Genomic DNA, 72,089 nt, shown 5'->3' with positions numbered 1-72,089 from the left:
ACTCGTTGCAAATGAGGGGCTTGTGGATCACAGGGTAACAAAAGCACTGGAGGTTTAAGCAGAGGACACGTGTAAGAGTGAGAACGAAAGCAAACATAAAACACGCTCATCTGGGTGCTACGGAGGTCAAGGCGGTGTTGACCTCTCGCTCTGACCTTTAACGCGTCGACCATCAGTGAGAGAAGATGACTCACAGCATTGCACCCTGGGTATGTAGGCCATGTTGTTCCCATGACAGAACGGAAATGATCCAAAATAACACTGAACTTTTCATACTTAGTGATGTAAATGACCTATTCTGTAGTCTGAAGATGACAAAGTCTTGACACAGATTAGAAGAACTAGCCTGGAACATAGTTTGGAGAAGCCAAGTGTGCATGATGATCAGTTTTTGGACTGCACATTCCTCTTGAAACTTCTTCGAGAGAGACCATTTTAATATTTAAAATTGTTTTCATGAAACTTTCTAAAAGATATCAAAAGAATTATACAAGTATGTCAACATTAAGCCAATTAAATTTCAAAAACACATCTTTTTCTCTCACTTCCATCCCTTTAGCCTCATTAAGCCAATGTTTCCCTCACCCAAAAATAGAGCTTTCCCCCAAAACAGTGTATAAATCAGTCAGCGTTTACAGGGAAAACTTGTTTATAGCATTTGCAAAATTCGGACGAAAACCAAGTTAAAACTGTCACTCACTTTTAACCCTCGTTTTTCAACGTTAATAAAGGCAACTGCACAGCACAGCTGTTATCAACAACCTGCTTTAGACGATGATAAAATCATAAAACAACAGTTTTATCACTGTGGTGCAGCAGCTTTGGAATGACTGCTGGCTAACAGATACATATTTATGAGATGTGATTAAATCACAATTTCATACTTGTTCCGTTGTCTAACAAAAGAACACAAGCAGAAAAATATGTAAATGACAACAATTAAATCATGAAATCGGCTGTTTTTATCAGTGATCACAAAAGACTGACACTCAGCTCTCAGCTCAAAATTATGTTCGGAAAATTAAACGTCTCTGTGTGTGTAGTTTAGATGTAGATGTAGCCCTATATGCCATATTTCTGTGGTTAATCCTTCCTAAAGCTGCATTACAGTAAACGCCAAAACCAATCGGCACTTTTTGGTCAATTTACTGCTATAAAAACTACAACAATTAGTTGATTAATTGATCGAAAGAAAATCAATCTCCAACTATTTTGCTAATCGATTAATAGTTCCAAGAAATGTCAGAGATTTGCTGTTTTCAGCTTCTTAAATGTGACGATTTGCTGCTTTTCTTTGTAATTTATGATGGTCAGTGAAGAGTCTTCGGGTTTTGGACAGCTGGTTTGACAAAAGAAGCCATTTGAAGACGTCACTCTGGATAGCTTGAACAATTAATTGTGAAAATAATCTGCAGATTATAGACTTTTGGAAAACAGTGAGGCTAAGAACAGCAGACTCGGCCTAGCTTGGTTGTTAGACCACTGAGTTTTCCTCAGGTGCTTTTCCTCTTTCTCTCAGTTTAGAGAAAAATCTGTTCTACTCATTTGGTCCACTGTCCTGTGATCAATCTCTCCTCTTTCTCTTAAAATCACCATCAACACGGTGTGAGACAGCGGGTCAATTAAAACAGCTAAATCCACTGAGAGACTGCCAGAGGCTCTGCCTGCTCTCTTTTGGCTTTTAACTGGTGAGGAAAAAGAAAGTCCTTGTGTGTCGGTGCGTGTAAGCATCCACGGTGGGAACCCTGGCGATGTTTGGCACTTTGTGAAAAGATACGGGCTGTCTTGTGTTACAATCAAGGCCATGTCCTAAGCACAGCGTTGCAAAGCTTTCTGTCAAGGACACTCTGAATTAATTATGCCTCCTTAATCCTGAGTGACAAGAACGTGTTTATGATTGGACTTTAATTGCAATACTTCTCTAATAAACAACTTGTTCCATTATTTTTTTGGAGGTGATTGAATCATCGCTCTCACATCAACATCATTCAAACGTATGCCTTTTAAAAACTAACCAAATTCACTCCTTTTTTCACTAATTTCCCCGTGCTGCTTCAGACAGACATTTAGATTAATCAGGCCTGACTTGAGCTGTTGTCGTGCTGAGGAGGAATGCTCCTCTTGACTCCCTTCGTGCTTGAGGATAATTGGTACTGATTACCGCCTCTCACTGTGTGTACTCACTGCTCACTGATGAGGAATGGCTCAAAACACACAGATGCTCGCAAACACATAGACACACTTTGTTGTCTCCAAAAGAAACAAAAGCCTTCTGCGTGCGGATACATCCATCCGCCCATTATCTCCTCCAGCAGCACATACCTGTAGAGGAGGAAGCTTGTTTACGTGAGCTGCTGTGTCTCTTAAAGACATTCCAGTGTGGTTTTCCCACGCTGAGGGTAGTGCTGGTAGCTGGTGGTGGTGGTGGTGGAGAGGCTTGGGGCAATCTCTCGGACTTTGTGTTGATAGGTGCATGAAGGGCCGAAAACCTCCTGTGTGTCCGCCGCAGTACATAACACACATTCCTCCGAGACATGTCCAGACATGTTAGAAAAGACCATGCAAGGACACACACTTTCTCACTGAGGGGACATGCGTGTGTGTGTGTGTGTGTGTGTGTGTGTGTGTGTGTGTAGGGGGGTTTAATGATGGAGGATTACTGCTGTTTTTTTACCGTTGTGTCTCAAATCAACACACTGCATCTAAACACAGATGCTGGATGCAGCTTTTGCCGAGTTTGAAAACAGGGCAGCAACAGTCACGCTGCTGGATAATCCGGCTATCATTAGAGTCACGGTTAAAACAGAAAAGAAAAACACAAGTGTGGAGCTGTGGCTCCAAAATAGATCTTATCAGCCAGGCTCCTGTTGCCAGACAAGAGGACTGACGAAAGAAAACGCTCCACTGTCTATTTATGCACAGACATGCGTGAGCACACACACACAGTTCGCCGCAGCATCCCAAAGCCTCCTTTGTCAACATATATGAGCTGCCTTTTGGGTGAAACCAGACTCCCCGGACATCAGAGGAGCTATAGAAGCAAAAGCAGAGAAGAAGAACCCTCCTCCTCCTCCTCCTCCTCTTTCTTTCTCACCCCCAGCTGCCAGGGAGGGGCAGCTCTGTGCCCTGTAAGACCCGGGCGTCTGATTTATACCCTGCAGGTGTCTGGCATGTTCATGTGCATGCATGCATAAGTCCATGCACGTGTAATGTCAGAACAAATCGGCCCCCTCAGTGTGTTTTTCTATTTAGTCCAGGCAGTAAAGTGAAACACTGAGAGGCTTCACACTTTCAGCCCGCTCCATTAATTCTGCTCTGTAAAAACTCTAAGAAGCTCTTTCTGGTATAAAATGGTAATTAAATGTAGTATACGCTTTATAGCCACTCCACAAAGCACCATTATACATTTCTTTACATGAATGGACATCAACTGGTTATTCATCAGAATTAAGTGCTTTGTAAAATATTCTTGTAAAAAAGGTATAAATAAACAGCAGAGCCGCTGAGTTTTTGTTTGTGTCACCGACGACAATGGACTCCAGAACCTATAAAACTGTAGCCATTTATTCTTAGATCACAATATAGGGCCATCTATCTCCCTTCACACACCGAAGGGATACAGGGAACAACTGTTCTCCAATGCACCCAGTACATGTCAATGTTCATGTACATTTCCAGATTGTTTCATATCCAAGAATATTCTCTAGTAAGTGTTATTTTTTGTTTTCTCACCTTGTCAGGGATTTCTATGAAAAGACCAAAAGAAACAATGAATGGATTCAGGCAACAAGTAAACACATCAGTGAGCCGCAGTGTTGCACAGGGGGACAAGTTTTAGTATTTCAAATACCACTGGAGCCCCGGTGGTGGGTGGCTGCGTAACCAGCGTTGGTAATATTAGTAACGGACATTCATTTTTTTCATAAAGAAATATTTGACTTAAAAAAATATGACATTTCAGTGCAAATTATGTCAATATGCAATTTAGATATGTACATTAATCAAATGATAAGTTATAAACATGAAGGAAAGTAATGTTAGAAAAGCATCTTGAGTACACAAATTGTTTACACTGAATTTGTGTGATCTAATTATGCTACATTCTGATTTTTGCCATTTTCTTGTGTCGATTTTCGCCAAATCACTACGGCATTGACAAACAGGCTTTTCAGCCGGTGTGTAAACACTCAAAACAAAACTGCTGCACGAGTCCCGTCTGCCGCAGAAATACAGACAATGATGGTGTGAAGTACCTGTTTGTCTGCATGTCCGTGCAGCTCACAGGAAGAACAGATTGTGTGCTGTGGGTCTGTTGACACCTGCACACACATGTGAATGCACACAGAAATGTAAACAAAAAGTCTTTTCTTTGAAAGGTGTTGACAAGATCGTGAGGATCAGATTCAGAGAGGACGGAAAGAAAGAAAAAAAGAAAGGGAACTTTTGTACTCGTATAAATCTAAGAAAGGATTCATTGATTGTGTCTGTAGCTTTCTCTTTGTCTTGATGTCTCGTCTCTGCCTGAAGCAGCCCCTCCCTCCCTCAAACTAACACCACCTCAGAGTCCGTCTCTCCTTTCATGTTCCCAGGCGGATACTCTTAATAAAGGGAACACTATTAGAAACGACGGAGGGGAAAGTGATGGGGTGATAAGAGAGAAAGGCAGAGGGGTTGGCAATATGGTGTGTGTATGTGTGTGTGTGTGTGTGTGTTTGGGGGGGGGCTCAGGTCAGTGCAGGGTGCTGAATCAGCTCTTCCAAACACCCATCACACGATCTATTCCCGAGTTTCCCCAGGGAGCAGTTATGCTCTCAAGGCTCCACGCTCTATATAACGGGAACATTCATAGGACGGACAGCACTTAGTGACAGGGATCACATTACCGGGATGGAGCAATACGTGGTGGAGAGGCTTCATATAACTGCTCATGTGTGTAACAATGAGTCAAAGGATAAGAAAACTCAAAGTTCAGGCCATTTAGAATATAAAAGCTGTTATTTCCATCCAGAGGGACATGGTGAATGTATACGCTTAAATATAATGTCTTTCCACATCTGTCCAAACAGTTCTGCTTCTTGTCCTCTTCCTCACGTCGCCCCACGTTCAGCCCACTCATCTCGACGTTCAAACAATAGAGAGAAACCTGGAGTAGGTCAAGGCTGTCACAGATATCACTTAAAAGAAAAGCTGAGCCGACCAAAGCACCAAGAATCTGATACGCAGACCGTTTCTCATTGGCTGACAGGAAGGAAGCGGATGAATACCAGGAAGTGAGGTTCATTGAAAAGACCTCAACGGCTGCAGCGGCCTTGGTCGGTAGCCGCACGGATCGTGAAAAAATTTCCTGGATCTGCCCAAGTGTGGCTGCTGTTGCCTAGCAACCCTGATTGAGTTTAATCACTGAGAGACCTTTATCTGCTCGTGACTGCAAAGTATGCCCTGCCCTTTGGGGAGGTCACTCCACAGAGTGTGTGTGTGTGTGTGTGTGTGTGTGTGTGTGTGTGTGTGTGTGTGTGTGTGTGTGTGTGTGTGTGAAGTCATGATGTGCTGATGTGTATCTGAGACTCACTTGATCAGTTAATTACTCCATTCTGTTGGATCTCTATATCTATAATCTGATATACAGACGAGTGACGGGGATAAATCCTTTGTTCATGGTATTTGTAATCCGATATAGATGTATAGCATTAAACCTACTACAAGAAGTTTTTAACTCATTAGGGAACAGTCTCAATTTACTGATGTCTCTATATGGTCGAATCCCAAAAGTTAAAACAATGTTTTTTTTTATTGGCAGAGTGCTGAGAGTGAACTGAGGAGTCTCTTAGCCTGAGGAAAGAAGCTGCTCTGTAGCCTTTCTTTATATTCAGCCTTCCGCAATATTTCAACACAAATTTTCTTTATTTCCATAGCTAAAAGACGGATAAATGCCATCAAATAAATCTTTAAAAGCGCACAAAAACTATAAACATCTGTGGGCTGAATTAACTTTACACACAGGCATTAATGGAGAGAAGCTAATTAACCGTTAGCATACAGACGGGGGAAGGCTAGAAAGCAAACGTGACTAAGAAACTTCACTGTCAGACGCTAATGTCGACATGACTAATAACAACATATTTAAACACTCTTTCGCTGTTTAATTCACTGAATCGTATAGAAATGGCCATAAATCAAGTCAAACAACAAAATACTTTGCTCCGATTCCAGCCATTTGCTTTATTTCTCTATAACAGGAGTGTTACATTTCAGACTTATATTGGTGCCCGACACAGAGCTGGTACGTGTGCTTGTTTTGCAAACGATCAAACACTAATGTTTCTCTACATTTAAAGCTTTACCCCTTTAATCGGCAGCTAGCTCAGCTACATGTTGGATGGCGGTAATTCACAAAAATGTTGTAGAAATAATGCATCTAGCTTTTCTATAGTCAGCCCTGGTACATAAGAACAAGTAATGCTTCTCTCTTAGGCTGTATTTTCTTAATCCATTTATCAGAAACACATTCATCCAGGCTGTCTAAGCCTCCGCTACACATTTCTCACAATCAGCACTCCACCTCAGCTTTCTTTCTCTCGCACTCTCCCATTATCCCTGTGCTTTCCCTCCTATCTCCTCTTCAAATCTCCGTTCTCTCCCTCTCATTGTATGCCTCACCTGTCTTCCTCGCTCTCGCTCTGCGTCCTCATATGGAAACAACAGGTAAAGGCTTTCCTTACAAGGTTCCCTGACCCGACGAGGAGGGAGAAAGAGCTACCATCTTGTACATAAAGAGGCCATGAATGATTTATTGCGCGTTTCATATTCATCTCGCATAGGGTATTACTTTCTCTTGTGCGTCTCAAGTGAAAGCCGAGGTACAAAGGAGATGAGGGGAAGGAGAACAATTAAATTCCAGGATTGGGAAATTAACATTTTTAAATTGGGTTTTCAAAATGCTCGTCCTTCATTATTGCCCCCTCCTCACTGAAATAAAACACTTATTCTGAAGGTGTCTCACTTGTGTCAAAGCACAGTAGCTCCAGGTGCCCCATTTATCTACTTCACTCGTCTACATTTTGCCTAATGCCATCAAAAGCATTTGTTCTCCCTTGATTTCTCACGGCAGCGTCCGAGTGCAGCGCAGCTACGTGAGTCAATTGAATTCCCTGTGTTACTGTGTTAACAGGCAGAACGACACTCACAGACATATACTGTATATACACACCGCCACAGGACAAAAAGAGACAGCTAACAAAACCACCGCGGTTATTAATCAAACCGCTGATACGAGGAGACAGATGGCAGGATGTGCGAGTGTGTGTGTGTGTGTGTAAGACAGCTGTGGCTGTCATACTTGTTTGACGTAGGCCTTCCCAGGTGTTGCCTCCTGGGCTTCGCTGAGGGAGGCACAGTGGGCATTTTTCTGTCGGTGTGTGTTTGTCTGGATGTGCGTCTGTCTGAGGGCATGAGAGTGTGTTTTTTTTCTCCACTCAGGTTTCGGTGCCAGTGCGCTAGTGTACATGTCATGTCATGCCTTCGTCAAAGCGAGTGTTCGCAGTTAATCTCACGCTGCGCTTCAAAGCAGCTGGCATGGAGGGAGGCAAAGAGAATTTTCTTTAAGCTGAAGCAGCTCTCACGTGTGCATTCTTCTCATACCGAAAAGCCAGACAACGCCATGATTAAACAAAAGAAAGGGATCATTTACTTACTGTGTATTTATTCAGGAGGTCCCACTGAGACCAAAGTTTGTCTGACAAACTCAAAATAACATATTAGCAAATCAGTGTTGCAATTAGAGAGAGGCGCTCTCTAATGAATGGACGTAATCTCAGTTTTGTTTTACAATTCTGCTGTTGTAAAATAACGAGTATATGAACCTTTACCAATTAAAAAATAAGCATATAAATACAAACGCATGCTCGACACATCCCAAAGTGCAGTTTTCATCACATTAGCTCGTACAGTAAGCAGCTTCTTTTTCCTATCTCGCTCCTTAAACACAGCCTGTTCTCACCAAACGGCGATTGAATAACACACCGATTTCTTAAGTCATGTTGCATGTCATCAAAAAGCATTTTTTGCTTTTTCGCATTTCATTTTGGGCGTAAATGTCATGGGAGAAAAAAGGTCAGAAGAAGAGCGAGAAGGTCCACCTATTCAGGAGGATGGAGTGGATGGATGGGTCAAACAAACACAGGACCGTCACATTGGAAAGTTGTGTCTGAGTCCGGAATGAAACCAAAAGTCAGCATTGGCTTTTTTTAAAAACTTATATCTGTTCGTTAAATTGACTAAATTTAAGTTTTCTTTTCCTACCATGACGACGAAGGTCACCTGACTTCATCCTTGTCACGCACATCCAAAACTCACAACATGGAAACAATGTTAAATGACACGTGAAAAGCTTAAACTGGCAATAAACAAGTGTTCTGACTAAACACATCATTATGAGGTAAATGTTGATTGCACAATGTAATGGATATCGAAAAATTAAACCATCAGTGTTTACGGTTGTTCCCTATCAACCTCGCTATCACTACAATTTCGTCTGCCATCTGGCACGCAGTCACCGCTAAGGTTAACTGGCCATTTCTATTATAGACTAAATGATTGAATGAACTCATGTTCTGTCCTGCATTCGTGTTATTTGTGGCTTTGAGGAAATCTGTCGCCACTTTAAACTGTCCATCTTAGCATCATTTTGGTGTTTCTGAGTCTTTGCTCTGGCTGCAGTTATTTGGCAGATGTACGCATTAAAAGAGTACTCCACCAGCTCAGCATGCCACCTGGAACAAGGCCAGACTCTCTTCATGGACAGTTCAATATCAGAATAGATCTGAAATGATGCAGCAGAGTCAGAGATACTGTCTTTTTTCATTCCTTGCATTCTTCTTCTTGTCAAAACCAGGTACTGACATTATACCGAGAGTGCAACTCCATTCGATTCACTCGATTGAAAAGATTTGGATGTGTTATGGTAATGCCAGTAGCGGCTAATGCTGCTGGCCCCAAGCAGAGGCGAGGAGCTGGCTCCAGAGGTCTTGTAAGCTCCTTTGTTTCAAATTCCACATCCCCAGACTTTTTTTCATTTTCAAACTTGTCGACTTCAACCCCGAGGCGTATTTCTCTGACTACATCTCGGGAGCGTTGGTGATTAATATGCGAAGTTGGTGGAGTTCCCCTGTAATTCCTGATCATCTATGATCAAATGATCCAAAACAATAACTCTTTTATTGTGACAAATAAGATAATTACATATGTCCACTTGAGTCATAACTCATGTTGACGTACAGCTATTTCCCATTGGCATTAATGTATCAGCGACAATAACTCTTTTTTGTCTCTGAAGTGCAAGACATCTAACTTTAAGTCATCATGCATGTAACCCATGAGCAATACCAAAAACCCTGAGTCGGTGCTCATGTGACTCATTTCAGCCACTGCTCATAAAACCAAAAAGTGCCTGTGAGTTACATCCTACCCGCTGTCGAGTTAGCCATTTCATTTATTTGCATTTTTTGTCCTCATCATCACATTCTGGTAAAGATTAGATGATGAGCAAACACTTGAACAAACAGGGAAGTGTGTGTGTTTGCAGAAAACAATAGGGTTTAGGCTCCAGACAGACTATAGGTTCCTGTGGGCATGATCTGACTGGTCCTGGAAGAGAAGTAACTGTCACCTGCTGGCATCACACACACACAGGAAGCAGATCACTCACTGATCTCGTTTCAGTTCCCCTGGGAGCTTCAAAAGCAGGAAGTCGGGTCTGATAAGCAAGAGTGGCCCCAGACAATGAGCAACTGTAGAATATATCAGTAAAGAGGACATACTGACACACTCATGCATGTACACAGACTCATACACACCGCATGACTAGCTTGGGACAGTGTGCGTGATTATGAAACATGACTAGAGAAGTGCTTGCACAGTTTTCTTTTGTGCGCCGTTCCCTAAATGAGCTTATTGTTTTACTATCTGCAGAAAAAGAAACACACTCTGCAGATTCCCCATTGTGACCGACATTCATCACATTTCCCACAAAATGTTTTCTCATCAAAAAAAAAAAAAAACTTGATGGAAACAAAGGACCATATTCTTCGCCTCCAGTTGGAAGACACTCGGCTGAACTGCAACGTCGCCGTTTGCAAACTGGCACACATTTGAATAATTCCAGGATTAATCGAAAGGAAGCGCCAGGAAGTGCTGCTACAATACAAAACTCAGTGACCTAATTAGAGTTCTGCATGTCAATGGGTGACTTTGCAAAAAAGAAAAAAAAAAAAAAAAAAAGATGAAACAGTAATTGGCTGAAATAAGTAAGTAGCCTGCTGTAATCTAATGCAGCAGCCTGGCCGTTGGGTATTTTTAAATAGAGGGAAACTCTTGCTGTTTTTATGTTGCATTCCAGAGCTGTGGGTTCCTCTCCCAGAGGGTCTGCATGACACCGTTCAGGATGTCCTGCTGGCAGCGATCCTTCCTTGAGGAAGGGAGATGAAAGGTCAGCATGTGACGGCATTTTTTTTTGAGCACCGGAGAAGGGAAGTCGGTGTGTCGTGTGTCTTTCGATGTGTTTGTGAGCAGTTTCGGGTGCAACTCTGAATGAAACTGACCATTCGATAAAACCCTCCCATGGTTGGGCTTTTGGTTAGTTATTTCTTGTTTTATTTTGTAGTTACATCCTCTTGTGTCTTGTTGTCACTTTCCACTTCCTGCTAACCTGTGTTCCTGTGCACACCTGTCTCCAACAGCCTCGTCAGCACTGCCCTGTTCCCAGTGTCTCTCCACCTGCACCTCATCCCCTCGTTAGTTCAGTTTGTATTAAAGCCTGGGTCCTTCACTCTTTCTTTGATGGTTTGTCTGTTGTCATCTTGTTTTCGTCCTGTGTCTACTGTGTTCCTGGGCCTTTCCAAAAGTCCTCCTGTGCTCCCTGTGTTCCTACTTTTTGCTGTTGAACCTGCCTGCATGTAAACCTGACACTCCCCTGAATGGAGTTTGTCCAGTCTTAGCTTTAAAGCCACATTTTGGTATGGCAGGCCTGTCAAGCTTTGAATTTCTCCAGCTGTTGAAGAGGTGTGAGCAGGACTGTACAAGAGGGATTATCGGCATCTACAGTTTGGAAGGTTGTGTCTCTTGATAGTCTTTTGATAGTTTGTTGCGCTAACACAAGCTGTGATCGGTAGCATGTCCAGCTAACTTACCTTACTACCCATAGTAGTAACCCAGTGCCAGGGTAGCGATGGAATTACCCAATCATAGCAGTCAACCCAATCATCATTAACTGACTACATTAGTTTGTTGGGTTGTGGGTTCTGAAAGAAAGAGAAAAATGAAGGGATAGCATTACATTTAACAAAGAAATCTGGTATTTATTCTAAAAGTCTCATTTTGGAACATGAAAGGTGAAAATATACTCTGAAAATGTTAATTTAGGTCAAACAGTTACAAACAGTCTGATCTTATATATTTCCTTATCATACTTATAATACTAGGACTGTAGAGTTACAATGCAATACAAGATCAATACTGCTTTATTTCCATGTCTTCTGTTTCAACTGTACATAAAAACCTAAGTTTAATTTCTTTCTTCTTTCTACGTAACTGCCCACAGAACAAGACATAACCTCTCAAAGTGTTGGCAGGTGTATTTTGTTACCTTTTTGATGGAGCTAGGTGAGCCGATTCCTCCTCTTTCCAACCTTTATGCTCAGCTAAGCTAACCAGTTGTTGGCTGTGTCTTCATTCAGCGTACAGCCATGTGTGTGAACTATTCCTGTTAGTCAATCAGTTCATGCTCATACAAAAAATATAGATTTGTTTTTTTCCTGGGAGGTCAGCAGAAACCATCTTGCAGCTCTCATATAGTTCAGTCTTTTGATTTTAAACCTCTTGAAGTCTTCTTCAAATAGAGATATATTTGCCCTTGAAGACTGCGTGAAGGGACTGAGCACATACTTTACTTTAAGTGTGTGTTTGTGTGTGTGTGTGTGTTCGAAAAGATGGAGGATAGCAACTCTCCTCGCTGCTGAATTATTCAATTTCATACAGCCCTGTGCAGGTTGGAGCATGATACCGGATCAAAACATGTCTTCATTTGTATGCGTGTCGGCATCTGTTTGTGTTTGCATGCATGCTTGCATACATGTATATGAGCAGGGAGGTATCGAGGATAAGAGACAATAAAGAACAAAGAGGGTGGATACTAAATAAAATACAACCAAATCTTAACCTGAAGGTATGAGGAGCTTATGATTCATAGTAAAGGCAACACAACTGTTATTTTCTATTAATTATTTACTACGCTATGACAATGGCTACCTCTTACACAATGCTATCTTCGCTTCACAGTTTTTTCTGGTTTTCTTTACCAACAAACGCACAATATGATGAATTATTAGCAGGTTAGACACTGTATCATTCAACTATTGTCTGCCTGGATGAGTCAAGACATGCCCACTCCTCTGTCCTGTCTCTCTTTTCTTTCTGTTTTGCTTTTCTTTTCCTCTCCTTTGTCTCATTTAATAATGATTCTTTTCTGCTTGAACAATGATTTTCTCTTTTTTTTGCAGTGTGAGGGTCAGTCTTTGTCCAGCCCTCTCTCCCTCTACTTCCACCCGCGCTACTTAATCTCTCCCGTCTGTTCTCTCCTCTCTGGGTATTGTGCACTAAAGTGAAAAAATCTATTTCAAATATGTGGTTTTATCTTCAATTATTTCTCTGTACTTCTTTCTAATAAAGGAAAGAAACATTGAAAAGTTTGTCAAACTCAGCCATGTGAGCACAAACCTCTGTCCTCGAGGGGGTTTGAGGCTTCAGTTCTTAAAATAATTGGTCTGGGAGACTTTACAGTAATGCAGTGCAAAAAATAGAGAAAGGAGGCACAATCTGTGTGAATCACACTCACTCATAATGGTTGCTGGTCACATAGTAATGTATGCATGGTTAATCTTTTCCCATACATTCAACCAGTATGTGTCAGTTTGGGCAGCTCGACAAAAGCCTTTTGTGTGCTTCCAGTAACCCCAAGCTTTGCTGCTCATCTTACTTAATTGGCTATGCTCTGTTTGTGGTATTGAGGGGAGTGTGTGTGTGTGTGTGTGTGTGTGTGTGTGTGTGTGTGTGTGTGTGTGTGTGTGTGTGAGCGAGAGAGAGAGATAGAGAGAGAGAGAGTTTCAGGAGCGGGATGACCACTGGATTAGTCATTAAACTTGTCACCGATGCAGAATGCTGGTTGGGGCTGCAGAAATATTTGGCCCACTTTGAAAATCCTCCAACTTGAGGTGCACTTCATTTGGGTGTCGACAAGAGGGGAATTACTTTTGTGCAAACACACATATTCATGCACACACATTCTCCTCGGCCTTGTGTTGTGGGAAAACTAGTCGAGCTTTCTGTTTATTTGCACAGCACATGCAGTTTCCAGAGATAATGGTGGGAGATTTAGCCCTCCAAACTCTCATTTATCTTTTAAATGGTGTGTCCTTGATTTCAGACGGCGGTAGCTCACAAGAGCAGGCCTCTCTTTTTCTGACAACTGTTGCTAGCAGACTTTATCTAGCTTGCTAATTCTCTTGACATTAGCTCCACAAATTGGTTGAAAACACAGACTCTGACTGACATTTCATGCTCCTAGATAACTTGAAACAATCCTGAAATATGCACTCATATTGCGCTAAAAAACTGAATCTTAAGCTACTTGTCTGAGGTGAAAAGTCAGCATCCTTAGCGCTCTAGCTGTCGCTTCCTGGCAGTTTTCCAAAGCATCGTGGACCGCATTATTTGCCATCACGCTATCACCGTTGGTGCTGCCGAGGCTAGCGCCTGTTTCTAGTCTCTGTGCTAGGCTAAGTGTGCAAAATCCTGGCTGTAGCTTCATATTTAATAGAGAGTGTGGTATTTATTTTCTTATCTAACTCACTGAAATAAAGCAGATAGGCCTGAGTATTTCCCAAAATGTGTTTTTTCAATTCACACACTGTATAAAACACACATCTGACATTCGTTTGCAATGGATAGTTTATAGATTCTTTCTCTCTCCCACACACAAACACACACGAAAAACATCTTGTGCATTTTTAATCTTGAGTAGTGATGGCACATTGATTCCCTTGGTCTTTAACTTAGAAATTATGAATTACATACCAGAACATTACATGCCAGATACACCAGGGTAGATGTGTGTTTAACATACAACATACATACAATACACGCATGCCACAGGAACATGTATTACTGCACGTTCCTGATATGAGGCCATGTGAAACACGAATCAGTCTTCAAGTTCAAGAAAACATAGCTGGAGATGTGTGCTCATATCCCCTCTGTGACATTTATGTGACATTTACAGGGAAATGTTCCATCTGCGCCCCCAAGAGAGAATTTTGAGTGCCATCGCATTTTTCGAGTTCCTTCCCTGTTCAGATGAGAATAAAAGGAAACAGGGACGTAACCTCGAGGATCAGTGGTTTTGTTCCCTCTTGCTTCTTTGATGGTGACAGCGTCAGCCAGGAATGCAGCTCTAATCATCACCGTTGGAAGAAACAGTTCAGGACAAAGCTGTCATTAGACTTTCCACTTTCCCTTGCTGGAGATAGTTTCCACGCAGTGAGAGTGAGTGTGTGTGTGTGTGTGTGTAGCAGGTGTTTAGTTCTCTTATGAACTGAGGATTGGAAAGAGACGTTAGTCCACAGCTGAGTCCATGGATCAAGCAATAGACGACCAAGATATCAATGTTCCCTTTAATAATTTACTCATTAGTAAAATGCTGCTCCGCCATATTAGTTCAAAGGTCTTTCAGTTTATGGTCCCTCATGTGTGGGCTGCTTATCCAGGAATCACAGATTTAAAGCTGTATTATGTACATACATTATCCCTAATGTTTCCAACAGTGTTCAAACCCAGTGAAATCCACAAGTTTACTCAAGGTAACGGTGCTTTTCACTTGATCGCCTGTCGCTAGAGAGCGTCACGGAGTGAGGGTGGAAGTCGGCTTCCTCAAACATCACCTTGTCCGTGAACTTTTGTGCCCGAGTCTTCAGATGGATTTTCATCAGCAGTTGTGGTTGTTTGATTTGTGTTTATTTGCTTAGCTGTACATTAGCCATAAGCTAGCGAGCACCACTTGTGTGTGTTTGGATTCAGGTCAACCTCTGACTCAACTCAGCACTCACCAGAGACTAGACTCTGTCTTCTTTTCCCCGTCTCCTCTCTGTAACTTTATGTCCGCAAAGTAAATCCAGTCGACTGTCAACATTACGTACATAAACACCCAGCAAGGGAGGCCATCTGCTGCTGGAGTCAGGTTGATAAATGGGAGTGAAGATAAATCCACTTTTTAATCCCAAAGTTAAAAAGTCATCTCTGAGCTCTCCTCCCGTCAGAATAACCGTTTCTATCATACAATACAATTCTCATGAACAGTCCCATAGAGCAAAACCTGTCAGTGGCCCTGGAGCACAATTTGTATTCCCATGTTTGTCGATGTATTTAAGTCCTTTTTCTTTATTCTGCTTAATTGAGTGCTTCTGCACAACACACCTGTATTTGTTTGTGTTTTGGTACGACTCCTTTTGACAGAGCATATTGCTTTGGCCTCGCTCCCATTTTATAATTGTAGTTTTACTCGCCGCTGTAAATACGGCCACTGAACAAACATTGTATAGTGTAATTACTGGTGGGAATTACACCTTTCATAAAGAATGAAAGGTTTTGTCTATTTTTAAACACTGATTGTTAACAACTTTGGATATGCAAGTAAAAATTGATCTATGGTACAGAATACTGATGAATTATTTCTAGATATAAACCCTTTATGAGTTCTCCTTTAATGTTGCAGTTATTTCATCAAATATCAAAATGTATGATCTGTGAGTAGTTTCCTTTGCTGCTTGACTCTGGAAGATGAATAAAAACGCCACATGAATTCATTTGATACTCATGGTCATCTAAATCCACTGATCACTGTGGTGCACTGGTGTTCATCTGCTTGAAACACAAAAATATTCATCCCGTTCTCTCACACACACAGTTCTGTTTCTATTTTTCTCACATCTGATAGTGATAATTGGACAATCCTATCTTAATAGAGCATCACACACAAAGTCAGAAGCAATTTGGATGTAGGTTCTTTATTTACCCAGTCCAAAAACAAAAATACAAAAGGGAACAAGCTCTAACTTTAGCATGTCCAGCTAACTAGCTTGTGACCTGTAAGTAACTATCGTTGGGCTTGGGGCTTTTCTTTAGTGGGGTTACAGGTTACATAGAAGTTCTTTACATGGTAAGGATGACTTTTTGCCTTGGACATCCAGCAGCCTTAGTCCTTCAGCTTTATATCTCATACAGTATGTAGCCATTTAGTCAACACTCTTCAGGATTTACATTTGTTAGCAACCAGCATGACTGGCCTGCAATAAAAAGCCATTTGGAAGGTGGTTTCTTCTTTACCCTTGTCCAAAAACACAAGAAGACTACTACGTTAGCATGTCCAGCTAACTAGCTTGTGACCTTGTGTTGGGTCAGGGGGGTTTTCTTTCATGGGGTTACAGTTTACAATAAAAACAAGACCTCAATGCTGACTTTTTGTCTGGTACATGCAGCAGCCTCAGTCTTTTAGCTTCATATCATACATGTAGCCACCAAGTTCAAACTCTTTTCGGGGGTTTACATTTGTTTAGCAACCAGCATGACATGCCTGTCTAGCTTCCTTTCAATGTTTGTGCATGTGTCTGTAATAAAAGCAACTTAGAAGGTGGTTTCTTTGTTTCACCTCGTCCAAAAACAAAAATACAAGAGGAAACATGTACAGGAAGGTTAGCATATCAGGCTAACTAGCTTGTTTCCTATAAGTGGCTAACGTCGGGCCAGGTGAGGATGCTGACTTTTTGCCTTTCAGCTTCATGTCGTATGTATCCGGGTCTTTACATGGTCGACGTTAGCTTAATTAGCTAGCTACAGCTGATACTGTCCGCTACCGACAGCTGCTATTTCAGGTGACAAAATTGGATAGTTGCTGATTAGGAATGGGAGGCCTGCTTTTTTGAAGGACCCTTGTTCCATATCACTTTAAACGTTACAAGAACTGCTGTGAGAACATAAAGTTTGGGAGGTGTGAAGTAGCAACAAGGGGGGATGGTGCTTAACAAACTTACAATTCTGCATCTGTTATGTAGTTCGCAGCCAAGGTTTCTGAGCCGAGCATTAATCAGCTTTATCGCTTTGTAATACAGCAAAATGTTTATGACAGCTTATAAAGCGGCTCTAAGACCGAATGTCTGAGCAATAAAAACACACTCAGCTGCATATGCATTAGATGCTGCATTTGGCTGTACTGTAAGGTCTGCAAACTGTTACTCCACACTTCATCAATTGCTGTATGAGGATGAGACTTGGAGAATACAACTTATAGAAGGTAAGAAATAATAAATACTGTCTCAGATACATGCCAGTGCTCCTGCCAACACTGTTTACAGCAGCTAATTATGCAGGAATAAAGGGTTATTGGACGGCGGTTGCTTTCCAAAAGCATAACAGGCAGCAAAATCCTTGAGTGTTCGTTTAGAATAAAATGTTGAAATTTATAGACATCAATTAACACTTTTCTGTTGCTGTTTTACAAGCCTGGCTGAGCTTATTGGAGATTGTAAATTTGGGACCCTAAGCCAAGATCTGTCCTGCCGTTTACAGGGTCACAGACAAATGAATTTATTTCTAAGCCTGGCTAAGAAATAATGGAAATGTCAATATGTTTCCTCATCCATGAGTTGTTAAGGCAATTAGGAAGAGAGTTTTTCCCCCTCTTCCCAACAGCAGAGTCAGACTCTTTGTCTTTGGATCATCTGTTATTGCTGGAGGACGGTGTAATTGCACAGAGCCCATTTTCTGATTCAGCACTTCCACCGTGTTAGAAAAGCAATCAGGATTGTCCCACGGCGAGCCGCTTTATTGCTCCGCTCGCTCCGTCTTATTTCGGATGATGTGAAGTGAAACACGGAACAATGTTCAGCTACGCTCTCAGGCCTAATCGGGGAGGGAAGTTTTTCTCCATCTTGTTGAGTCATTGCGTGTGTTTGTGTGCGTTTGTGTGATTAAATGCTCCATTTGGAGGGGACATCCTCGCTGCTTAGGTTTGCACAACAGGAAGATCTAGTCTATTGTCTCGTCATTCAGGATTTTCTTGTCTTCTTCCCTCCTCCTCACGACTCTTCCCCTGTTCTCCTCCTTCTTCCCTTTGCTCTGCCGTCTATAAACTTTCTAAATTAAGTAAGAGTAGCCGCAAAACAGGTCCAACTCGTAGAGACCTGTTACTAAATAGAACTAATTTGTTATAGTGTGAAAATATCAATATTGCATTCATTAAATCGCCATTAGAAATGTCTTCCATCACATTTGTGAGATTTATTGGGCATGTCTGGCACAGTTGGCTCTTTTTATTGATTATGTCTGGAGCGCCAGAGCACAAATCCAGCTCCATAAATACAAATCTGACCTATTTGTCTATATTAGCTCAAAACCAAAGCAAACAGATTGATTTAAAGTGCTTCTATTAATATCTGACCCAGGTGGACACGAGGCCTGCAGGCAGATCAGCACGCAGGCCAGAAAGTGAAAGACAGAAAGCACCAAAAAGCAGAGAGTGAATTGATTTGGATGTTTGCGCTCAAAAGTTTTGCCCTGGAAGTTGTCAGTCCCTCTCAGGGCTAGTTAGTGAGCTAATCACTAACATGCTAGCTAGCCTAACAGCACTGGTCAGACACAATTGTCTGTCTGCTATTGACTCCTTTGTTGTGGCACACTTATATAAAGTGGCTGGTGCAACTACTAAGCTATGATACAGCAGCTTCCTCCATTTCGGACTCTCTTGCGCTACATTCCCTAAAGATCCTTACTGTGAAGAGTTCGCTAAAGTTGAACTCAATACAGTCTTAAGACTGAAACTGTGATCGTTCTGTTTCGTGTCCGTCATCTTCTGCTCGGCCTGTTTATCTATATTGTCTCACTCATGACTTAATCATGTTTTTGGCATCTTCCACACAGCAACCCAAAACATTCTTTCCTTCCTGTAGTCAGGCCAAAATACACCGCCTCCAACTTAAACTGTCATTTGTTCCCGTGTCTAATTTTTGAATAACTCCCCCGACTGAGTCTGAGGAGAGGAAACAGAAACATTGAAGACGTTTGAGAGGGAACACAAAGACTCAACTGTAGCCAGACATTTGCCTCTGAATGGACCACGGCCGAAACTCCAAACTGAGAATGAAAGGGAGTAACGGAGCAGGAAAAACTTGCACCTGTGGCTTTCCTGTCAACAATTGACAAGAGATGGGTGATCTTCGTTGCGATGGGGCTTACGAGACGCACAAACACACACACACACAACATACACACAGAAACCAGACAGGAATTTCTGGTCTCCCCCCAGACAGGTGCTTATTAAGACAGCAAAGCCCTTCTTTTCTTCCTCTTCTTGTGCTCTACTCGGCTGAGGTCAAGAGACTCAATATGGGAGAAAACGCAAGATACAGAAAGAGAGAGATGAAGATTTTTTTGCAGACCACCCACCACCATTCTCAGGATCTCCTTTTCCTCTTCTTCTCTCTTACAAAAAGTGGGACAAGTCGTCAAATTCTCCCCCGATCTCGCCAGTTGGCCGACTGTTTGTACTGCAAACTCTGTTCAACTGTGTTTGGGATAAATAAGCAATGAATGTAGTTTTCTATTTAGTAGCTGGAGGAAGATACAACAGAAGCTTTGTTGAGTTTTGAAGCTTCCTGGGAAGCCGGTTTGGAATTCCCAAACAGAAGGAAGGAAATCCTTATAAATCATAGAGGCTTTGAAAACAGCTTAGAGGAGCTAAAAATGTTTTGTTTCTTTCAGATGAGGTAGCTGCGTTATACTCGATAAATCCTTTTTAAGTTTCTCCGCTATTAGGTTTCACGACCAAAGCGACTCGTCTCCTGCTCTCGGTGATAATAACGCCTCCGTTCTGCTGGGCGCAGCAGTCTGAAGCAACCTCTGCTTTTAATATTCCTGCTATTGTTGTGGCTTCCCCTCGCCCTGTTGTTAGTCTGGAAGCTGTTTGATATGTGAAGCCAAAAGCGCTCTGGGGTTTCTTGCGGCAGTTATTGATGGAGAATGGTATGTACTTTATGAATCGAGGATCAGTAAGATTGTGTGGGAGCAAGGACAGCACTTCCTCTTGCGGTTAGATGGGATGTTTATGCTCGTTTTTTTTTTCTCTGTACGCAAGCAGCATGAGTTTTGTGCTATGATGGATCTGACATGACAGCAGCAAAATAAAATGTTTTACATATGTGTTTCATCACATCACATAGTGTGTATGTGTATGAGCACCGTTTGATGATTTGCATGCTTCAGAGGAAAGGCGGCGTGTCTTTGTTACTGTACGCTGCAGCACTTTACAGCGCTCATTAGGCTTGGTTGAATGGTTACTGTAACTCATTAAATCCTAGTTTGGCATGGCCCAGTGCGTGTGTATGCACCCAGAAAACCAGCGCAGCCATAGAGGAATATGATTTACTTGTCGCCAACTGAGGAGATGAACAGCGACAGAAGGTAGATCATATTTTGCGCAGTTAGAGTGTGGGGTTTAAAGGAAAAGTTTGATTTTTTGAGAATTACAATTATTTGCTTTCTTGTCGCGAGTTAGAGAAGTTTGTCAAGTGGGTTAGCTTAGCATAAAAGCTGGAAACGGGGAAAGAAGAGACTGACTGTAGCTTCATATTTAAGGTGCCAGTACAGTTCATCAAAAGAGCTCGTTGGATGGTTGAATCGTTTCAGAAACTATGTCCAACATATTTCTCGCCCCTTTCACCCAGCCTGTTTGAGGCGATAATGTTCCGTCAATGTGCGTGACCCAGAACAGAGAGATTTAAAGGTGCGGTGTGTTGGATTCAGGGTCTCAGGGAATCAAAATGGATTCATTTTCATTTCCATTAGTGTATAATCACCTGAAACTAAGGATCGTTGGGTTTTGAACCTTTTATATCTACAACGGATCGTAGGGAAGGGTGAGATGAGGTATATTCAGTTGGTTGCAATCTGCAACCTCTCTGCAATGCTACTAAATCTTAGGCACTAGACCTTTAAAGACCAGTTGGCAGCTGACTCAATGACGAGGAGCAGCAACTGAAAAATGTCTTCAAATTGGAGAGACAACGAGGTCCGGTCTCCTCTCACACCAAGCAGAGGACGAGATCCACCCTCATTGAACAGTGAATGTAAATAATTGAAGTAAAATATCCAATTAGAAACCGATGCTGTGGTGTTACAGGCCGCACATCTCCTGCTTGCTGAACAGCAGCATGCAATCCCAAAATCCACACACTGATAAAAAACAAAGCTTGCGTAAAGAAGGGTCTCCGTTGCAGCAGTATTGTGTACTCTCTGTGCGAGAAAGGCTTCTGTCACTTTCCGGACTGGACAATCCAACATTACAACACTGTGGTTAATCAGCTGCTTGCTGTCTTTCTCAAGCTCTCTTGTATAATTCATTACACAAGTTTCCTGTTTTACTACCAAGTACAACACCAAGAATGTCTAGCAGGAGAGACTGTGTAGCGGTATGACCCAATTTAGAAAATGATTGCCTCATGTTCCTCTCTATAATGGCCACCTTTTCACCCCTGCTTTGACCTGGCCCTGTGTGATATTGATCTTCTTGTTTAACTCCCATCAAAAACTCAAGAAATCAACAACAAGATGTCTGAAAATGACAAACTACTCCTTTAAATAGAAAAAATATTTCAGTTAATACCTTCCAGGTGAAAAAATACATAAAACAGAACAAAATACTGTGTACCATTGTCTTTATACCATGGATTTGCTACTCATATTAATCATAGCTGTTATTATTAGAAGCTATAATGGCACTGGTGGTAGTTGTGGTTGTTGTCATTATTCACAGTATATAAAATGTAATTTTTTAAATTCCCCATTCCAATCTGAGTTTCCCCCCATTAGGGCTTAATCTCTCTCCTCATCTCTCTCCCTCGACACACAAAATTATTAATCACCACATTTTAATTTGGCACCATAAACTCTGGCCTGCTTTCTGTGTCTGATAATAACTATGAGAGGGAGAGCAGGTGCTCTCATCATCCTAATGCACCGGCTGGTAATGCGATCTCCTGGGTGGACGGGTTGTAAGCGAGCGGTTTCCCCCGTCATCTCCTCAAATCCCACGGGCCAAAAATTACGCTCGTCTGAATGATTGAAATGGAACGCAAGTCTGAAGGATTTATCATCACTTCTTTTTTCGTTTCAACCTCGGATTACCTGTTTGTCGTATTTCTCGAGCTTGTCCTACGGCTGTTAGACGAAACGCTCCTCCACATAATGCATCTTCCACATGTCCGAAATGACTAACTCCTGCTGCATAAAACCACAAACCACCTCCTGCGTTCCAGTTGAGCTGAAACACAACATGGCAGAGGTGAAAAAGAATGCCTCTCATGTGCTGAAGGAAATAACAAACAACTTGTGTCCAAGTGTGCGAGATTATCCGTGCATGTGTGTGGTCAACCATCAGCAGTATGATGGCGCTGAGTGCCAGATGTGCCCCTGTTACATTATAGATGATAGTGGCAAACATAAGGTCTGCATGGGGTTTCCACATCAATATCCCTTTCTTTGTCCGTCTCTAAGATCTGCTTCTTCTTAGTGGCTGTTTCATATGTTCATTTATTGATGCTTTGTAGTTTCTGTCTTAAAACTTTCAGGAAGAACTGTTGTTTCAATCAGACCCTTAAGTTGTGTCACATGGCATTCATTTGAGTCATCATTTTAAATTTTCTTTTACAATCATATGTTCCCCTCACTGACTTAACTGACCTTGATCTTTGTTCTCTCCTCTTTCTTCTCCGTGGGGGATTTATTCAAGAATGTGTTCCGCAAACAATTTGCATTTTAAGACGGCGGCAGTGTAATTTGGCTTGTCGAGAGGCAGCCTTTGCTGTCTGGGAGCTGGTTTTGAAGATCCCAAAAGCATGATTAAGTCAAATCTGGTTTAAATATGTGTGGATGCGTTTTACAAAATTGCACCAGGCAAAGCTGCATCGCATTCCAGCAGCGATGTGGTTTTGTTCGCATGTGATAACCCACCGGGAGGGTTTTAAGGAGCAGAGCATCTTACCTTCCCAATTTTGGTCCTTCATTTTTGTGCTTTAAATGGTTTGTTTGCACGTGCTAGGTGCATCTTGTCTCCCCTGTGCCATTACGTATTTATGTCAAAGACCAAAATATCAAAGAGATACAAGGATAATAATCCCAATAGAATTGTGGACAAGGCTTTTGGGGGTTTGCTACTTGGTGTTTGAGACATGATAACCCCAAATTCAACTGTTAAAAATGGCTTTAAAATATCTGTCCACTGGAGAAAAATTACATTTTTGCTGTCAGAAATGTCAGCGGTCACCAATAGTCTTCATAAATAATGTTTTTGTTGGAGGGGTGTGTTGTTGTTTAATTGACAGCAGCTGGCAGGCTGAGCCCCAGCAGGGGAGCATGAACAAACCTACAAGTCACAGGAAGAAAAATGTTGTAAAAATGAAGACTAAAGACCACGCCAATACATAAACAACTAAAGTGATATTTGCAGGTAATTTTATGTCCTATTCAGTTAATTAGCTAACTAGCCTGCAAACTGATGTTAGCCGTAGACTTGTCACTGGTGAATGTTTGTTTGGTAACTCATTCAACAAGGTGACGGACAAGACACGTGTTCACGTTTATAAGTTACGTAAGATGGAGATATTAGCAGGGAAGCTTGTTTGAGTTGTGGCTCTTGTGGTGTGTAGCAAGCTGCTGTCTGGCTGTCAGTGTGACTAACGATGGTTATATTACTGCATTATGTAAAAGGGTTTAAAGTTACACAATTTCATTGGCTGTATGGAGGCATGTTCTGAACTTAATATGTTCTGATCAATTCATGCAATAATAGGGGGCGCTTTTATGATATAAAAAGATATAAAATATAAATATCTTCCTTGCTGTATCTGTTTTTTTTTTTTGTTTTTTTCTCAGGATAGGTGATAACGGAGCAGATATGTGTGCGGTGCCACCAGACAGAATTAAAAAGATCCTGTCTCCCATCCTCTCTCTGTCTAAATTGGTGGGGCAGGTGTTTGGGTGCAGCCGAGGTTAATGCATCAATCGTCCAACTCCTCTGAGACCTGTGTCCACAGCCCTGTTTCATGCCATTAAAAAGTAATTGTGATTAATGCACACACACTCTCTCTCTCTCTCTCTCACACACACACACAAACAGTAATACCTCATCGTGTCCATTTAATTAAACTACAGAGGAATATCCCCTCACAGAATTGAATATGATCTCTTTCACTGATAACATTTACTGTAAGTTTAATCTCTTTTGTTAAACCAATTGTATTTTACATTACGTTTCCAAAAGATCCTCCTCGTCTTATTCCTCATTTTGTTAATTGTTCTCAACAAACACAACACTGACACCCACATTTAGCTTTGCTCGAGTGAAGTTGCACAAAGCTAATCATTCACTTCTTATTAACATTTGAAATAGAGTGAAGCTGCTCCTTTGGTAAATGTAAATATTTGACAGGATGATTACTTCCTGGATGTTGTCGGCCTGTAGTGACTGAAGTGGTTGTTTGTGTGGTTTTAAAGCTTCCCCCCATTAAATGAAAAACACTGATTATATTTGAGATCTCTGACTCATTGTTTGATTATAGAGAAGAGGAAGAGATGAATCTGAGATGGAAATGTGCAGTTTTTGTACGTGTGTTTAATTCAAAAAATATATTTTTAGAACAGTGCACGTACAATGTTGACGATGGTGATTAAAACAACCGTGATAATCGTCATTATAATGACGATCATTACAGCAATCTTCGTATGACTACCGCAGCTGCTCATAAGCGAGATGCAAGAAGATGCAATGGCTGATTTGAATGCAGATGAGACAACCTGCTGAGAGAGAGGGAACGCTCGTCGACGCTTCTCTCTGTGTGAAACTTGGAAATGTAAAACAGGTTTACCAATCGTGATTCGTGACACGGTTGCCAGAAGGAAACACAACAACTAGTGTGCAGATTCTTTTCCTCAGATGCTTCATTAACAGTCTGCTCTGGTTTACTCTGCAAACTTGTTTGGATTTGATTCCAAAAATATATTATTGCAACACGCTCCTGCACTGTAATAACCCTCACATAATGATATCCTTTGAACTCAGTTAATATTTATGCTACTGAGGCTGTTGTTCTCTCTCAAGGAAGTATTTTAAGAAAGCAGTGTGGTTTTGCAAAGAGGCAGATTTTAGTGCTTGGATGCCACAGACCATTTCCTTTCAGCTAATGTTGCAAAGGTCCTGCTTTACTTTTATGTGTTTTTCTGAGTATATGTATCATTATTTAGTAAATGTGTATTTTTCTAACTTTTACCTCAAAGATACTACCATAAAACCACCCCGGTTGATTTCTTACACGAAGACGATTATTTTTTTGTATTGCAAGTTTTCTAATATTTTATGTTTAAAGGTTCAAAGTTCTTGTTTCATTTTGTTGACTTTCTTTTCTCTAACCCTAACCCTAACCCTCGGGACAATTTCCAGCCGTGTTCGTGGCAACAAAAACAGGTGTTTTAAGCCAAACCGTGACATTTTCCAAACCCTAAGTAAGTGCTTTGGTGCCTTAACCTTTCCGGGGCATAAGCACAGCGTTTAACTTTAACTTTTATTAATAATAATTGACCAGTGATGACAAAACAATGTTTTCTTTTGTTGTGTTTCTCGCTAAATGTTTCTCATACACTCATCTCCACCTGGTTTCACCCACATCTTTGTTCTCAAGGAGGAGTCTTGTAAACAAAGCCACGTGCATGCTGTCTCTGGTTCTGGTTCATCACACAAATGTAAATGAATGAGGAAACACTTGACTGACAGGTTCACCGCAACTCGACCTGACTTCGGCTAACCTGTGCGGTATTTCAAGGTTTAGTGATCGAGTTGCATTTGAGAGGCTGACAAGATATGAAATGGTGCACGTTCCCTCAAACTGATCTCAGAGGGAGAGTGTGAGGAGCTGCAGTTGTGCAGGATGTTTGATGGAACAGCTGAAGTCGTATTTGAGTGTTAACAGTAGAGGACTATTTCACATTTTGACAATCATTTTAGGATTATATGACAGTGGTTCATCCGCGCAGATAGGATGTATTTGTGACCAAGCGTTGAATTCAAGCAGCAAGTTATTTTAGCAAAACGGGTCATTACAGGGCGAAAAGAAAACCCTGCCAAACTTAGAACAACCACCACCCAACTCGCTGCCCTCTGATACAGACACAAAGTTGCTGATATAAACACAGCAGCCTCGAAATAAAACTGAGAAGTAAAGCCGTCCAAATCTGCCTTTTTCATCTTTGCTCCCCAGACAGACGAAAGTTATTTCTGAAAACATGACTGGCTATTTTTACATGCTGAAAATATCACTGTCTTGTTTACTGATTCTCCGTCCCACTTCACAGCACACCCTCCTCTCTTGTTCTACTTCTCTATCCCACTCAAGTCTGTGCACCGCAGATTTAACAAGCAAAGATTAAGACTGAAGCTGAATCACACCCAGTCTCTGACTTTACAAGACGTGTCTTTTTTTCCACATCTGCTGTTATAATTACACAGCATTCTGCCTCTACTCCCACTTACTGTTCTCTTATTTTCTCATTGCCCTTCAGTTTTAATCTTTCTTTGTGTTAAACGCCCAGTTCATTTTTTCTCGTCTGCATACAGATCTCTGTTCTTAAAGTTAGTAGAGTTTGCTGCACCGATGCGCTGCATTAAAGAATCATTCAGTTTAATATTTAATCTTTTATGTCAGAGGAGTATGTTCATGTACGTGCATGTATTTGCTGGAATTGGACTTCTGCTAAATTTGGCAACCATCTAATCCACCAGGGAAGAGCCAAGGAGCGAGCACAACAAGTTATATTAGCTCTCTTTGAATCAGTTTTATGCAAAATTTATTTCACAGGCTAAATAAACTGAATTCGCTTCTACGCTTTAATCTCTTCTTAGTCTGTTCAGTGTGTTGTTAACATCCCTCCATCTCGCAAACAAATGAACAAAAGGGAAAATGAAACCACACAGATGGAAGTGGATTTTTATCTTCGTGAGAATCATCAGGACGATCATTTTCACACAGATGTGTCCCTTCCCCCGCCTCCCTGATGACACAGGTGTACAAACTGCTTCTGCACCTGTAAGGAAATAACAATCACATGAAAACTGCAGAATGTGTGAACTCTTGAATATTTTCCGGCAGTGTGCGCATTTGTTTTGGACGCGAGTGACAGAGAGGCCGCAGGATGGGTCGCGATGAGGTAATGTATTGATTTGTGATTTGTGATTATTTGTGATATGTGATTTTATATGTGATATATGTGATCGGACATTAAAATAGCAGTATTTTCGCTGATGGTCTCGTTTGCTGTTACAGGTCATTTATAATCATCAGAGGAATCACAAGACTGTTTCATAAACATTTAAGAGTTCCTCCTAGTTACTATTAAGAAATGTAAAGTTTCAACAAATCTGTGGTTTACAGAAACTTACATTGCCAACATTCATTCTGGCAATGAAAGAAGGATTTAGCCAGGCACCAGCTTCCACGGGGGCGAATAATAAGAAGTAAAAAATACACTGAGAGGGAGGCTTTAATAAATTGCTAAAAATGCATCAGTGTGCACAAACAAACACAAAAATGAGCATTCACTCACAAGATAGCACCAAAGGAATCCACTGCATGTACCGCACACGTGAAGAACAAGATGGTTGGTAACTATAACTCTTGTCATGAACAGCGCTCAAGTCTTCAGTGTCTGACATGATATAAAGACGTGCTGACCTCCAGGAGGTCATCAGAGGGTAGGGAGTCGACGCAAACGGGAGGGGGAGGTGAAGTCTGGAGCGAACGTGCGTCTGGGAACCAAGTGTGATTCACACGCTACTCATCACCATGCAGCTCTGTTCCATACAGAGCCTCGGGCACTTCACTGAGAGGAGGCTTTGTGTTGTAGTCCTCCGAGTGTTTGCGAGTGAGAGTTAGAAAGACCTCCCATGAATCAACAACTGTACATTTCAGTTGTCTCCTGAGTAATCAGGGGTTCATTCATTTAGTCTTTTGTTCTTCCGACTGAAAACACCCTGCAGAAAGAAACAAGTCAATCAGAACGAGACAATGCTGCATGATTTTAGCTTCCCCTGCAGATCAGGAGTTCAGTTTCACAGCCAGAGCACAATTAGAAAGTTGTTCACTCTGTGATGTTTCGCTGTACACGTGGCAGTAAGTGGATAAGTAACATGCTGAAGAGGGTTGTTATTATCCACAAACGAGCTAATTAGAGCGCTGCGCCACAGTGTCTTTGTCGAGGACCTGAAAGTGACAACAGAGTGGTCGCAAAGCTCGCAACTGCACGCCATCTGCATTATTCACACTATCAGGCCTTTTCAACAACAGCTAGCTCGTGCATAATTCTTTTAAGATCCTGAGTTAGCATTTTTATAAAGAAAGGAAACAGAAAAATTGTGCTTGTTTTAATCCTAATCTGTGTCAAAATTGTATCCTTTGCAGTGGACCAGCTCCAGTTCTGAGTCCGGTGCCTCGGTCAAAGGGTCAGTGGCTCCGTCCCAGATTGAGAATCACTGTTTTAGATGAGTCACACAGAGATTTAAGCCTTGGTATCATTACCGAGGCTTTAAATAATGGGCCGCTTAATGGATCAGTGTGTGTGTGAGAGAGAGATAGAAGAGTGCACATCCAGTCAGTCAAAGTCAGTCACGTTGAGTGGGAGGAAACGTCAGCTAACTGTTATCACAGCAGCGAGGGTGATCAATCTTCTGGAGAGCCTGTGAGGCAGACGGGAGGAGACTGCAGGGTCACACCTTGCTGCCATATTTGTGATATTTCAAAATTACTTGAAGTCCAGTGGCACATACCTCACACATACCTGCTGCTAACAGTGAATACTTTGGAGTATTGCAGTCGTGTATTATATGGAACTGCCCATACGGAAAATGGTTTTATTTAATAATTATGGGTTGTGGGGTAAATAACTAGCACATTTGTTTACTCATTGTTTTTCTTTTACTGGAGTTATTTCTCATTTTAAAGGTGGAATTTGTAAGATATGGCTCCAAATATACAGAGGGCACCATAACCACTAACTGCTGACACTCTTTGCTGTAGCTATCTTTGCCTGTAGCTAGCTGCTGTTTGCTAATTATCTTAGTTGGCCATGGACCTAGTGCTTTATTAGCCAGCTGGAGTCTGCCGCCTCCCAGTGAACACAGCGAGACACCAGACTGTAACTGAGCACAGCCTCTAAGACTGACAGAGGCTAGTTTGACAACAGGGGATACAGTATGGAGGCGATTTACAGCGGCTCTGACAGGGACCATGACTCTGGTAATGAGAAGACAAGGTAGGCTGGGACAGGAGAGGCAAGCAGCAAGCGAAAATTTTGTCTGGAGCCAGATAATTTTCACATTTTATTCAGTGAATCGTGGAAAGACAAACCAAGACTGTTTTGATGAGTTTTATTTAGTTTGTTTAGTGTGTTTCACAATGACTTTATGGGGCATTTACGCTCGTCTTAGTTCGATAAAAGAGAGAAACTTGAATTCAGACGATGTACAGCTGCATTTTTGTTTTTAGTAAGGAAAAAAGTTGGGAAAATGGTTTCTTTCTTGACATTTTGTGAGTTTATTTTGTTTTATTAATAGACTAGCGAACTCGCCACTTGCTGAGCTTGGGCTTGGACTCCTTGGATTATCTCCTCTTGAGGTACAAAGTGGTATTACAAGAGAGGATGGGCCGGGGCTAGCTGGTTAGCATGCTAAGTTTAGTAGACATCTCTGAAACACAGTACATTCCCATCATAGATATACCATCAACACTGTTGTTTCTTCACACTGTCGTTAATGTTAGTCCATTTCCAGCTCATGGGACAGTAAATGGCCCGACAACCTTGTGACTTCTGGTTCCTCTTTGTTTCTTTCTGGTTTCCTTCTGTATTCTGTTTGCAGTGTATTGCATCACAATATTTTCACTGGTATTATGATTAAGGTCAGCTTGCTGTTTCTGTCAAATCATTTGTCATGATTTAGAAAGAAAGATGTCGAAATTAAGCTGACTAAACTTATAAAGAATTTTCAGAGGCTGCAAGTGGTCGGATCCTCACTGCTAATGAAGGGTTTGATGATTTGGCCTTCGCTGAGGGAGACAGAAAAGGGGTAGCAACAAGTCTAACCATGATACAGTGTTTGAGTCACTTGTACGCATAAAGAAAAAAAAAAGGAACACAGCCAAAAAGTCTGTTTTCATTCCTGTCACTTTATTCGGTACAAGAGGTATTATTCGGTACAAGTATTTGATGGTTTGTACCTTTTGATTATTTGAGACAAAACACAAAAATGGGACAAATCAGTGTGTTTTCTATGAATTTGAACAGTAGTCTTCAAGTTATTAAGTGTCATTTGCATTTTGACGTGCACAGGCACCACCCGCTGTATTTTTGTCTTCGTGGAGATGCAGATTTCAAGCACAAATCAGTCAACATGGTTTCATTTTCATTAAAAGACAGAATGTTTGTTTTTCCTCGTGTTTATTTCTTGGGCCTCATTTCACCACTGTTTGGTTTGGCCTTGTCTTCTGCTGATGCATTCTGGGAAAGCCTCCAGCACCTCTGACAAGAAAAAGCAGATGAAACAAATGAATGAAATATGCTGTTTGTGGCTACACAAAGATTAGAGAGAAATTTTTGTGCTCTGTCAACCTTTAATCGTAATTAAGTATTACCTTGGAATATATCTGTGTTCATGTACACTATCGTTAAACCACCACTGAATTTTAAAAGTTGACTTTACTTTTAAAAAAACTTGAAAACCTCAAACTTACCAAATAAAGTACACTAATAATTTGTGCTTGCTCACACAACTTGAATTTAATCGTCTACTTTTTAAGTAATCTTTGTCAGATTTTACAGTGTATAATGTCTACTTTTATATTTTCCTTCTGATTTTCCCTCTACTTTACCAGTGAGGCATTGAATCGAATCTTGTCAACCTTATTCCATGTTACTGAGAGGCATCAAACTGGCTACCTGTCCATGGCGTACCTCGCCACTTGCCCAGTGTCAGCTGGGATCGGTTCCAGCTGCCTGTGACCCTGCACGGGATTAAGGGTTACAGATAATAAACTAATGGAAGGATGGACGAGATGGCATAATTCTGAAGAGTAGCTCTGCTACAAGGTCAAATATGTCTCACGTTTTTCTTCTGCAGGTTTTTTAAATCTAACCACATATTGAATTTTACACATACAGCAGCAGAAAGAGAGGGAGACTCTCACCTGAGAAAGAAAGTCTTTGGCTAACTTGTTAAAATCATCTGAGCCCCCCTCATGAACTCATGAACTCACACACTCCCTGTGCCCTGCTATGATAGCTGAGGCCCAGCCTGACCTGGGCATCTGCACACAGCTAATGCATCTGGCAGATGGCTCTGTATGTGTGTGTGTGTGTGTGTGTGCATCTGTGAAAACTAACAAGCCAACATTCGTGTTTGTGTTTAAGTGTTCGAGCAGAGCCGCAGCCCAATCCCAGGACAAACAGGTCAGTGGTGTGCAATAGGTATTAGTATTAGGAGTTTGTGTGTGTGCCAGATGAAGAGCCAATCACGAGCTGACCAGCTGGTAGGTCTCTGTATCACTGCCTGACAGACATGTGTGCCTGATAGCAAAAATCTATCAGCTTTCGCCTGCAGACTGTGATGAGATTTCACCTTCTGACTGGACACTTTTAGTTATTATCCACTTAAAAAAAACATTAAGTGCTTTAGTGTGGCTGCAGGAAGCTCTGTTCTGGTCGGTCAGCAGGTTGGACTCACAGGAATGCACTGTTCTGAATCCATATGAGAGGCAGCCTATATAGAATTACAAAAGAGTGTTTTGGCTGTAAATCAACAATTTAAAGTTTGAATGAAACTGAATGAATCAAAATCTCTTTCACAAGAGAATCCTGGCCAAGGGCAAACACTTTGAGATGGTGCAGATTCGAGGAATATCAACTGAATACCTCAATATTTTAAAAAATACAAGAGGTTTATGTTTTGGCAGTCAATCTTATTATTAATTTAAACTTTGTTGGAAAGAAATCGTGTTTTTTCTGTAAACGCTACCAAACCCATGAGCCCTGTTCCTCCATTGTTATGCAGAGGAAAGTCAGTCAGAACTAAAATGATTTAAACCAAACTTCTGTGATTCAAACAAGGAAGAGTTTGACTTTTGAGAAAATACACATGTTTACCTTTTCTGCCTGTTTTAAACATAGAGCTGAAGCCAGGGTTGATTATCTAGGTTAGCATGAAGGCTGGTAGCAGAGGAGAACAACTAGCAAAGCCTAGTTCTGCCCACGGTTCAAAAATATGCCTACAACAACCTCTAAAGATCGCTAATAAACACATCTCATCTCATTTCTGCATGAGCACATTATATACTTATTAGCCACCTGCCGAAGCAGGATGTAGAGGGAACGGTGGTGGCATTATTACATCCAACAAGACTGCCAAACGGGTGACCACAGCTCCAGTCAGACCACTGGATATTTTTAAGGACATCTGGGGACATTTCCAGCCTTTTTAGTGGCAACTAAACTGAGTGTTATTTAATGATGGCTGTGGACATTTCCAGCAGTGTTTCCACGGGAAGTCGGACCATCTCCATCCGTGATCGTGCCGACCAAAACAGGTATTTTAAGCTAAACTATGTTTTCCTAAACCTAACCAGAGCATAAGCACAGCGTTGTGACAAGAGAGAAATAGAAAAGTCAACCTAAACAAACAGAAAGTTGCTACCATAAAGGAAGGTTCAGTTTTAACTTATCTGTGATTTTACAGAAACGTACTGGGCTTACATTTCTTCTGGCAATTGGGTTGGTATAGGCTAACCACTTCCTAGCAAACAGGAAGCTATCAGCCAAGCTCAGCTAATCGCATCCTGGCTCTAGCTTCCTGCTTAACGCGCTGACATAACGACGGTAGCCGATCAATCTTCTCATCTAACTCGGAGGGGAAGCGAATAAGCAAATTTCCAAAAATGTCAAACATCTGCTTCAACGTTCTTCGTGGTTTTGGAGTCACACGTGACTTCCCTCCTCGACCTTTGACTTCACATCAACAGACCAGTTATTTTCTACTGCAGTTGTTCATCTTTCACACTTTCATGTCCTTTCAAAGACTTGAAGTGCTTCAACCATCACTTTACATTCTCTGTGGTGACCTCTGCAGAAAATAAACAGGCCCCCCTCCTGTTGAAATATGCTCTATTGAATGGCAGGTAACCATAGCAACAATACTAATGCCAGTTAACTCTGAAGCTAACTATGTTAGCTAAGATGGATGATGATTTAAATCCTTTTTTTATTGGAGATGATGCACTGCTCTACCTCATTATCAGTTTAGCATTATAAGTACAATATAGACATACAATATCTGATACTATACAGTAATTTAGGTAAATTAAGGCGAGCTTACGTAAGAAAATTCCCTCAATCTCTGTAAACAAATGATGTGTCCTACCGATGTCGAAATCAAAATTCTCTGTGTAATGTGTGTGTGTGTCATAATCACAGGGTGAACCTGTAAGGGCAGGTACAGGTATGCAACGACGGCGGCAGCGGAGAAAATATCGTCATCGCAGACTGTGTAGGTGATAGAAAGTATACAGGGTGGGTTTGTGTATTGTTTGACTTGGTGTGTGGTGTGTGTGTGTGTGTGAGGTGCAGCTCTGCCTTGTGTTATCTTTGCATTCCTGACTACAACAACTCCTCTACATGACTGCCATGGCAACCCAGAAGGGAAAAGGCACTGAATCTGACACCCACCTCTCCCTTTGACACACACACACACACACACACACACAATTAATTCCTGGTGCCTGGCTCTCAGAGGCATATAGTTACACGAGGGGGTTACCTTTGAATGTTGAGGTTTTAAGAGGGACGACCTGCGGAGAAGAAAGTGAGTCCTGAGGGAGCTGGTGTACATTCAGGCCCTCTCGCTCTTTGTAGTGTTTCCGACAAGCAGTAAACAGACCGTCTGCAAACATAAGTTCGCTCCGTCTTTCATCTTTCACGTCCAGCACCTGTTGGAAATGTTCAAATTACACGTAAACCTTAAGTCAAGCGTCTCTTTTTCTTTCTTATTTCTGAGTCGGAGAGAGGCATTGAGTTTCAAATGGGAAGTGTAATGTTCTCCAGTGGCTGACTAAAGAGTATTCTTCACATGCAGGCCAAATGCAAACAAAGACCTTTTGGTGTCGTGACAGGATATCTTTTATGGGGCCTCCTGTGGTAATGGGGAAGTGACACAGAGAAACAGACAGAAACCTGAGCAGCACAATACCTGGTTTGTCAATTAGCCCAAACAAACACAGCGAGAGGGCAAAACTCTGAACTTCTCCTTTTGGTTAAGAGCTCTTGAAATATGAAGCGGCTTCACATTTACCAACAACAATGCCCACATAGACAGTTTACAGGAGAAGAGATTTCCAGAATACGGCTCATGGAAAACGTAGGTCCACATAAGCATGTAAATAAAATTGTAAGGTGTGAAATAATATATAATAAATGTGAACAATGTGTTATTCCAGGTTCTCATTGGTATATGTGGAAGCTGCAGCTAGTAAAGCAGTATTCAACCAGAGGATTTCTCCCTTCATGTAGAAAATGAAGATACAGCAGGGACATTTATTAGGGATGAACGGAGGGGCATCATGTTAGCTGACTGGCTGAGACGTACACCATGTAACAACTTCTCTGAATGGCTTCCAGCTAGGGGCTTTTGTTGCATGTCATACCCCCCTCTCTCCCCTCATTTCCTGTCTGTAGCTGTGCTTTTAGTTGTATAATGAAGGCAAACATGCCAACATAGGAAGATGTAACCAGATTAAAGAAAGATAAAGGATCAAAATGGTACATTTAGTCTAATTTGTCGTTGTTGAGAACATGACAATCTTGCAGATTTGACTTTTCACCCACATTCTGGAAATCCTTTCACATGTCATTAAAGGTCCACTATGCAACTTTTACAGGCCCATAAACAGACAGATAGAGAGCTCTTGATACAAGGAATAGCAGTTTGCAGGAGCTAACATTTTAGAGCTTTAGATGTACTTTGAAGCCACATCTTTATATTTGTATTGTAAACATTAGAGCAAAATAGACTTAGTCCTAAAATATAAAGGTCTATATGACCAAAATTGTTACTTAAAAAAAGTTGTGTAGAATTCCTTTAACTGAGCATTTACCTTTACCTGTTGACAGGAAATGAGAAGTCCTACAGATTAGCTGTTTCCCACAAAGAACATGTAACTTTTGGTCTCAGGAACTTATTTTAAAGGAACTAAAAGGTTCCCACAGCCTGTTAGTGTTGTCAGGGTTTCCAGCACAGTCTAAAGATACGTGAAGATGAGCAGAATTAGTCTGCTGACACACGAAGAAGTGGCGGCTGCTTTTACTTATTTTTGCTTGCAACTATACAACAATGTGTCAACACTGTCCTTGTGATCTGGTGAGGGTCAGGCACAAAAACTACTTTGGTCACCACAAACATGGCTGGAAAGTGACTTGAGGTCGCCTTAAAAATATCCAGTATCCAGAACTGCAGTCTCCACCACCATCTCCTCCACCTTGCGAAATGACCGTCTGGTCATAAACATGTCGTGTGAACATATTTTGTAGAAATATCAATATGGTACGGAGCCTGTGACGTGTACAAATGTGAACATATCTGTGGTTTTGCAGAAACTGCCAAGATTTTTATCCTGGCAACTGGGCTGTCAAAGTTCTTGTACTTTTGGAAAGTACTACCACCTGAGCAGGGATGTGGTGTAGGTCTAAAATATTGTCCCCATAACTTCATTTAGACTGTGGTTTCCTTAGTCCCTGGAAGGAGCTCCTACAGTGGAAATGAGCAATGAGAAAAGTAGATGAGGGTGCCTGGAGAAAAAGAAGAAAGCTATGTAAGGAAAATGAAACTATTAGACAATATGTAGATTTTGTATGTTTTCAGAGAAGATTTTAAAGCTGAGTTTGTGGCAAAAAGTGTGTCTGCTTTAAGCTCAAAGAAGAGCTCTCCTAACTGAATTTACTGCAGAAGATATTCACTCTACTGGGCTTTTATTCATCATAACAGAGACCTATTCTCAGCACTCTAATATTACTCTACTCATCGAGACTGACGGAGGATTCTGAGGGAGCGATAGTGTTGGTTCTGCTATCTGACCCGAGTAATGCCTTCAATCATCAGAAGTCTATTTCTTGCTACTTTGCATCAAAACCCCTCTTCTCTGCTCGTTGAATTTAATTTGAGAGGATTGTGCCTTTAATAATTAATTCATGCTGAGTAGAAATGGAGCAGGTAGAGCCGTCTGAATGCTGTGGACACGTGGATGTGATCAAACATTAAATATTGTATATTTTTTCACTGAGTTATTCTGCACTTGTGTGATAGTAGCCACGATGCAGAAGTGCAGGGGCATTAGGAGAGATGCCAACAACATACATCATGCAGAGTTGTCAAAGTGCTGCTCATATTTCAGCATCCTAGCGTCGTATCTGCGGCTGGCCAGTTTATGATTGGCCCGTCTCCAACAGCATCCTTGTGTTGCAGTGTGCAGAGAAGGTTGCCGTCTCCCTCGCTCTCTTTCTTTCTCTCTCGCATACAAACTCACAGCGCTCTGCAGCACGTCAACAAACTGCTAATTCATCAGTGTGCACAGCGTGGCAGAGCCTCTCAAGGCCGGCCAGATTAGCATTAAGCGGCTCTGATTCCCTTCATAATTTAGGGGAGCGCTATAAAAGATGAGCAACTCCGAATGTTTAATGGGACACACTGTACACAGCCCGACAACTTCAGCCTCATGCCAACACAGGCAAGGACTGCGCAAGTGTGTGTGTGGCGAGCAATACATGCAGACTTATGCCATCTTTAATTTATCTGTAATAATTTATAGATGTTTTGGTGGGAATCAAGAAAGAATGTAGCCAAGTAAAATTTGATTTGAAGTTTCTCTTTTCGTTCTAAATAACTTTTGTGATTTTTTTTCCTCACTATGTAATTTCTGCTGACGAAAATATGTGGGAGACAGTCTGCCGATACTGCAGTGTGCATGAGCGATTCCACCACCCCCTGCTGTGCTCCTCTAATTTGGATGCTCCCACAACACCTCAGCACTAAAATCTCTACTCGTAATGGAAGATTTATCTCAGTGTGTCCTGGGAAACAGTTTTTACATGACTGTGCCCTCAGAGTGAAGCCACAAATAGTTTACGAGACGTTTCTCAACGCTAGAGCATGTATGCCACTTCCTGCATGAATTTAAAGGATAGGTTCACCCAAAAATGAAAAAATTCAGTCATTATCTACTCACTATCACCTATGCTGATGGAAAGTCAGGTGACGTTTCGTAGTCCACTAAACATTTATGGAGCGTCACAGCTAAATTCTTCAGCAGCATTCTCCTAAACAACTGAAGTAGATGGGGACTTGTTTTAAAATGTATAAAAGCAACTGAATGGCTCCATCCAGCTCGTCTGGTGTTATCCAAGATCTCAAATGGTTTTGAAAAGACATTATTTACAACCTTTTTAAAGCCAAAATCTTCACTGTAGCTGCTAAGCTAACAGATTTAGCATGCTAACATGGCTACAGTGGAGCTATTTTATGTCTCAACAGCACGTCAATTTGGAATTTTTGGGTGAACTTGTCCTTTAATGTAAAATGAAATCGTACTTTTGTTGCGTCTGAGTCTAAACAGCAGAATGTGTCCAGAAGCTTCCCGAACGTCCTCCAATTTTTTTTTATGCAAAGCACAAGCTATTTGAATTACCCCATTAGCAGAATTATTACATGCTCTGTGCTGCCAAAAATAGATGCAGCTCAACAAACTCTTAATCCTCTTGAGAGGATTGTGACTGTTTCCAAATTCAACAGGTGGTCTTGTAAAAGATATCACTTCTGCCCGGATCCAGTCTCTGCTGTGGCACTTATGCTGATTGTCTCAGCTCGGCTATAAATCCTCATGCGGGGTTCAGGAAACTGGTGGGTTTCTGTGTCCAATCGATTCATATGCAGGGATGTGTACTTTCACAGGAAGTGGACCAAAGCAGTGGGATCCTTGGAGTGGAGTTTCACTGATGTGTTTTTTTCTGCCATTTTTTGCACTTATCCATCACTTCAGGGCCTGCTTTTTTGGCCTCCTTTAAGAAAACCAAAACAAAAAGTATATGAAAAGAGCAGAAGTGACACAAAACAGAGCAGATTCTTAAGGTGTTTCAGCTGCTTGCGTTTAAATGAGTCAAAAAGCCGACAGATAAGACCTTGTTCCACTTGTTATTTCTCAGTAAGACATAAGAGGAGGTGCTCGGTTAAAAGGTTAATCTCTATGGATGACTGCCTTCATCCAGCACAGCGGCTGTGTTTGTCACTCTGTGAGCTTTGCCTCTCCTTTTGCTGCCTGTAATGGAAACCAGCAGGGGTCCAGCCTGGCTCAGTGGCAGCGCCAGTGTTTTTCTAACGCTCTGTCACCCCAGCCATGATGAACAGAAGCAGGAGCAGCCCAGGGGGTAGCAGGAGGGAAAGGGACAGAAAAAAAAACAGGAAAGCTAGTATAGATCCACTTTCACCACATCAAAGGATGTAGTATGATTAAAGGATACGTTTACCCGGAAATGAAAATCTTAAAAGTTATTATATACTCACCACCATGCCAATGGAAAATCAGGTGAAGTAAAACAGCATTCTCCTAAACAATTAGAGTAAATGGGGACTTGTTTTAAGCCAAACATAAAATGGCTCCATACATCCATACTCCATGTACGCTGTAATACAAGTCTCTGGAAGCCCCGAGATCCCAAATTGATTTGAAAAGACGTTACGGTGTACGTGCTAACACTTTCAGCTTAGCAGCTACATGGAAAATTTCAGTTTTTAGTTGCAATATGTGAGAATTTTGGTTGAAAATATTAGAAACTAAAATTGTCAACAGAACGTGAAGAGATAACAGTTTGATGTTATGACGTCTAAGTATTGTGTTGAAAAGCACATTTAGCATGTTAACCAGCTAACCCCGGCTCTTTACGGTCCAACGCTCCTCTTCTAGCAGTGTAAACACTAACACTCCTCTGATGCTCTGAGCTTCTAGGCCAGACGGCTAACTGCACGGCTAACGGAGCTCACTTGCTTATGGCAGCTACAGTTAGCAGCAGTTAGCGGTTACTCTGGTGATATGCTGCCCCCTATTTGTTTTGACTACAAATTCAACAGCTGGCCAGTTCTTACATAGTGCCCCTTTAAAACAAGTGTAAATAAGATGTTATCAAATCACTTTTGATATCTCAGGGCTTCAAGGGACTTGGCTCACATCGGACAAGTTTTTTTTTTTTTTTTAAAAGAAGTCCCCATTTACTTCAGTTGTTTAAGAAAATGCTGTTTTGCTGTGAGATCTGCGAGATGTTTTTAATAGAACCATTTTTAACGCCAAAATCGTCACTGTAGCTGCTAAGCTTACAGCTTACAGGGAACTAGATAATAACTAAATTGTAATTATTGAGTGAGCTTATCCTTTAAGATTGATCGCTTGCTTTCTTTTTGTGAGCCCCTTGTAATTCTCAAATTTGGTGGTGGTGGTATTTACAGCACTTGGAAAACAATAATGTGTAATTTTCTGCAAGTAAAATGACAAGCTGTAGGCTGGGTTGTGTGTTTGAACAAAAATCCTCCTGACAGCTCGCAGGACAAAAGCCTTAATGAGAATCTGTGAGTGTGGCTACTGGCCAGCCTGCATGCCTGGTTAGGAGCTCCTCCCACCTCCTTGTGCTCTCCCCACGCTGCTGCCGCTGCTGCAGAGGACTCCTCCTGCTCACTGCTCCACCTCTGCACAGTGCAACAGCAGCAGCAGGAGCAGCAGGAGCAGCAGAAACCAGCCTCCTGGCTCATTAACCTGTCGCATGTTGGATACGTGAACGCAGACGGATATCTTGCTTCTGTCGGAACCAGAGCCGCAGCAACAACGCAGCTGTGCTGTTGAAATTTTTGTGTCATTTTTTTGTATTTTTTGGGGGGATTTTTTGTGTTGCCAGGGAAGAGAAAGTCCGAGCAGGTAAGCAGTCAGTCAGTCAATAATGTATAACCTTGGCTACTTTAACGTGTTACACTGTAAAACGTAGCCTTTGAGTCAAGTTGTCACGTTTCCTGTTTAGTGTGTGTTGTTTGTACGCAGGTAGGGTTGCCAGTTCTGTCAGTGTGCGAGGGGACATAACGCCACAATAACCTACCGTAAAGCAGGACAAGTGTTCAGCCAGATATTTTCATTTATCACGTCTAAAATAATACATATTAACAACCGAGGCTTAGAAAAACCCGAAACACGTGGGGTGTGTACAGGCTGCAGTCGACTGTGTTCAAGGAGCTGCCTGTGAGATATCACATGGAAACGTCTCCAGGTGGAAGTTTTCAGATCATTTGTCGCAAAGTTCACAAGTTTTTGGCGGAAATCGAGTCTGTCGAGAAAAAAAACAGGTTGTACCCCCCCCCTCCACACACACCCCTGAATGAATGGGCTGTGTGAGTGTGTGTGTGTGTGTGTGTGTGTGTGTGAGGCAGCCGTGACAAATGTTGCTCGTAAAAGAAATTGTATTCAAAGTGGGTGACTACACACTGACCTGGTTATCAGATGTGCACTGTCTGACTCATTATTTTGATTATGAATGGACCGGACCGGACTGTTATTCTGTGGCCAGCTCATTCATTTTTTTTCAGCTTGCTGCTGCTGCAGGAGGAGGATTCAGACAAAGTGCAGTTTTGCCAGCTGTTGAGTGTTGTTGATAAGCCTCGGTCCACATATCTGTGGGCTGTTTGAACTGTTCTGCAGCCTGGCTTCATTCTCCGGTTGTATTACAGGCTGTCAGAGCAAATGCCTGTGTTTGCCTATTCAAGGGGAATCCAACATACAATTTAGGCTTCCAGGATTTAATGTCCTCGAGTCCCTTCGTGTTGAAATGTTTCGTGTGTTTTGGGACATCTAGTGGTCAGCCGACTGTGTGATGTGCAGTGTATGTTCATAATGTCGAGGGATGCACAGTATACACTACTCAAAATTAGTTAGGGATATGCAATAAAAGTCAAAAGAAATGTGTTGCATTATTTTGTCGACCAGTGAAACACAAAATAACTAATTTTGAGTAATGCGTACCGGACAGATAAATTATCTGCCTGATAATGTGAATTTCTGTTATTGGTTATCGGCTGACAATGAAATCATAACTGACATATAGACCAATAATACTGTTTTCAAGACTACGTCAAAGTCTACAAGTTTTCACAAAAAATCTTATTAGAGCTACGGTGAATTAAATCATCCATCTTCACTTACTACATCCTCGCCTTTCTTGCCCTCAGGTGTATGTAAACAACAGGTGAGCAACTAATTCCACATCAGATCAACATCCACCCTCAAGTCATTTTTCCTATCGCCCTATTTCTAACATGTGCACGAGATATTTCCCCTAGTCTGTGTTTTATATTCAAGGCAGGGCGGTTATGCCCCGTGTTTGTGTGTTTTGACAAGTGAGAAATATTGGACCTTGAGCTTGAGAAGGTGTGGGGAATGTAGACAGCGGGGTCTAACTCTGTTCAAACAAGCTGGACTCTCTCTTGAAAATACAGATTTCAGATGAACTTCGCACACGTCCACTTCTGTTGTTGGGAATGTAGAACAACAGAGACAAAAGTGTCCCTGTCAGTTTGGTTTTAACTCACCAAACATACCGTGACAGTCCTCTGTCTGTCTTTGCGTTGTTATTGCCCAATTGTCCTGTAAAACCCCCCCCACACCCCCCCGCCAGACATGTTCTTGACTGGCAGTCAGTGTGTCCTCTGAAGCAGCAGGCAGAGTCGCCTAATGATGTGTGCGTCTCCAATCAGTCATCGCTTCATATGACTCATGCACAATGCCATAAGATGTTAGGCAAGGCTCCGTTTCCTCTGTTGTCGCAAGAACGCTTAAACAAACAGTGAGCTAGTGGGTGCTTTCCTGCCCAAACTGAGTCAGACAGAACAAAGAAAAATGTAAACATGCATTATCTCTATTAACAGGATGACTCTTCATTCCTATAGGACTAGTAGATTGCAAGGTCGTTAAGCTGGAGGCATGAATTCAACAAGTCTCAAGCATTAATTTTACTTTATTCTGGTATTTTTCATTAATGGACAAATGTAGGATTTAGAGAAGAATGACTAATATGACCGTAATATTTAGGCAGATGTTCCTCCGGCTTCTTCTGTGTCTTTCCTGTATAATGAGTCTAGATGGTGGGCTAATGCTGCTCTGTGTCATCCCATCACCTTGTTGAGAGGCAATTAAAGCTGTGTAAAGAACATAAAGAGGGACACCCAGATGCAAGGCAACAAATGATCTCTGTGAAATGGCGTTGATCCTCTCACTGTCAGGCCAGTTAAACAGGACTCACAGGGGGGAGAGGAAGGAGGTGTGTGTGTGCTTGAGTTTGTTTTTGAGAGAAGGAGGACACACACATGTGGAGTGGGAGGTGTGTGTGTGTGTGTGTGTGTGTGTGTGTGTGTGTGTGTGTGTGTGTGTGGAAGGGGGAAGGGAGGTTGTCGTGGGTGTGAGATTCACCCTGGTGAGACTTGCGCCTTTAGACATTCCTGGCATTCCGACCTCCGGGATGCTTGAGGCTCCTCCGTCTTCTTCTAGCATGTCGGGGGCTGCAGAAGGACTCCGGAGGGCTTTTATGTTGCAAGGCTCACACCGGCAGGCCCTTTGGTTGAACAGAAACCACATACCCTCTAATTTAGGAGGCCATGGGAACAAGTAGCACAGCAGACAGCAGGTCGTCTTAAGTTACATCCGCGGATGACAGTTAAATCCTAAAGGAGGTCCTCTATGAGCTTAGACACACTTGTCAGCCTTGACTCACTCATCACTTTCTTAACATGTTCGAGTGGGTGTTTCAACTTTTTTCGGTTAAAATTTCAGGCATCTTTATTCAGAAAATCACAAATATAAGTCAAAATATTAGAGATGCACCAGTCCACCTTTTCTCCCCAATACCTCAACTGTGTCCAATATTACCATGATTAACCAATTGATTGATTGGTCTATAAAAAGTTTGGTAAATTTGTGAAAAATGTTGAGCTGCAACGATTAATCGATTAGTTGTCAACTATTAAATACACCGCCAACTACTGATAAGAAAATTCTCTGATTCCAGCTTCCTAAATATGAATATTTTCTGGTTTCTTTACTTCTCTATGACATTAAACTGAATATCTTTTGGTTTGTTGACAAAACAGGACCTTTGAGGACCTTATCTTGGTCTTAGGTAAACACTGATTGACATTTATTCACCGTTGTCTGACATTTAATAGATCTAACAACTTATCGATTACTCAAGATGAATTAATCTGCAATGAAAATAATCGCTAGTTGCAGCCCTAGAAAAAAATGCTCATCATAATTTCCCAGAGCCCAAAGTGACATCTTCAGATTGTTTCTTTTGTCCAACCAACAGACCGAGATTTGAAAACTCTTCATTTATTATCAGAAATGACAAAGAAAAGCGAGTCATGTGTTAAGGGTGGATGAAGAAATAATGACTTAAATGTGATCTTATGTAATGTAAACTCCCCTACTTGGAAGACACGTGGGATTGTGATTATGATACAACCTATGGGCAAAAAGTGATTTCAAAAACAACCTGACTCTTCTAACAATGATTCTCCTTCTTCTTTATCTCTCCTCTACATATAACACCTTGTGATCAACATCTTGTGACGGCCCAGCCATGAGAGTTCATCCTGTATCTGCCAGATCACTCAACAGCCACTTCTGACCAACCCCAATTTAGCAAACCAAAGATGTCAGCGTGCAGCGACTTTGCAGAACACGTGTGGAAACCCGGCTCTTGTAAGAACTGCTTCCACCCGCTTAGTGCGCACCACAAGACTGTCGGCGGCTCGGGTGGCAGCGTGCCAGCCGCTTGTTTGAAGAACAGCCTGGGAGGTGATGAAGAGTCTGGAGTAACAGCACCTTCGCCCTACAGCAAGCCGACCATCGCTGTCAAACCCACTATGATGAGCCTTGACACCAACGAGTCGATGACTGATGTCAACATGAACATAGAGCAGGTGAGTCTCTTTCCTGCAACTTACCTTAGAGTGTATTACTGTCCAGAATGATCTGTTCTTTAAATGTTTTCTCATTTTCATGTTACAGGAGAACACAAAGAGCCCAGTTGAGCGTTTGGGCCTGAAGAAACTCTTGGACCTGTCGTCTCTTTACATTGACAGTAACGGCTGCAACAAGGCTCATAGAGAGGCGGTTCTCCAGAGTCCTGAAAACAAGATGGACTACAACAACTGTTTCTCTCTGGCTTCCTTATCCCCAAACATCCTGCCTAAAGACTCCATGATCATCAGTAATATCTTCGTCACCCAGGAGGAGGGTAGAGGTTCTCAGAGCTTGAAGAAGAATGCCAATGGAGACACTTGCAGGCAGCAGAATACGACCCCCACAAAAACCAAGAGCACTTATAACGGAATTGGTGTGACATCAAGGGAAAACTGTCAGGATTCCCATCAGGCGTCTGTGGATATACCCTTTTCTGTGGAAATTGTCCCTTCCAGTCCTCCCACAGTTCATAGCAATGGTACCAGCAGTGGGACTACTGTTACAAAAACATCCAGCACTTCCCCCACCACAGCCCTAAGCGTGGACACAACTAGCCACAATCCCCCGCCATCCTTCCACTCTCCTCCCGTCCTGTCCAAGCAGACCAGCCTGTCGGACTCCTCTTGTTCTTATCGTAGTAGTACAGATTCACTTCCTGGGGCAGAGGGGTCGGGAGGAAAACAAGTAAGGTCAGGAAGCCCCCAAAGCCCACCAGCTCCAAACTCTCCCAATGGACAACAAGACTCAGAACCAATTTATGCAGAGAGCACCAAGAAGAAGCGCAGGCCGCAAGGAAATGGGTTGCAATCCAATCCCGAGTCCCCAAACCAGACTAAGAACTCGCCCTCTGAGCTTGAGCTTTCGGGAGAGACTCAACGGGCCACCATCACAATAATGGCCGCTCACACGGAGGAGAACAACAGGACTTTCTACCTGAGCAGTCCGGATTCAGCCATCAGCACCCAATGCCACTTCAGCCCCACAGCACGTAAAGACCCCAGCAGCCCGGCCTTCCGCTGGCCCAGTCCCAGCCACAGTGCACCCTCGTTGGTCATTGAAGCCAACCATGCCCCAACTCTCCACCCCAAGCCTCAGTCCAGCCCACCCATTCCCCCGAAAAGGACCACCCGTTCCCCCAAACTGGGCACCTCTAGCCTCTCACCGTCCATGTCATCTCCAGTCCCTCTTACTGATCTTCCCAGACTGGGCACCTCCAGCCTCTCATCATCCATCTCATCTCCCGTCCCTCTCCCTGAACTGCCCATGCTTTTCCTCGTCTCTGCTAGAGAGGGCCACTTCAAGATCCCTACAGAGAACCACTCGTTAGCGTCCGACCGCTGGCCCAAGCCCCACCACCACAGTTCTGGCTGGAACTGCCGCATCGAGGAAGAAGAGGAAGAGGAGGAGAGAGAGCGGAAAGAGGGGGAGAAGAAGAAACTGGCCACTAACCAGGGGACAACCTCTCGGGTGACAGGCCTGGTCAATGGTGCCGCTGTCTGGAAGGAGGCCAGGGACGGCAAGGCCCACAGCAGCCCCCCTCCGATGACAGAGCCAGGCACGGCCCCCCCGGCCGCCCCCAACAATGGTGCCTGTCAGGGGGAGAGTGAGGGTACCGCTGCAGAGGAGGAGGGCAAGCAGAACGGGAGCATGCCGGCCCGGCAACCGTTGCACGGCGGCTCATCAGAGCTGCTGGCAGCTGGGAAGGGAGCTGCCAACAATGAACCCAATCCACCACCTCCCCCACCTAAGAAACTGCACAGGTAAGACGAACAAAGAACTTTTTGTTTGGCATCTACACAATTTTTAACCCTCCGATAGGACAGAATCAGGGTAGGACCATATATGATGGATGTCATTGGTTAATGAGGAATCTTTTTAAAGTTTATCATGTTGTCCTTTTTTATTTTTATTGTTATTTTTATAGGGAGAGTGCATTGACCTGTTGTCTCTGGGCAGGTAAACAGAAGTCAGTGAAATGTCAGGGTTGGGATTAGCTGAAGTTTAAGGTCATAACATCGCTTACTCAGTCTGACACAAGTCATCAAGATATTCAAGTTTACAATATTAGCAATGAAAAGTGAGCAGGTCTGAACAATTTGGAAGCTGTGACCATTAGATGACAAGAATTTTCTCTAGATGACAAACAAAGTTGATTAAGTTATTATTAATCACATCTCACCATCATCATTTGGCTTCATAAGTAAGTTTATTGGAAGAAAAGTTTTCTATATTTTGTGCAAGGTTTTTTTTTTTTTTTTGGTTTAGTGAAGCCAATTTGCATCTTTTGTCAGTGAAATGTCCGGGTTAGGGTTAGCCGGAGTTTAAAGTCATAACATTGCTTCCTCAGTTTAATAAATCATGAATCATCAAGATATTATTCAGGTTTACAACATGAAGCAATAAAAAATCACATGAAAAGAATTTTCTCCAGATAACGGACCATATTTTTGAGCTTCATCTGTGAGTTTTTGGAAGTAAAGTTTTCTATATTTTATGCTTTCTTGTTTTAATTTGTTTAGTGCAGCTGAGAAGATTTGGTGGTGCAAAATCTTCAACAAATGACCTTAAAAACCTATAAATGTATGATAATACTCTTTATGCCAAAGCACAGTAACTACACCAGCTATCTTGAGGAAGCCTTGGTCTTAAATATTGTTTACCATAAGGCAGCTGTGTGAAATAAAAAGTCTAATAGAGGTTTAATTACACACGAGCACACTATACACTTGCTGTAAGATGAATGCTATGCATTTATAAAGCTTGAGCTGCCCATTATAGCAAACATTTGCGTGACAGTCTTTAAGTCTCTACCTGAGTCTTGCATTAGGATTAATGGGACTGTAATTCAGCAACGAGACTGCGGTTTCATTATATTCCATAATTTAACACTTACAACATGCACTTAGTCTAAATGCATAAATGCATTTTGCTCTCTATATATATAGTATTGCTTATGGGATACATTGCCTGTGACTGTACATGTATCTTACTGCAGTCATCTGTGTGAATCGTACTGTGCCTTCTCCTTTCATAGCATCATTATTCAGCCTTGAATCAGCCTCCATTCTAGCGCCTTGTGATCATTCAAACTGTTCGGCCATATTCCTCAATGCACGCCTTGTTCTATTCACACCAGTAATGTGACTTTTTCAATTCTAATTAACACACTAAATGGGTCTGTTAAATAGTCCCCCCGCTGTGTCACATTGCTGTAACTTTGTTTTGGCTGCAGCACAATGCAGAACTGTTAAAAAAACAGGACTTGTTCCATTGATATTGTCATACAGGGACAAAGCTGTCATTAGCTTTGGGCAAAAAATGTCATATTTGTGCTGTGGGAATGATTTTGCTCACATGTTGCTTATTTTAAGGCTTTGTGATGTTACAGTATTTAACTCCATCACTCTCAGCATATGCAGAATCATTCTCAAGACTTGGATTGTTGTGACCTACTCGACACACAGCTCCTAGCCATTTATTAGCTGTAACATTTGCACCCGTGCTTTAACCTGAGTCTGCATGAGGCTAAGAATACACTGCGCTGTCTGAGTCAGCTCCCCAAAGCAGAGAAGAGACCTTGCGTGTTGCAGTTATTAGAGCATCAAATGATCTCCTCAAAATAAACTTAGCATTGTCTGCAGTGGCACAGTGAGGTGTAACTTCCTCAAAAGAAACAGATGTTCTCCCATCTAGAGCTGCTGGAGTCAGCAAAAAGCTGAGTGGGAATGTTTTTACAGTCTGAAACACAGATTGCTGATCACATTTCAAGGGCCCGTTATGTTTGCTGTAATTCTAGTAAGGACACATCTCTCCTGTTATGACATTGCCGACATTCTGGGCTGATAAAAATACGCCTTGTTGAGACACATGTGGGAACACGCCTCGAGCCACCCAGAGACAGTTGTGGCTTTCTGGTGCTCCAAGTTTATCAGCGGGTTTAGTGTGTTTTTAATCAACAAGTGTCCCTGGTCACCAGACATGCACTGGATGGAAACTCAATGGCAAAGTGCCAAAGTGAATCTAAATCTTGTCTGCAAAGCAACTGAATCTTTACATTATTATTTTCATTATCAATTAGTTTGCCAATTATTTTCTGGATGGATCAAATTGGTCTAAATTGTATGAAAATAGTGAAAATTATTCACAAAGTGTAACATGATGTCTTTAAATATCTTGTTTTGTCGGTTTAAAGATTGAGAGGCTGAGATCTACCAGTTGATTTTTAAGATAGTTGGAGATTATTATTCTGTCAATACACTAATCGTTGCAGTTCTCCAAAACTTCTTGAAGAGATTGATTTCTAACTTAAAAGGGAGTCTCGTGCGTGGAATTAATGGAAAATACGTGAACATGCACCCTGTGAAGCAGCATTTTGATGTGCTGAATCATTTAAAAGCCACAGATGGTTTTAAAAATCTGCCTCTCGGAGCCTTTGATCGCAGCTGAAAACACCAAATTTCCCTCTTTTATACCTCGTAACACACCAACCTACATATCATGTGGTGGGTCAGCCTAAGGTGTGTGTGTGTGTGTGCATGAGTTTGTGACTTACTCTTTAACTGGGTAGGCGTGTCAGCTGAGCGAAGGCTGCCAAAGGGAGGGGGCTTTGGTGAACATATTGTTGCCCCCGGCAACTCCCAAACTGTCCCCAGTCTGGCAGTCGGTTGCCACCAATAGAAGCAGAATTTATAGATCAGCCACGTGGATTTGAGTCCACAGAGTTAGACGTGGGTCTGAATTGCCTTTTGCTCTGTAAACTGTCGTTCCAAGACGTGCCGCCCCTCCCTCCACAGATCCATCCTTTCTGTGCAGCAGAGCAGATAGCATCTTGTTGCTGCCTGACAGACCTGACGCTGCTCTAAAGTGAACCACTAGGTCAATGAGTGAATGCTATATATGAGATATGGGTGCTTATATTTTGTGCATCTGCAGAGAGAGACTTTAAATACACACATGACTCGTGTGGAGCCGGGCTTGTGTTACTACACATGGCGGGGCTTTAGAGAGCCACAGGTCTGATCCAGGGGGCATTTTGCGCCCGCCAGCCCGACAAGGACCTCTGGCTCTCCAGCATGAGGTAGGAACCAGATGGCATCTTTTTCACATGTGTCCTCAGTATGGCTATCATTAGGCTTGTGAAGGGGATGTGGTGATGTTCTTGTTGACGCAGGAAAGTTTGAGTGTGTCTCAGGAAGATGGTAATAAAGCACAGAGCCTTCGGAGGATAGAACAGGCCTCTGCTTGTTTTCACACCTCCGTCGGAGCTCGGTCATCAAAATGCAGAAGTGGCTTTGAGTTGCACGGTGACGGGCAGCATGTGGTCAACCTCGCTCATTCTTTGTTTCCTCCCTCTTTCACACCATGCCCTTTTCTCTTCTTCTAATCTCTTCTAATGCCTTTCATTCGAGATTTTGTGAGATTATTCTTTGTATTTGAGCCCATTCTGTTTGTGAGATTAAAATAGTAGTAAGATGACGAGAAGTGAAATGACTTTATGTGATGTGGTGCAAACAAACGAAAGTGGGTTGTAATGAATAAGGGACGGCTGACAGTGAACAAGAGAAGAACAGAAGGCTGGAGCAGTTTGCTCAAGATAAGAAGGATTGGTGTCAAACATTAATGGATCTTTGTCTCTAAGACGTGGTTTATATGGCTGTAAAGCCATGGTTACTATCCTGCAGTCACTGGAAAGAAACAATGCATGCCATTCTTCTAACATGCATGTTGTAACATACAACAGTTGCACACCTAAGATTTGAATATTCTCCCTCTTATCTAAAACTTCACATTGTGAGCTTTTTAAAGGTTGTGTTTGTTGCATGTCTGTTGTAACAGATTGCATTTCATCGTACAGGTGTTCATGAGTCAGCCTGCTTTTCTATCCAACTCCACCTCATTTGAACAAAACCCTGAATTATGTGTCAGCTTTTAATGCGTTGGGTGTGATCCGGTTACAGTATTCATTTTCATCCCTCCTGATGTTTTACAACCAGCTCGACTTCTGAAAGCGAATGTGTGCTTGTATGTGAGCAAGCGAACAGAAATACAGTACTTTTAGATGTCATGATTTGTGTATTTATAACGGAGATGAGTCAGGAAGTGAAACCGGTTGTGTGAATATGATCCACAACAACAACAACAACAACACTGCAGCTAAGACAGGCTCTCATCCTACACTGTCACACTGCTATCTGTAGCTAGTTAGCTGTAACCCCAGTCTGATCCCTTTTTAAAAGCTCCCCCAGCTCCTCTCACACAGCTTTATTAATACCACACACATGTCAGGGGGGCTTGTGTGTCAACGGATCCGGTGCGTTAGCGGCGTGATTGTTTACATTCTAAGTCTGGGCTGCTGTCGTTGTCGGACTGATTGAGGGAGACAAATAACGGTACATCAGGTTATCTAATGTAGACTTTTTTTGTTTTAGCAAAGGAAGAGACGATATCTGTGAGATAAGGAGACAAGTATTAATAGATGTTTAGGCCAAAACCGGTAATTCCGTGTAGAGAGATAAAATCCTGATGAATGGTGCTGTTTTGACAGCATGACGACATGAGATATAAAATATTGTGTTGTTTTTGGATTTTGCGTTCAGTTCAAGTCCTAATTTATTTTAAAACCGACAACATCCAGTTATAGATAACAAGTGCTTGTGGTGCCAAAATGAATCGACAATAGATTTTTGATTGCGATTTAAGTATTTTAAATGGATTCAGTTCTTTTTAAAGCAAAAAATGTCAAACATTTGTTAGTTCCAGCCTCTTAAATATAAGGATTTGCAGCTTTTCTTTGTCATTTATAACAGTAAATGACAGTCTTTGGGTTTTGGACTGTTCGTTGGACTAAACATTTTAAAGACATCACTTTGGGCTCCAGGAAATTGTGACACTTAATAGACTAAACAATTAATTGATAATGAAAATAATTGCTAGTTGCAGCCCTGCACCCCATTTTTAAAAGAAAAAAAAAATCACATTGGGTTCCCGGAAATTGGGCATTTTGCATTTTACATTTGATGACGTCATTTTTAAAGCAAAAATGAAAACCATTTGATGGCGCCAGCTTCTGAAACGTGAGGATATGCTGCCAATAAACTGGATATTTTGGGGTTTTGAACTGTTATTTAGACAAAAACAGTAATTCGGAGATATCACCTTGAGCTCCTGGAAATTGTGGCAGGCGTTTTTCACCTTTTCAGACATTTTATAGACCAACAATCAGCTTTATCATGGAATAGAGCTGCGGTGATTCATTAATCATGAAAATAATTGGCAGATTAATGAATAATTAATTAAAATAAATCGCTAGTTGCAGCCCTAATTTGGTCGATTAAATCATTTTTAAAGCAAAAATGTAAAACACTTTGTGGTGCCAGCTTCTCAAACGTTAGAATATCGACCAATAAACTGAGTAGTTTTGTGTTGAGCTGTTATGTCGGCAAAAACACCTTCAGACATTTTTTATAGACAATCAATTGATAATGAAAATTCTTGCTAGTTAGGATGTCAAAAGGATCGATACTTCAATACTTAATCAATACAACGTGTTTAAACCAATATGATATCTGCATTCGATAGTATCAAAAGTACCAAAACTGTAAAAATCAGATCTACGATCGGATTTTCAACCCAAGGCGGCACACATATTGACAATATTACATAATTAATTAATTACATTTTTTTTGCTGTGGTATGTGAAAGGTCTCGCGTATGATTTTCTTGTACCAGTATAGAATTATATCAAAGTTTAAAATTCTGCATTCATCACAACCTTACTTGTTAGCTGAAGCCCCCAAACGATAATACATCCTCACACACAGTCCTAATCAGAGTCAAGGTCTTTCTCGCATGCCCTTGCTCAGAAGGCTCATTCATCCATGCACATCCTCCCACAGGACATCAGCACTGACGTTCTTTCGCCGAGGAAAATCTCATGTTTTGGATACAAATCGGGAGAGATCTGGAGTGAGACATGTACAGGCGCACACATAGCACATGGACTCATAATCCCTGCACCCATTACCATTTCTCCCCTGCCTCAGCATTCCCACTGCCTTTCATCACTGCTCTTTTGTCTGTAAAACGATAGCGGATCCTTTAGCTAACTGCCCAGAGAGAATACCTCACCCTTTGTCTCCCTCCTGTGCTCCTCTCCTTTTCTCCTCCTCATCTGTTTGTTCTGCTGATTTATGGTGGAATTGAAGTCGGGGGGGGGGGGGCAGATAAATGGATAGAGGAGTCAGTTTGTGATGGAAGAGAGGAAAGCGAGATGAGAGGATGGGGTTGGACGCTGCTTCCCTGAGCCATTAGTGGGTATAATGAGACATGTGAACGGCTGTCACTCAGCCTAATTGGTCACCTTGATTAGTAAGTCTCCTCGTGCACAGTTTTCATTGGAATTATAAGTGGCCATCATGATAGTCTGGCAACCCCGACCGTGAGGAATGCAGAGCTTCTTTCTAGTAAATAAAACTGAAATCATCTCACAGTCTTTCTCTTGCAGATGAAAAGTGAATTCGTAAGCAGTACGACACACCTTTGCTCAAATCAGCACACGACGGAGTTTTTGCTGCTACAGCTTTTTCGAGATATCTCTGTGGTCTTTCATGCCTTTTTATTTATAGCCTGTGGTGGAGAGATGACAGGAAACGAGGCGAGAGAGAGATAGGAAATGACATGCAACAAAGGTCCCCAGCTGGATGCAAACAGAGAACTACTACCCTCACTACTTCTGCTCTGTTATGTTATGTGGTCTTGCATGACAAATTAGGATTAGAGTAGAACAAGAAGTAAACGCTTTATATCTCACCAGGAGATGTATTTGTTGTTTCCTGCTTGTGGTCCCGTTCCACTCACTTTCAGGCAGATTAAAAACGTGTATTCAAATGAAAACATCACAGATTTAGCTTTGCATTTCTATATCACTGCAAAGAAGATGTGTTGTGCTTTATTGTTCAGAGCATTCAAACAACATGTCGATGGCTGTTGTCACACTAGTTAATTCCCTAAAACCACAAAAATATTGCTTTGCTTGTTATCAGGGTTATTGCTGATAAAATGAAATAAACCTAATACCATGTTACAAATTACATGTGAGCAAAAAATTGATTTGCAATATGTGAATTAATAAAAGTTTCTAATCATCAACCGAGTATTCTTGACTTCATCTGCCATGTTTCTGCATATTTGATGTCGGAGTCGGCAAAACGCGTACTAGCGGTGTCACAGTATACCGCTATTTAAAAATGAAATACTGATATTGTGATTATGATACCCATATGATAATATCGTGTGAATAATCCAGCGGCTCTTTAATCATTTCTGTTTCTCTCGGCTGGTTCCCACCTGCCATAACACGGCAAAAAGTCAAAGATGACAGACAAGTTCAAGACACTCCCATAGTAGGGGTTTATATAGTTATCAGGGAATTTTTGCCGCCTTCCCTGACTTGTTGCTTCGAATTGAGGGGACATTTATGTGAATTTTCCCAATCAGAAACTAATTTTTAAAAATATTCCAACACACACGAATGCACTACGACATTGGAGTTTCCCTTTAAAGCTACTAACTCAAAGGAATAGTGGGAAATCTCAGGTGATCCAATGTGCCAGTATCCTGTAAATGCTCCGTCTCACTTTAAGCCATAAGAGGGTTTTTTATTTTTGTTTTTAGTCAGGCTGGTTTGTTGCAGTCATAAATCTACACTGAATCAAGAAGTGTTCCTCTCTAACGAGGAAGTGAAAGCACTCATGACGGTACATGTTCGTCATTCGGATGAAAGGCGCTCTGTGTCACTGACTTGTTAGTAATACATATTGCTGATAAGAAGACATAAAGGGGAAGTTGAGCGTTGGAAAAAAAAAATCTATTTCTGCAGAAAACCTGCAGACTACCAGAGCACACACACAAAATACGGCTTGAATGCATGTTTGTTTATATCTTCTTCGTCCCATCACAGTCACTCACCTTATCTCTGTTGTTTTCTCCGTTACAGAGTGTGCGGTAAGATGAGTGGCAGCAACATGGAGCTGGACCGCTGCAGCCAACAAGGGTCATTAGAGAGCCCCACTTCATCTCTGCGAGGCCTGGGCAGTGTCAGCCTACCCACCGCCTCCACTGACAACCTGACTGCTGACACTGGTAGGAACCACTCACACTCAGATTATGACTGGTTTAAGGGGATTTATTTACACATCTGAGTGGTGCAGATCCATTTGGTCCAATAAGAAACATGCGCAGGGAGCCGAAGGATCAGATCTGTCTGATACTGTTTCTCATAAAGGCAGGAGTTGGAGATATTTCAGCAAGTGAGGTACTTTTTCCACAGACGTGTGAATGGGGATGCTTTTGATGATGTGTGTTCGCCTGCATGTTAGAGCCTGTTTACATCTGCCGATCGACATCGGACAGCGTCACACAGTACGTCAGCTCACACCTACACATTAGAATTAGTTAGAGCTGCAACAATTAATGGATTAGTTGACAACTATTTAATTAATCACCAACTTTTTTCATAGTGAAGTAAGTTTTTAAGAAAATAAAGCAAACATTTTCTGATTTTCTTATTTGTGAATATTTTCTGATTTCTTTACTTGGGTTTTGGATGAAACAAGTTAGTACATCATCTTGGATTTCGGGCAACACTGACAGACACATTTTTTTTTTTACCATTTTCTGACATTTTATAGACCAAATAACAAATTGATCAATCAGAAAAAATACTCAAAAGATTGCTCAACATTGAAAATAATCATTAGTTGCAGTTGCTGGACCACGGGTCTCACTTCCTTGCTCTATGTGCCAATAAACACGTACATCACTGGGAGAAACAGTCAACACTTTTTAAGCAAAGAAAGTAATAAGTTAAGGTATAACATTTGCCGAATTTACAAAAAGGCCCAAATAATTAAGAATTTGTCGCAGACAGAGTTTTACCAAGTTTACAAAGTTTCTTCTAACTTAACAACTCACAAAATTAAACATTTTTTTTAAGGGAGTCGGGACTTTCTCAAAGGGCGACAAAGAAGTAGCTTTATTTGGTTACTGGACTGTATACATTTGCCAGGTTTACCGTCAGTAACATGTTGTCCTCATTTCAAAAGTGAAGTGTAAATGGTGACACCAGTTGAAACAACAGCTGTTAAATGTTGGCAGTGGAGACACAATTTAGATGAGGAGTAGCCGACAAGCCAGGACAGCGAGGCAGTGGCAAACTTTTGCAAGGAAAGGTGCAGCTGAATGTATTTCATTTAATGTCGACTTTACAAGAAGGCAAGAACTTAGTTGTTGTGCTGTTCAGAAGTGTTGCATCATGTTAACCGTGAAGATGCACTTTGTCCAGAGTGAAGAGGAAAGGGAGCTCTGCACGGTTTTATAGCAGCAGTCTGTCAGCTTATCACCCCTCTTCCTCTTTCGTCAAGTTTTCATTTTCGTGACTGAGTTCAAGATTTCTACACTCGTCAAACCCGAGATGTGGCTCAGAGTGAGTGGCATGTGTCCTTGGTTGAGAAATTGTCATCCTTCACATATCAGCTTAAAACCTCCGTGGCGCTTAGACGCTTGTAATTGCTGTAACTTCCTGGGAAATGTTGTTTGAAGAGATAATTATGGACTCTGATAAGGAGGGAAAAAGGGCTTGGCTACATCCTACAGACTTTTTCTTTACAGTCTTTCCCCCCTCTGTGAAAGCAGTTATTGAAGACCGCACCGCACAATTATCCCAGTATCTGTCTGCTCTAGTGTAATGTCAAGTTCCAACTTTAAGTCTTTAATTGACAAATGGATCATAATTGGGTGGAAGATGTTTTGAGCGTCAGCTTGAATCCTGGATTGTGGAAATTTCCGTCTCTTTTGAGGAAACAAGGTATGTGTTTGAACGAAGGCTGAGCGGTAGGCAGTGACAGACGGCGTGTAGTAAATAAATCACATTCATGGCTGCGAGGGAGGAATATGTAAGTCGGTGAGTACAGTGAGGTTACAGGAAATTAACCTACAAGGACACCGAGGAACAGAAGATATATTATGTGAATCCAGTGGTCGCTGGTGTCTGTCTTTATCTGTTTTGTGTCTGTTTTCCAAGTCGACGCCTGACGGTTTATTCTACTCAGGGAATAGTCTGGAAGATGTGCTTTTTTGTTTTTTTAAGATGAGAAGATCAATTCACTGTCTCATCTGTCTATTCAATAAATAGCTACCACTGGTTAGCTTAGCATGAGGTTAACTTATCTGCCTACTGACACCTCTGAAGCTCACCAGTTGACACATTAAATCTGGTCTCTGCTACATTTGTTACCTTTGGAGTGAGCCATGCTAGCTGCTTCCTTCTGTTTTCCATGCCTTTATGCTATGCTATGCTAAGCTAATGTACTTGGCTGCCTGTTGTAGCGTCATATTTGGCATTTACTTTAATTTTCTGTAATCAACCGGCAGATCTCCTGATGCAGTTGTTTTCTTTCTTCTTAGGTTCTCGGGATGCTTCACGGATGTCTTGTTCCTCTCCGTTTGCCAGAAGTCCAGTGGCCTCGGCTCCAGGCTCTCCTCACCCGCCGTCCTTTAACAGCTTGACTAACCAGCCACCTCCTCTCCCGGAGAAAAAAATGGTCAACCGCACCGTGTCGGCTCCAGATGGCACCAATGGGAAACCCTTCGTCCGAGCCTACCCACGCCTCCCGTTCACTGGCTCGGAGAGCAACGTGTGTCGACCTGGCGATGCCAGCACCCGCTCCAGTTTACCGTCCAGCCCTGTTGACCCGCGACCCATTTTCTCTTCCAACGAGTCTCTGGAGCGTTGCCATGCTGCGCTAGGCCGATCCTCAAGGTCCCGGACACTGGACGAACCACTGAAGACTCACGGGCGTCTGGGCGTCCACTGCCGGAGCAGCGTCACCTGCTCCTCTTCCCCCCAACTCAGCGTGCCCTTCTCTGCCTCAGAACCGGGTCTGGCACCAAATCTGGGCTCCAGCCTGCAGCTCCAGACCCTGCTGAGTAACATAGACAGTAGGGAGGGCGTTTACTCTAAACTGGGAGGCCTGTACGCCGAGTCTCTGCGGCGCTTGGCTCTAAAATGTGAGGATCACTTTACTCGCTCCCAGAAGAACCCACTTAGGTTTGAGGAGAGCAACTGGTCTCTGTTCAGGCTGACCTCCAACAAGCCCAGCTGCAACTCAGGAGATGCTGTGTACTACTCTGCTGCCTGTGCCTCAGACCCCAGCAACTCCTACGCTGTAAAGGTAATAAATACTACTACCCTAAATACTGGGCCAAATTTGTGTTTGTTATAACCACGTTCACCTCCTAGAACACCTTAAAGTTATCGTCCTTAATATTTCAGTGCTGATTCATTAGGCGATACCCATGGTCAGAGAACATGAGGGTAACAAACGCTTCGTGAGCAGCTACTTAGTCAGAAATGCAACAAAAGAGCAACTGGTCTATTTAGAGTCCAGCCAGACAAGCTCATTTGTTTGTATTGAGATAGCAGTCAATAGTAACAGTCAATAGTTTTCCACTCAACTGCAGGTCACAAAGTTTAGTCACCATGCAGAGAGTTGGAGGTGTGCTGTGGCTGCTTCGTCTCGTACCACGACTCCCTGCAATATTTAAAACTGATCGACTGTCAGAAAATGCCAAAAATGACCACGTCTTCAAAAACCAGAGACAGAAAATTGAAGAGTAAACAGAGGTTGATATCAATGGGATCAAATCAAAACCAGTTATGTAACACACATGCATCATCATCACGCAAGTCTGGCAGACTCTAAAAAGGGAAAACTAATGTGTAAAGATTTAATTATGTACGTGTAAATTCACTAGGTGGCTACTGCTGAAAAAATACAGACCATAACAGGGATTGCCTCATCTGTTGAAGTTGCTGATATTTGAATCTTATCATTATTTCATGGCTGGCCTTTGAACGCTGAGTGCAGGAGACAGTAAAGGATTGTAAACTGGCTTCTACGTTTGGCTGCTGTGAAGAAGACGTGTTTTTTTTTTTAAACGGAGGTTGTTGTCAAGAGAGCAACTCGCAGCTCACTCGTGATCATCTTTACTGCTGGCTAAGAAGCAATTTGCACAGTGGGTGCTGTAAATTGATCTCTTAAGCAGGGATTTGACAGTTTGAGGAAAGAATGAGGAGATTAAAATAAAGGCGGTGGTCTTATTTGTTCTTAGACCACAGATGGGATAGCCTCACGACAGAATAAACCTTCAGGGCATGTAGTGTAAACAACCAGGAAGAAGGGAGGGGATTCAGTCTCACTGACCTTTTGTCTCAAAGTCATTAGTGTTGTACAAAGCAGCGGCTGTTTGTACAGTAGGTGTTGTGTCACGATGTGGGTGCCCACAGTGTTGCTTAATATCTCTAGGCCCAATTAATCTTTACATTCCAGGAAGGATTTACAGTCAGACAAACCCCTGTTGTCAAGGCCACGCACACACACACACTCATAACACACACCACGTAGTATGACAAAAACTTTATGGGGTTGATATTCAGACGTAATACCAGTGTGCTGAAGTCCATGAAAGTGGATTTTAGTTCCTGGTAATCACAAAGAAGAGATTATTTTTATAAATCTGAGAACATGCTGGAATTTTTTTTTTCTGAGACATTTTTGTTTGTTTGAAATCTCTGATGTAAGATTTTATTCTGAGATGTTTGTCATTCTTGTGTGAGCGTGTAGTAGTTTACTTAAACGTACTTAAAGGGGCACTGTGTAGTTTGTGGAGAAGAAATTCAAATATTTACAACATTAGTGAGGTAATAATACAAACTCAGAAATATTTACTTTTTCCATAACTGAATAAACAAGCTGTTTCAGAGGCAAAAAAAGTCCCCGGAACACAGTTTGAAGCTAGAAAGGTCAAGGCCAAAGTAAAACAGTATGAAACTGTGTTGTCCTTTAAGGTCAGTTTGTTTATTCAGACATGAAAACAAAGACAGTTTGTTTATTTAGCTTGTCTAGGCTTCAAAAAAATTATTCAATGAAGATCTTTCTCTTCTGATTAAAATTCCTTCCTCAAAACTACACGGTGCACCTCTAAACAGTCTTGGCATCAACAAGTCTACTAATAGCTCAAAGACACTTTATAAAAAAAAGCTTTCCGTTGAGGATTTGGTTTAAATCTGCATCAGAGACGTTAATTTCACTTTGAATGAGAGCAGGAACTGAATTGGCGTTGACCTTGAAACCTCACTAACAAGAATTCCTTTCTTATGTTTCTTGGCTCGGCTCCCTCCCCGTCTGTGTGGAATTCCTCTCTCCCCCCCTCTCCCCTTTTCATCCTCTCCTCCCACTGTCCTTTGTGTTTCTCCAGATCTGTAAGAGTCCATCCATAGAGGCGAAACAGGGCCATCTCTACAGTCTCTCGGTGCAGCAGACCATGCCTCCCCACTTCAACCTCCAGCAGGACTGCGGCCACTTTCTCGCTTGTGTCCCTCAGAGCATGCTGCCGTCTGATGAGGTCTCTCTGCCCACCACACCTGCCTCATCGCTGCCTCAGCCCTCCAAGTCTACGCCTGGCCAGCAGACAGAGCGAGAGCGAGTGGTGGTCATCACCTCGGAGATCCCTCAGCAGACAGCGGCCGACTTCGTTCGGGAGTGGGGCGCGTTTCATAAAAGTCAGCCAGAGGTCTACGAGCGTCGTGTGTGTTTCCTCCTCCTGCAGCTCTGCAATGGCCTGGAGCACTTGAAGGAGCACGGGGTCACGCACCGCGACCTCTGCCTCGAAAACCTGTTGTTGGTGCCCCATCACCGCAGACCCTCCCAGTTCCCCCAACAGACCACCGCTGACACCAGCACCAGTAACGGTTCGAGTGGTATAGACATTCAGCGCCACCTTCCCCGCCTCCTTATCAGCAACTTTGCCAAGGCCAAGCGTCGCTCCTCCGAGGACGCTGCCTCAACCACTGTGGATCCTCGCATCAAGCGTGACCACGCCAGATTGGCGCCTGAGATTCTCTCAGCGGCCCAGTACCGCAAATTTGACGAATTCCAGACAGGCATCTTGATCTATGAGCTCCTCCATCAGCCCAACCCATTCGAGGTCAGTCCAGCTCTGAAGGAACAGGACTACCGCTGTGAGGACTTGCCTCCTATCCCCTCCGTCTCCCTTTACTCAGCCGGCCTCCACAGGCTGGCCCAGCTGCTGCTCCAACCCGACCCTATCAAACGCATCCACATCCAGGAGGCCAAGCGCATACTGCAGAGCCTCCTCTGGGGCCCACGGAAGGACCTGATGGAGCAGCAGTGGGAGAGACACGGACAGGGGGGAGGCTTTGTCGGCGGATCCCGACACGAGGGCCTCCTCAACTGGCTGGATGTGAAACGAGCCCTGCTGATGATGAAGTTCGCCGAGCGTTCGCTGGAGCCCGAGAGGAACGCGGAGCTGGAGGACTGGCTGTGCTGTCAGTACTTTTCCTCGGCTCACCCTCTGTCTCTCTGCCACACAGCTGAACTACTTTACTCGCTAAAGTGACGGCTCACTTTAGGGTTAAAAGATATGTGTGAGTGGAGCCGAAGTAACGCGTGAAAGTGTGTATGAGAGAGACCGATAGAGTCGAGACACTATGGATGGGTCCGGACAGTGAGATCCTTCGGAGATACTGTGAACTTTACCCACCTGTTTGCGCTACTGCTACATGCATGAGAGCCACGCATCAAGCTAGCCGTCCACTGTCAGTATCCTGCTACCGACTGTCATCCTCGCAAAGAAATAACCAGTGAGAATTCAGCTGTTTTTAGATGTTCTTGTAACACTCACAGACTAGAATCACTTCGTTAAAAAAAACAAAAAAGGAAGAATATGGACAGTATTCATAATCCTATAATACACTTACCAAAGTTTCATGTTGACACTGTATTGTGTGTATTTATTAAATATTAATTAAGACGTTTTACCCACTGAGAACAGGCTAATAGTTCATGATCTTAATCTGTGTCAGCCAGCTTTGCAGAGAAATGCTGTGTCGTATCTACGTCAATGTGCAGCTAACGTCCATTTGTCTGAAGAAAAGTACGAGGTCACGAGCAGACTCACACTGTTGCACCATTTTTTCCGTCATGTTTGTTCATGGGCACATAGTGCTGTACTGTAAACTGTGTAAACAACATACATTTTTAACATTTTAACCAAAAAGAAAGTGTCAGAAAAATGCCAGTTTCTCAGTGAATACTGGTTGGAAAGAGCAGGGCAGGCGTCCCAAAGTCTGTTGTGTCACAATCTTTTTTAGACAGCATTGCATAATAAAGATTTGGTAAAGATTAATCATAAGCCATACTGTCTAACGCAACTCATTGGTAATTGGACTGGCAAAACAATTGGCAACGTTAGCGATTGCTTTTACTGATGCCCACTTTTTCCTCATGCTTCCTTTCTACTACATATTTAAATGTTTTGACATTTGTCGCAGTGCCTTTTGTTCTTTGTATATGTTACAGTGACTCGGAAGCCAAATGTAAATATTACCGATCATTCGTCCTTCGTGAAACTGGCCTTTCACAGAATGTTCCTGAAACGATTTTGTAAAGTAATTTGTAGATTGAGTCCAAGCAGGTCTTTAAAAGCCATGAATATGAGCAAGCAGTTATAAAATATTTATGATATCATTTGTTGTCCTGTAGTAGTCACTGGAACTTCTCTGTTTATTTTCATATGTGGATTATCAAGTTGTTTGTTTTTTGGCACAGCAGCAGCTGGGCCTGTTTTTTTTTTTTGTTTGTTTGTTTTTTCCTCCTGTGTCCCATGTAGGCTGCAGAGGAGACGTCAAGTTATGGGTATTTTATCTCCCACAAAGAATTTCCTAATAAGTCCAGAGTAGCAAGAATTTAACAGCCTGCATGCAGGTTTCTGTCCAAGACTGACTGATGTTTCTAATATTGAAGAGAAAAACAAAACGTGGTCAGAACTCACAACTAATACATTATTGATTTGAATTATTTTGTGTGTGCCTCACCTATTTGCATCTATCAATAAACTGTGCATATATTTTCTCACAGTATAATCTGGTGTTTTGATCTTTTATTTTTGGATGCATCCCCTTTAAAAGTCCCATATTATGCCTGTTTTCAGGTTCTTACTTTTATTCTACTAGAAAATGTTAACATACTTTGATGTTTAAAAAAGAAACGCCTGATTTTTCTCATACTGTATTCACCCTCTGTCTGAGCACTTTCTTATCGTGGCCGTCTCTTTAAGGCCCCGAAAAGCCTGATCGGCTCTGATTGGTCAGTTTTCACAGGCTTGAGCAGGCACCGCCCACTGTGGTTCTGCATCGACTCTGCCAGCGCTTTTGCAGCATTCATGTGCTCCTCGGATGGTCCCACTTCTCGAGTTTGGAAGTCATTCTTCCGACTTCGGTGTCTTCATGTGCATCAAGTCGGAGTGTGGGAACAACATGGCCGCCAAAAAGAAATAGGTTTGCATTTTATCGCACAGAGTGAACAACACATTGACAGCTGTCTCCAGTATTTGAGTGACAAGAAAGAGCAAATAATAAATTTAATATTTCACAATTATGCATATTTATCAATTTTCCGAGTCGGAAATACACTTTTCCGATTATTCCGACAACACATAAATGTATATGGCTGTGCTGGAGGCGTGGCTGAGTGTGGTGACTTCATAGTTGTGACATCACAACGTTACAGATGTCTGACAGCTCGTTTTAAAGGCACAGTTTCTAAATATGATATGAATAAAAATGGGATATTACCAGCTCTGGTCATAGATTTTACTTTATGCAAAGAATCAATCAATCTTTGCACATATATGCCCAAATTTTATGTCTTTACTAGAGATTTGACAGGAAATGAGTGCCTGATAGGAGTCTGGTCCCCCTGTCTTGTTACAGAGCGTCTCTAGGTTGTTATTTCTATGTTCAACATGAGCTCGACTGCATGAAAAGTGGCCTAGTCTTTGTTATGTCTCTTGATTTTGTCTATATGTTCCAGCGGTAACAACCGGCGAAATTTGTGAAGATCCAGACACAATATTTAACTGAACACATTCTTTTTCCTTTTGCTGTTATTTTTCCAATGTAAAAGGTAGATACATGAAGCATGGCGGGGTTTTTTTTGTGCAGGAGTTGAAGCAGTTTTCAAGCTGAACGAAATATACGCAAAACCAACAGAGGCAGCTGAAGGAGCATCTGCAGAGACAGAGGATGCACTGCACGGATCAACAACAGGTTGTACGTGTTGTGGAATCTCAATTTGAGTTTGGAGCCTCAGGCCAAAACCGACCCCAGACTTTTTCCTCCACCTCAATCCCTCCCTGAGCGCTGCCCCCTCCTCCCCTGCTCCTCCCCTCATCTCCCCCCATGTAGCTTTCTGCTTCACATCGTTCCGTCAAAACCGCTGGCTGCTCCCTTGTCATAGGTGGAACTATGTTGCTATGGTGTTTTGACCAATGGAATGGCATTTCCAGGAACGCAGTCAGTCTCTGTCTCCCTTTCTCACACACACACACACACACACACACACACACACACACACACACACACACACACACACACACTTGCCGGATGAAGCAGCCTGTTGAGCAAGAATCCAAATAACCCCCTGGTAACAACATGGCTCCTTTCTTTGTTTGTCCAGTGAACACCGGTCAGCAGGTTGCATACTTTGTCAGAGCAAATATGCATCCCAGCAAACCGTCTTCAGAGCTCAGGAGACAAAAACAAAGACCGCAAACTCAAGCCTCCCATGACTAAACTATGAATATGGTATATATATAAAACATATCATTGTGAAGTAAATGTTGATTTAACAACGCAATGGCTTTAGAATAATTACACCATCTGTGTTTACATTGTTTCGCAATAAACCTTGCTTTCAGTTGGCTATTCTGTCTGCTACCAGGCAAGAAATCTCCTGGGAAAATGAAGGCTCACTGGTGACCTAGCCAGGCTGGCAGCCTGGCACCATTTCTATCTGCTTTCATGTCTCCATTGGAGCTAAATGAATGATTTAACTCACGTTTTGTCCTCTGTTGTTGGTAGTTGCAACTCTGAGGAAAATGGAGGAGATCTAGCTGTCTTTTGACAGCGGCGCCAACAATGAACAATACCACTTGGAAGTGCTAGGTGGGGGAAAGTAGAGTAATTGCTAACTGCTGCCAACTGTAGCTGCTAACTGTAGCTGCCATGAGCTAGTTAGCTCAGTTAGCCATGCAGCTAGCCCTCCAAACTGGGAGTTCAGAGAGGAGAAGGGAGCGTTGGTGTTCACACCGCTAGCACGGGAGCTTTATACTGGGATGGGTCGGGGCTAGCTGGTTAGCATGCTAACTTCAGTAGATATCTTTGCAACACAATACACAGACATCATAATGTGAGAGCTGTTATTCACATTCTGCCAATAATTTTATTACATTTTTATATGTTTTCAACTAAAATTCATACATATTGCACCTTTAAATAAATAATTCTGGAGCACTAAATACAAAATCACAACATGTATTTATATCCACAAGCATGACAACATGCAAGTTATGCACATCAAGTGACTGTGGATGGTGCACAAACAGGCACATGACATATTTCACCCACACTCATGTATTCATCCCATTAAAGGTGTGAATATTTTATGCTCAGTGTTGGCTGGCTCGGCTGGCCCGAGGAAAGCTTTCTAGAGAAGTTCCCAGGCCAAATTTCCTTTCACAGTGTCATGGCAGAGCCAGCAGCTGATCTCACGGTCGCCCAGAGTGCTCCTGCTCCGTCGGTTCAACATAGCTGCCTATTAGCGTGTGCTCGCTCAGCACTCTGGGGAGGATTTCCCATTGAAGGTGAGTGGAGATGTGGGGCAGCTCCCCTGTCTGTGACCTTGCTGTTGTGTTGTTGCATGTTTTGAATTTGTGGCCTGTTGGTTCCTTGCTCACCTCCGTTTGCAACAACGTGTCTTCTTAACATTGCTGCTTGAACTGAAATGGCATGCTTAGCTTTTGGCAGATTCTGTGTTTAGGATATGGGTCAATCCCCAAAACACAGATCAAACCCTGAAGCCACGGACTAAAGACATCTTGATATGTAACAGTAGGAAAAGCACAGGTGTAAACAAGCAAAATAATAATTAATTCCATTTAGCTGCTTCCCGTTTCAGGGTCTTGGTATTATGCATAATGGCTCGCTGTCACACTATCACACTGTCACGGGACATTTGAATAAAACAGAGCCACAGTTAATGTTATTAGTAACACCTGTGTCAAAGTGTCTGCCATGAAAAAGGCTTATTACAAAACACATGGCACCATTGCTCTCTGATTATTAATTAGAACAATTAAAGTGACACGTCATGTGACCCAGCATCACCCAGGACAACGTACCCCAACACGAGCAGACGATGCACAGTCACAGCTGCAGTTCGCTACGTGTGCTCTGCTAATGCTGTGTCTTTGGTGGCTCCTTCTAATGTTGACCACATGGATTCACGGATAAACCACAAGGTCTTATCTCAGCAAACAAGAGACGGCGCTGTAGGGCCTGATAGAGGTTATACAGGACAGAGGACTTCACTGTGTGCTCTTCCTCTCACCTGAGGGTGGAGGACTTTTATTCCCCGGCTCCAGTATGATGCTGATGATCCTACATATCTACTGTAGGCTGTAGGAATGATTACTCCTCAGTCCTTAGTCTTGGCAAAACTGCCTCACAGATAATCCAGACATCTACAGATCCTCTCCTAGTCCTTCACGATCCTTGAGCCTTCAAGCGCTCGTCAATACACCTCTGATTTTTGCCCTTGAATGTGTTCTGTCCCACTTGCACTTCCCCTCACCATGCTGCTTTTGTTGCTCTGCAACAATGAGGTCCATGAATCTTTAATAACAAAGAAGGCAGCCTTACCACTGGCAAAAATAATACTCAATAACCTATAGTATGAAGGGGGATCGCTGCAGAGGAATAAAAAAAGCTCTGCAAATCAAAATTAAAGCTTCATAAATGCCAATCAAACATTTTTCAAGCCAAGGAGCTGATGGAGAGAAGGAGCAGGGACACCCTATTACATACATTGCAAAAATTGGGCCAACAATAACATGTAGGGCAGGCGGGCCTATAGTGCAACGTATAAACTGATTTTCCTTATTAGATCTGTGGTTTAGACAAGTCGACAGTCTCTTGCTCAATAAATTACAAAACGACACTCGTGGTTTAGAAGAAAGTCCGAACACTTGTAATACAGATAACTGGCCGGTATGTCTCAACAGAACGTAGTAAGCTGACTAGTTCTCCTTTACGAATGGGGACACAAAGGTTAGCTTTCTTACATGATTGCACAGGAAATCATTAATGTTGTGTAATTTAAATATTCTTTTAATGACTATAACTATCAAACTATAATTTGGTGGCCTCCCACGGTAACTCTGAGGACCCCCTCGGGGTCAAAACCCCCTTTTTTTGAAAACCCAGGTGCAGGTCTCAATTTTGAGACTCTTAAAGGGTAACGCCACCAATTTGACACATTAAAGCAGTCCATTAGTGTGACATCACTGGAGGCAGTTTATCAGATTACATGCAGCTCCCTCTGGAGCCACTGAAGGCTTGATACTACTTTTTCACATATGCAGCAGTACCTGCAGCAACACCTGTAAACACAATTTAATGTGTAAAATTGGTGGAGTTACCCTTTAAAAGAAACTTGAAGCATGCCAAAACATTTCAACATCTCTCTAAAAACTGCCTAAACTCATAATTATAATTGACACTTTGTTCACGTTCGAATGATTCACCTGTGCTTTATCAGCAGAGGTAAACAAAAATGATGTACAGGTCGAGACACACTTTTTGGTAGCGCTTATAAAGATTCCCATATTTGTAAAATAATTTAAAGCTTTTTGGCATAAAGCAGTCACAACTTTGCATGAAAATATAACAGCAGCAAACTTTTTATGCAGTATAATGGATGAGTACAACAATCCCAGTATACTCCTGGTACAGTTCTGACACCTAGTGGCTCAACTGTAGTACTACATTCAGATTTTTGCTTGACGCAGCATTCTGTCTCTCTAACTTCTGATTGTGCAGCAGCTCAAATATTAGTTTTGATTGTAAATGTAATCATTTACTAAAATTCTGAAAAGTATCTGATATTACATGTGTCCAAGAATCAAAAGTAATTTCCAAGAGATAAATGTACTTCAGTATCACAGAAAGTGACATATATATTAACGTGTATGTACTGTATTCTCTGGGTCGACCAATAACCTGCCTGGCCAACCAGATCCGATATTCAGCATTTTTCTAATCATGAGAATATTTTGTTTAATCCAGCTGGTGATACAAATATTAAATTTAAAAAATGCACTTCTTCAGCTATCATGCAGCATCCAGTCTGCAATCTAACTGGTGACTTAAGTTATTCAATGATTGTCGTGGAGTAAAAAAGTTTAATATTTGCTTTAAATATGTAGAGTGGAAGTATAAAGTACCAGAAACACTTGTACAAGTGCCTCAAAATTGCTTGAGTAATGAAAGTGAATATAAATGCACAACCAGAAATGTCATGAACTGCCAAACTTTATTTCAAGATCAAAACAAAGCACAGCATTAAAACATTTTAACACTGTAATGACATTCACCCACTGTCTTGAGTGTGTGAAAAAAGATGCAATCAAGCACTTTCGGATCAACATCATGCTGAGAATTAACGTTAAGTCAAACTAGTTTGTTTGGTCATGAAAACTAATTCACCTTTTATGATTTTTACATCACTATCAAAAAGTTGAATCCATCATGCCAAAAGCCTAAGCAGACGTGAGTTAAAAGAAATACACAGAACCTCGAGTTTGTGACGTTGAAAAAAAACAAAATGCATTCGATCATTCGTTTGATTATGTGGTCAAAAGAGTGTTTTCTGATGACTTGTCAGTATGCAGCTTGTAATGGAAGTGGAGCACCGTGTCCTCGGGCAGGACACAGGTGAGATCAGCCCAGGTAGAGGGAGGGAAGGGAATGAGACGAGGAGAAATCTGAGGGTCTTGGAGGTAGGGTAGGGGAGTGGTTTGGGGTTTCATTAACAGGGAAAGATGGGACCTGGGAGGGCTGATTTCGAGGCTTTGTGTTCATTTCTTCTTGGGTTTTGCTTCCAGGGGTTGCCCAATATCCTTCCCACGCAGTTTCATCCCTGTTCACAACGGAGGAGGAACATAGAAGTTATACAACCGGCAACTGAGACGTAACAAACATGATCGTTGAATTTAAGCAAACGGTATTCTTCTTACCAATCGCTCTCTCTAGCTTGCCCAGGACCTGGTTGTTGGGAATTGCTCTCCCGCACTCGTAGTCCGCAATGACTTGAGGCTTCTCGTTAATTTTCTGAGGAAAAGATTTGACATAAATAATTAACAAATGTATCTAAACACAAGGACCAAGGCCAGTAATACTACTCAAGCATACACATAAACACTTCCTGTAGCTGGGACTTTTTATCTCAGGGCTGTGTTGTTCACATTAGTGCAGAAAACTGTTTCAAAACATGTTTTCAAAACATGTAAACAATGTTTTACAAATCCAGAAAACAAAATGGATCATTCCCATCAGCTATTACATGCTATCCAGGTCAGTATATGAGAAGTCTTCATACTCACAGTGGCCAGGTCTTTCTGAGTCAGGCCTCTCTCCTGCCTGCCTTGCTGAATGACCTTGCCCACCTCCAGGGGAACCCTGTCATGGTGCAGCTCCTCGGTCTCTCGGTCCAGTTTGGCCGTGTTCTTTGTCACAAGATGCTGTTTGTTCTGCCCTGCTGACCCTGTGAGACAAGCAGTGGATCAGTGTTATGTTGGGGCATCGTGCAGGGTGATAGACATGCAGAAACGGCATAATCGCAATACAAGCCATTCAATCTAATCTAGTGATTTCCATGCTTTGCCTGCAAAATTAAACACTGAATGAAGAGAATAATCAATAAAATGCACTTAAAATAAGGTCCCTCTGCAATTTAACTTTTTTATATACCAAATTGGTGAAGAATGCATAAATTTACATTTCTTGGTTGTCTCAATGTCCTCCCCACGTCTCTGAGCAGTGGTGATAGCCTAGAAAACAGATGGACATGTACACATCTTAAAATTTAAAACATAATCCAAATTTATTGACAGTAGATTACATGAAAACCAGGCTCATAAAAAAGCCTTATTGCTTTTGGCTCAAAATAGCAGGTGCTGTTAATAAGTAACTAAGTATGACGAAGAAGTTAAACAACAGATAACATGATGAACAATCCTGCCTGAGCTCAACATTGCTTTCCCAAAACAGACATTGGAAACCACATTTTAAAGTCATTTTAAAACACATGTGCACTGGATTTGTCTGTAGCATTTAATGACTATTAAGAACAGCTGATTACCAGACATCTGCATGGGCGTTGGACCCGTCCAACCCAACTTAAAAACATAAAACTATAATTATAAAGTAGTGTTAGGTATGAGTACCTAGCCATCGCCAGGTTATCCTTATTAGGGTAGCATAGCTTGCTAGTGCTAGCTAGCTAGTTAGTTTCTATTTTGGTTACGGCCAGATATAACGTTAGCTACACCGTCATTGAGTGTTAATTTCTGGGAGAGGTTTGGTTTACCAAAGACACCATGAGTTAATGAAAGAATGGCGTTTTGAAAACGTGGCTTTAATTTGAATAACTGGACGTAACATAGCTAACGTCATTTGGCTATCTAGCTAACACAACTTGCGTTAAGCTAACGCTAACTGTAACGGTGCTTCCCGGAGTTTGTTTTATGACAGGGAGATAATAACGATCCTACAAGGGCTACTAATCTGAAATACGTCCGCTAGAGTCGAGTAAACTTACTAGTTAACTAACCAAGTAGTCAGTTAGTTAAATCCCGACATTTAAAAATTGTTTGCTGGAAGACAAAAACCTTTCTGTCCACTGTTGTTATTAAACTGACCCACGACACATGGTCGACGTTTGCTCCCATCACGCACATAAATGATCGCTTTAACCCATATATTATGTACTAGTCGTGTTGACTATAACCTGAAACACGATTTTACCTCGTTTTAAGTGACATAGTTAACAGTATGTGCTCAAAACAAATTAAAAAAAACAGACGAAGAGGTGAAGTGTTCATGCTAACCTGCTTGGATTTGGCCTGGGCAGCCGTCGGCCCCTTCTTCCTCAACACAGTCACGGTATCCCAGTCACTTTCTGCCATGTTTTCAGGGGTTCACTCGATACCCGTAACGTTTAACAATAGATACAAAAATAAGTTTAACTCCGTGTGTTCAAAATGATCCCTTTAAAGAGGGCAAGTTAGTGCTACTTTGTCGTGTCAGACGCTCCTTCCAGAAGTGTCACCCACGCGTTTCTGCCAAAGCTTTATTTAAAACGCAGTGATGATCAGTGACAGAATGGAGGCGTCTCAGCAGCGACCCCTGCTGGTGGTGGAGCACATCGACTTGACCTACATCCACATGGACAGGTTTCTCAAGCGTGTGATTGCTCTGTTAAAACAAACATTACATCAGACAGAAGAAAAACACGCTGCAACTTATCCAGTTATTGCAAAGATATTGGCTGTTTTTCAGAACAAAGTACACACTAACAAAGTCTAGGCTTACATCAGTTTAATACTGGATCTCACAGCCTGAAGTAAGAACTGCCCTTTACCATTGTCGTCTTTCTTTCACAGAATCAAAATCAAAAATTAAAGTTCCTTGTAGTAGCTAAAAATAGTCATTAAAAAAAACAAAACAACCTAAAGTCTACTCAGTAATTTATAAGAAATTAGTGAAGATATTACTCTGAATGATGTAGTACTGAATGCACCGATAGTGTAATGTATGCAATGATTTTTATTTAAGCAAATTAAAAAAAAAAACAGAACATAGTTTAGCATAACAAAGGTATTGGATAACCATGAATCTGACATAACAATACATGTACATGTAAAACCTGGCATCATAATGAGTTTAAGTGTACCAATAAAAACATAATGTGCAAAGAGTTTGGTTTTCAATCATCAATTTGCATTCACTTGCAATCTCAGCTGATCTATTGGCCCACGGTCCAGCAGGTCACCAGTTACAGGACATTTCAGAGGCAGCGTCACTGTTTCGCCGTGTGCGGATGGGGGACCAGCCGAACTCTGACTGGGCGTCGTCAGTCTGGTGGAGACGTCCCAAGCGGTAGCCATGTCTGGAACCCTGTCTCCCGGCCCATGCGCGAGGCTTGGGGTTCATCTGGACACAGATGAAGCAGATGTTAGTGAAGCCCTGCCCGATGTGTTCCCAGAAACAGTCCCAAGTAGAAATAAAGCCAAGATCCCCATCAGAAACTGTATCCGTTTCTCACCTGGACGAAAACAGTTGTGTTCATGTGAAGAGTCTCCACTCGCTCTGACAAGTGATTCAACCACTCCAGATGGTCAGCGATAGACTGGGTTAGATCACCGTTGCTCTGTATTAGAAGAAAACAATGTCAAAACAGAAGAGAGCTCTAGGAAAACGAGTTTTGATCAAACAGTCTTTTTAATAGATTGGGATTTATTGCCGTTCTAATTTACCCCAGACAAGTTGTCCTTCAGTTCAACGGCAGAAAGGCGAACATGCTCCAGTTTATCAATCTGCTCTTTCAGCCGGTCGTCCAGCTCCTGCATCATCATCAGGCCTTCATCGGGTCTGACGCGGGCCTTGGTAGCCATGCTGGGTCACAGAAACACACCTGTTATTTAAATAAAACGGTGACAAATGAGGCCTATAAGACCGTATCTGCTTCTGCCAAAAAAATTAAAGGTGATTCCTGTCAGCACAACATATGGCGAAAGGTTCACCTGTAAAGAATTCAAGCATTTCTTCACTGAGACTTG

At 42.1% G+C, this 72,089-nt stretch overlaps 2 protein-coding genes across 2 annotated transcripts; one reads left to right on the top strand and one right to left on the bottom strand.

The window, feature by feature from the left end:
* The first annotated feature begins 39,951 nt into the window (after positions 1-39,951).
* On the top strand, positions 39,952-62,274 carry LOC141006345 (inactive tyrosine-protein kinase PRAG1-like). The gene is made up of 6 exons (XM_073478523.1): positions 39,952-40,184; positions 43,886-44,230; positions 44,319-46,033; positions 54,268-54,413; positions 56,736-57,502; positions 59,589-62,274. The coding sequence occupies exons 2-6, from the start codon at positions 43,961-43,963 to the stop codon at positions 60,747-60,749; spliced, it is 4,059 nt and encodes a 1,352-aa protein (XP_073334624.1). The 5' UTR covers positions 39,952-40,184; positions 43,886-43,960; the 3' UTR covers positions 60,750-62,274.
* A 5,490-nt stretch (positions 62,275-67,764) lies between these two features.
* Positions 67,765-70,605, bottom strand: edf1 (endothelial differentiation-related factor 1). The gene is made up of 5 exons (XM_073477867.1): positions 70,359-70,605; positions 69,248-69,299; positions 68,853-69,013; positions 68,487-68,580; positions 67,765-68,389 (listed from the first exon to the last, which is right to left on the bottom strand). Exons 1-5 carry the CDS (start codon positions 70,434-70,436, stop codon positions 68,328-68,330), a joined length of 447 nt encoding a protein of 148 aa, XP_073333968.1. The 5' UTR covers positions 70,437-70,605; the 3' UTR covers positions 67,765-68,327.
* Positions 70,606-72,089: the final 1,484 nt, after the last annotated feature.

The sequence above is a fragment of the Pagrus major genome, chromosome 12, assembly GCF_040436345.1.
Source record: "Pagrus major chromosome 12, Pma_NU_1.0".
NCBI lineage: Eukaryota > Metazoa > Chordata > Actinopteri > Spariformes > Sparidae > Pagrus > Pagrus major.
Note: the sequence above shows the minus strand (reverse complement) of the source record. Positions and strands in the feature narration are given on the sequence as shown.

Excerpts from the sequence above, each read along its gene's own strand:
- LOC141006345 (XM_073478523.1), top strand. The coding sequence starts at position 43,961 with ATGTCAGCGTGCAGCGACTTTGCAGAACACGTGTGGAAACCCGGCTCT. Across the intron at positions 44,231-44,318 it reads TCAACATGAACATAGAGCAG|GAGAACACAAAGAGCCCAGT; the intron begins GTGAGTCTCTTT and ends TTCATGTTACAG. Across the intron at positions 57,503-59,588 it reads GCAACTCCTACGCTGTAAAG|ATCTGTAAGAGTCCATCCAT; the intron begins GTAATAAATACT and ends GTGTTTCTCCAG.
- edf1 (XM_073477867.1), bottom strand. The coding sequence starts at position 70,436 with ATGGCAGAAAGTGACTGGGATACCGTGACTGTGTTGAGGAAGAAGGGG. Across the intron at positions 69,300-70,358 it reads CCCAGGCCAAATCCAAGCAG|GCTATCACCACTGCTCAGAG; the intron begins GTTAGCATGAAC and ends TCTGTTTTCTAG. Across the intron at positions 68,390-68,486 it reads CAAGCTAGAGAGAGCGATTG|GGATGAAACTGCGTGGGAAG; the intron begins GTAAGAAGAATA and ends CGTTGTGAACAG.